General features: G+C 32.9%; 2 protein-coding genes and 1 pseudogene across 2 annotated transcripts; all 3 read left to right on the top strand.

Annotated features, from left to right (window-relative positions):
- Positions 1-1,282: 1,282 nt before the first annotated feature.
- Positions 1,283-5,656, top strand: LOC129869899 (uncharacterized; annotated as a pseudogene).
- A 31,788-nt stretch (positions 5,657-37,444) lies between these two features.
- On the top strand, positions 37,445-47,482 carry LOC129870628 (ubiquitin-conjugating enzyme E2 variant 1B-like). Its single transcript, XM_055945452.1, has 5 exons — positions 37,445-37,740; positions 39,876-40,015; positions 46,151-46,280; positions 46,359-46,481; positions 47,217-47,482. The coding sequence occupies exons 1-5, from the start codon at positions 37,698-37,700 to the stop codon at positions 47,273-47,275; spliced, it is 495 nt and encodes a 164-aa protein (XP_055801427.1). The 5' UTR covers positions 37,445-37,697; the 3' UTR covers positions 47,276-47,482.
- Positions 47,483-52,135: 4,653 nt separating this feature from the next.
- On the top strand, positions 52,136-58,471 carry LOC129871396 (probable peroxygenase 5). Its single transcript, XM_055946304.1, has 7 exons — positions 52,136-52,474; positions 52,579-52,674; positions 54,336-54,421; positions 56,041-56,135; positions 56,595-56,720; positions 58,040-58,183; positions 58,326-58,471. Exons 1-7 carry the CDS (start codon positions 52,444-52,446, stop codon positions 58,342-58,344), a joined length of 597 nt encoding a protein of 198 aa, XP_055802279.1. The 5' UTR covers positions 52,136-52,443; the 3' UTR covers positions 58,345-58,471.
- The last annotated feature ends 13,618 nt before the right edge of the window (positions 58,472-72,089 follow it).

Genomic DNA, 72,089 nt, shown 5'->3' with positions numbered 1-72,089 from the left:
CAAATAAGGTAATGTATCAATCTTTCCTTATATGGAACTTTAATTCATCCTCATTCAATATGATTTCTCCTAAAATTTGTATATTTTGATTTCTTCTGAAAATCTTTGAAAAATCTTCTAATTTTTTATCATTTGCTTTCTTCTGTAAATCTTTCTATTTGTGTTTCTCATACTTTAGCTTATACATATGGATTCCGTTCATGGTCTCAAACAGTCCACTAAAAATCAACGAATTCTTGTTTCTCCCGGGTCTGATTCGTCTTGGGAAGGTTACGACGAAGTTAGATCCAAACATCGTAACGATCCAGCAGTGATGAATAAGCTACGTGAGAATTTGAAGTCAAAAGCTACAGTTAAACATGCACCCAATGAAATAGTCAAAAAGATTGAAGGGGTTACAACACGCCCTAATCTCCCAAAGGTATGTGTTCAATTAAGTTTTTTTGTTTTAGAATGAAAATTTTGTGAAGGTTTTAATGTTTCTGATACATATCATTTATGTATGAGATACATAATATCTTTTTAAAAGGAAATCTTTTGGAGGTTTTTTATTTCTGATACATCATCTTTAAGGGTCTGTTGTTTTAATTTTTAATGATTCTGATACATATACATTTATGTATCAGATACATATTATCTATTTCAAATATATTTTTTTTTGGAGATTTTCTATTTCTGATACATCATTGTTAAGTTTTAGTTTCTGTTGTTTTAATTTTTAATGACTATGATACATATATATTTATGTATCAGATACATAATGTATTTTTCAAATGTAATTATTTGAGATTTACTATTTCTGATACATTATGTTTAAGTCTCTGTTTATGTTATTTCAAGTTTAATGATTCTGATACATCTACATTTATGTATCAGATACATAATGTATGTTTCATATGAAATTTTTTGAGAATTACTAATCCTGATTCATCATCTTTAAGCCTCAGTATTTGTTATTTCAAGTTTTAATGATTCTGATACATATACATTTATGTATCAGATACATAATGTATTTTTCAAATGCAATTTTTTTAGGAATTTACTATTTCTGATACACCATGTGTAAGTGTCATTTTTTGTTGTTTCAAATTTTAATGATTCTGATACATATACATGTATATATCAGAATATAATATATAATTGTTTCTGATACATCTTCTGTATGTATCAGAATCTCATCTTATGCATCAGATATCTTAATGCATATGATACATCGTATCCATGTATAGAGTTCAAGTTGTATTTAACCATTTTTATGTCAATGCAGGGAATGAAATACGTCATCAAGAAGATCCCGTCACACCCATTGAGATTCGGAACGGCATATAGGGCTAATTTTCTTGATGATTTTGAATCATCAATAGGTGAAGAAGGTATAAAGTTATTTAGGCAATCTATATTTGGTCACTACTTAGATATGCCAAACTGCAACTTTCAAGGGCAAATTATCAAATGCCTCTTACTTCTTGAGGTAGACCAAAAAAACAAAGAAGAACTGCACATTCGTCATGTGTAGGGTAATATACTGCGATTTACAATAAATGATTTTGCTATCATTACTGGTTTGCGATGCACCGGTAATATGAATGACTTCAAGTATTCTGATGATCAAGCAAGTAGATTATTGTCTTTATATTTTCCTGGTGCCAAAAATGGGGTTAACAAAGCTCGTTTTGTTGAGCGTTTTCTGGTTGGAGGATGGAAAACAAATGAAGATGCCGTTCAGATGGCCATTCTCTATTTCATCCATACTTTTGTTTTTTCTCAACTAGGTGATGCACCTATATCAGTTGATGATTTCAAGATGGTAGAAGATGGTAGTTATGAGCAATATCCATGGGGGAAATTAGCATATTCAAAATTGATAAAAGGAATGCGTCAGGAGTTTTCAAATGCCAAACAAATGTATCGTCTAGGCGGCATGCCATACGCTCTGAATGTTTGGATATATGAATGTGCATCTCAAGTTCCCTCTGAAATTGCTGTAAGAGTGGGCAATAAAATTCCCAGAATTCTTAACTGGCGTGTTGTCGCCGTGAAGCCAAAATTTGAGACCTTCATGTCTACCATCTTCAGTGAGGTACATGCTTTGAATATTATTCGTTTATGCACTGATTCATTATACATAAAATTTAAGATACATTATATATCCATGACCTTGATACAGTATAATTTGATTCATAAGGTAGATGTATCAGCTCATATATTTATGTATCAGGATATAAATGTATCAAGATATAATGTATCTTATACATATACTTTATATAACCTTTCTGATACATATAATGGTATGTATCAGAAAGGTATTTACAGCTCATGCAAACTCATTTATCAGTGTTTACAACTCATGAAAAATCTATCTTATGTATCAAATTATAATGTATCAAGAATTACATCTCATGATACATCTGCATGTATGTATCAGATAATGTTGTTTTTCTATCAGTTTAGCATGTATGAAGGATTAATGTTTCTGATACATCATGTTTATGTATCAGCATTAACATATATCAATTATTCAATTTTTTTGCAGTATCAATGCTCCAACATTGTCCAATCTCAACATGAAATGGAATCTATTGTCGTTCATGACAGCCAACAGAAACCTGAAGATTCAACATCGGCTGCCAAGGTCAATTTCAGAAAACCTCATGAAATCACTGGATTTGAGGACTTTTCAACAACACCACCCACTGAATTTTTAAAGAGATCCAGGGATGTCGCTGAGACATCTTCTCCACCTCCTTCCAAGAGAATGAAGACTTCCCCTACTAAAAAGCCAATTCAAGTAGAAACAGCCAACATGCACAAGGATTTCTTATCACCAAATGAATCAGAAAATGTTGTTTCTCCTGACAATGAACCAGGGGCAAAGTCACCAAAGGAATCAGAAAAGCTTGTTTCTCCTGACAATGTACCAGGGGCGAAGTCAGCTGTAGGAGGTGAAACTTCCGGTCATTCGGATCGAATTATTCATATGCAATTCAAAGCATTGAAGAAGTCCATAAAGAAGTCTCTAAAGAGATACGTAAGTTATTACTTTAAGATGTATCACGTACAATATACTTTTAATTAGGTGATACATTCTAATTTTTCATATACATGTATCAAGGTTGATCGGAAGTTCAAGCGTTTGGAGAACAAAATGGATTCAAATCACATTGATCTTTTGAAAGCCATCGACAGTATGGCGAACCGAATGACTGGCACATCATCTCAAGTTAAAAAAGATGATTTTGATCAATCATTCCATGTGGTTGAACAACAAGAAGCACCTACTGGATTGGAGGTGCACAATTTTGCAAATAAATCTGACCCACCCCCAAAAAATGACAAATCTAATGTCCAGGAAGATATTAAGGTACATACATCATGTAATATTTGATATTTATGCTTTTAAACTTCTGGATACTTTTCATTGTCATGTATCAAATGTAAATGTTATTATGTTTTCAGGGACTTGAACCATCCACCATGATAAATCAGGTGGACAACATATCGGAACAAAGCATTTTAGCAGATGTTCCTGAATTATTTGATCAGCAAGTTTATTCTGATACATTAAAGGTAATGTATAAGAAACAAATTGATGAATAATTTAATTCTATATATATTTTTTGTATAAGCTCTACCTCTTTAAATATATATATATATCTAGACATTTAGTACATTTATATCATAAGTAAATGTTATTATGTTTCCAGGAAGATGAACTATCCGTCAAGGATGTATCAGCACACCAAATGGAACCACAAAGAGCAGATACTGATCAGCTTATTGCTGATTCTGATACATTACAGGTAATGTATCAGATTCTTTACTGAGATAAAGTCAACATTATTTTTTTTAATGACGTTATACATTACGTGTAGAACACTGGAAAGAAAGATGGAAGAGTAGCTGATGATAAATCTGCCAAAGTAGAAGAGCAAGTTGAGGAGATTGAAAAAGAAAAAATCAAACCAAGCACATCAGAATCCAATACTTCAGCACCATTTTTGACCGAAACTCTGGATGTGATAGATGCTCTAATATACGGACTTCCATTACCAGCCATGCCATTGACAGCTGTTAGTCATGAGCAAGTTCAGGATGAATGTCTATTACGCGATAGCCAGCTACCAACCACTCTTCCATCAAAAGCTAATGTATTGTCTGACGATGCGAAGACACCATCTCGAAGAAGCAGGATTCCTTCGAAGATCTTACAGTCGCCGTATCTTTCAAACTTTGGGTCGAGTGAAAAGGGAAAGGAAAATTTGTCAGATGTTACGCATCAGACACACCCTTTTGAAGGTTTTGGTATATGCTATCAACCCCCTTCCGAGGTTGTCACAGACTACTCTCAATGGATAGATAAAGGACTTCTAAAATCACATGGCAACAAGTAAGTATGACATATTCAACTTATACCCATACAAGTTGTGTATTATATTTGTTATGTTATTAAACTACAAGTTTCCATTCAGGAATTCGAAGGAGGATCATTACAGATCTAAGTGCTCTTCATTCGGCTTTGAAAAAATGGACTTTGTTGTGGCATTTTCTAAAGATAAGAACTGGTTTTACCTAATGTCACAGCCGGACAGATGCTGGAACGATGAGGTAAAAATTTCATTATAAATAATATGATACAACTCATAATAACTACCTGATACATACATATTAATGTATCTGATACATAGATAGATAAATATATCTGATACATACATAATCTGATACATGATGCTAGTTGTTATATAACTAATACTTTCTTAAAATGTGCAGCACATCGATGTAATATTTTACTACCTTCGGAAGAAATCGAAGATGCAGTTGAGCAATCAGTATCGATACACAACGACAAATTGCATTTTCAAAAATTACATCGAATATGCACACATACGCTACTATCACCTTCCACCTAATATTTCTACACAAGAAGATATGGCAAGGTCCACTGTTACAGTTCATCAAGAGAGATCCGTGAAGAACATAATAAGAGGTTTCTCAATACCAGCCGGTTTGCCCTGGCATTTGGTAGATGAGGTATACATTCCAGTAAACTGCGACATGGATTTTCATTGGGTTCTTGCGGTAGTTGTGTTGAAAGAGAGGTTGATACGTGTGTATGATTCATCGCCTAGACGAAGAAGTAGCAACCCTTCCCAAGAGATCCAAAAGATAGCAGCAATGCTACCAACATACCTGCAAGACAGTGGTTTCTTTGACAACAACGAACGTACTGATTGGTCGTCTCTTGATTCATACAAGGAAAAATCAACCGGTAATATGCTTGAACCACATCACCCATTAGCAGTTGAGTATGTTGAAGGAATTGCGCAACAGGGAAGTGGCAGCTTGTGAGTATTAACATCGGCTATGTATACCTAAATCATTCATATGTCAATTTTACTTTTTTTTAAAATTCTTGTATTCCTTTATTTGCAGGGATTGTGGAGTTTTCCTGGCCATGTTTGCTGAATATCTTAGTGATGGAATTTCTATTCCAAGTACCGTACTAAACGCTGAATTCTTCCGTTCAAGATATGCCGCACTCTTATGGAGATATGGTTGTCAGAAGGCCATGGATGGTTATGTTAGCGATAACGACGATCCAAAAAAACCAAGAAGAGACATATCTCCAAACCAAGGAGAACTGATTGATGTCCAATAATTTTTTTTTGATAATAAACATTTTAGGTGATTCTGATTCTTCCAATGTATCTGATACATAAACTGTAATGTATCAGATTTAGTATATTTTAATATTTCCATACCTCAGATTTACTATGTTTTTCTCTGGTGTCAAAATGGAATATAAATTCTAAGTTTATGTTTTATATTATACTGTATCAAACTTGTATCGAGTATAATATTCATAAGTGTCACATTTTGTGAATTCTGATACATGAATCAAGTTTTTTTTTATTAGGATACATCATGCACATGTATCAGATTCTCATTTCTCAATATTTAATGATTCTGATACATTAATTTTTTGCATAAGAATTCTATGTCTCAAGATTTAAAGTATATGATACATCTTGCTTATGTATCAGATTCATATTTATCAAGATTTACTGCATATGATAATCTATAACCTATATCAAATAGGATCTTATGTATCACCAACAACTTTTGTGTAATTATGGTTGTCGAAAATGCAAGAATGTTTATGTTTGGGAAAATAACGATCCAAAAAATAAACCATGTGAGATTTGTCATTAATCCAAGTCATGGCGAACCGATGGACGTCCTGTATTTTATTTTAAAAAAAATTGTAGCAATAAAATGTTCTAATCTTGATACATAAAAAAATTGTCATTAAAAGATTTTTATATTTATGTCACGTGTCAAACTCAAATATAAATTATAATAATAGATGTTATTTTATGATTCAATTAGAATGTACACCGAGATACCACAAACATCATATCTATTTAGGAATGAAATTACAAGTCTTTCTGTTGTGGCCTTCGTGGCCACAACGTCCACAAGAATTTGTGCTACTTGTTATTTTCTCATTAGCGAACTTTTTTCTTCCTTTCTTTGGTCTTCCTGGCATCCTTTTGTATATTGGCGGCAACACAATTTCTTCCAAAATTTCCTTCGGAGTAGTCCAGTCTTTCTTATCTGGCATTGGAACCATTGGTAATTCATAAGTATTTGCCAACGCCTCTGGTTTGTAGTAATCAGAACAATATGGGTGCAGGTCAGTAATGTTCTTGCTCTTCAACACTGCAATTGCATGTGGACATGGTATCTCGTCTAGTTGAAATCTACCACAAGTGCATGTTTTTCTCTCTAGACACACAATGTATCTTATACCTAATTCGTAAACAGAATAAAGATACTTTGATGAAGCAACAACCTGCAGAAATTATATTTCAAATTTATGTATCAGTACTGCTTCCTCACATACACAACTATGTATCAGAACTGATGTTAAAGGGTAATAATTATCACAGGATATACATATCAGATGAATCAACAGCCAGCAAGAAATAAATTTCACATATATGTATCAGAAAGTACGTATCAATTACAGAAATGATGTATCAGAACTGATATATCAGAACTGATGTATCAGTATGTATTTTAAACATGTTATGTTTATATGTGTCAGTACTTATGTATCATCTACACTAATAATGTACTTATGTATCATCTACACTAATAATGTATCTACACTGATGTATCAGTATATAATTAGAATAATTTATGCATAACTGATTAATCATCAGACTGAAGGAAAATAATCTTTACATATATGTATCAGAACTTATGTATCAAATGTAGAACTTATGTATCAGAATTGAAGTTTCATTATTTAATTAGCACATGTTATACATAACTGATGAATCATCAGCCACCAAGAAATAAATAACACATATATGTATCATAAAGTATGATTCAATTACAGAAATGATGTATTAGAACTGATGTATCAATATATATGTATCAGAAAGTATGTATCAGAAAGTATCTATCATGTACCAGAACTGATGTATCAATATATATGCGTCAGAAAGTATGTATCGTGTACCTTCATTCTCGAACACTTGATCGTGTTTGAAACTAGGATATCTTCGAATTTTCTACCCAAGGTATGTTTTGTATAAGATGCTATTTCTCTATTTTTGTAGTTCCAAGAACCAAATAACATTCTCGTTTGCTCCAAAAAGTCAATTATAGGCAGCTCTCGTGCTTCAACAAGACATCCATTGATACATTTTGCGATGTTAGAAGTCATCATTCTACCCCTGTTGACAGTGGCATGAACCCTTGACCACTTTTCGTATCCTGCATTTTTTAAATATTGTGCCACCCGTTGATCGATTCTTTCAACTTGGCCATTAATTTATCGACTTCATCTTTTCGGTATGCATTGGCCATTGAATAGAAGATGTCACTTAGTACAACTTTGCTCCTTCTGTATTTAGTACACACATTTTTCCATATATGCCATATGCATGCAAAATGAGGAACATTGGGAAATACCATGCTTACACTCTTGATTATGCTTTCGTTCCTATCTGATACAACACACATATTGTCCCTCTCTCCAAATGCATTCTTGAAATTCTGAAAAATCCACGTCCATGATGCATCATTTTCCGTATCAACAATACCATACGCCAACGGCAATATGCAACCTAATAAATTAATAATAGCGATACAATAGTTATTAGAATTCATCAGAATCACAACAAACGTGAAAAATGAGATGACACAGTGTTATTCAATAAGAAACAGTATAAGAAAGTAATACCTGCCCCATCAAGTGTGCTAGCTGATACAAACGTCCCTTTATAAGGTCCATCAAGATGTGCACCGTCAACAACAACTACTGGTCGACAAAACTGAAACCCCCTCATCAAGGGCCTTAACGCTATGAACAAATACATGAACTCATCAGTTGATGGCTTGTGCATACTTATGTACGAATTTGGATATACGGTTTTTAGAATATGTATGTATACAGGCAGCTGTTTATATCCATCAGCAGGTTTTCCCCTTAACATCTGCAAAGCATGCTCTTTTGAACGCCATGCCTGTTGATAGGTAATATCAATTCCATACGCTGATTTAATATCCTCTCGTATATCATTAGAGGTGACAATTCTCTTATGATTAACCAATTTAGGGGCTGTGAATGCACTAACAAAAGCCTTTGTAGCATGAACTTTGTTGAAAATCCTATCTCTCAGTGCACATGAATGTTCACTATTGAAATATCTAACTTTGAATATATCCGTTTTTTTCCAACATGAAGCTTTCATTCTCCAACAACATCCTTCTGAAAGGCATACTATCACATAACTGCATTTGTATTAAAAAAAATGACATGTATCATATCAATATTTTTTCATTTATAAGATCAACAAATACAGTGACATACTGATAGGAAGTGTGTCAACCCATGTACTTGATACATGCTTCTTTGTATATATTGTTAAAAAAAAACATCTGATACATAGAGTATTATGAACCTGATACATACTGACAGCATTATTATCATTTTTTAACTGAGTTATAGGAATGTAGTTTTGATGTATCATGACATGAAAAATTATTTTATTTTAAGAATGTATCATGCACAGACAGTAATATGTATCTGATACATATTGTTGGATACTATCCAACATCAAAATTTCCAAATGCAGAAATGGAGTTTTGATGTATCATGACATGAAAAATTATTTTATTTTAAGAATGTATCATGCACAGACAGTAATATGTATCTGATACATACTGTTGGATACTATCCAACATCACAATTTCCAAATGCAGAAATGGAGTTTTGATGTACCATGACATGAAAAATTATTTTATTTTAAGATTGTATCAGATACACACAGTAATATGTATCTGATACATACTGTTGGATACTATCCAACATCAAAATTTCCAAATGCAGAAATGGAGTTTTGATGTATCATGACATGAAAAATTATTTTATTTTAAGAATGTATCAGATACACAAAGTAATATGTATCTGATACATACTGTTGGATACTATCCAACATCAAAATTTCCAAATGCAGAAATGGAGTTTTGATGTATCATGACATGAAAAATTATTTTATTTTAAGAATGTATCAGATACACATAGTAATATGTATCTGATACATACTGTTGGATACTATCCAACATCAAAATTTCCAAATGCAGAATATGCGCATACCTTTTACTGTCGGATCTTTTAACCTTGAAATTAAATTCATTATTGATTTTGTATTTGGCCATTACATCAACTAGAGTTGCTTTATCCTTATAGAATTGATTCTCCTTCACTTCCGCACCATTTGTATCATCTATGTAGTTCGTCAACTCCAATTCTGCTATATAACAACTTGCAACTTTACCAGATTCTTCTAAACCAAAATTATGGAACTCATTCGCATTTGATTCGGCACAAACGATTGCTCCAGATGTACTGTCGAATGATTTTATCTCACATCTTTTTATATCAAAGCTTGATATGCACAGGGGATAATTCACGAAACCAGGCTCTTTCTTCTTCAACTCTATGTAAAGATTAACACCCATATCATTACGAATATATATTGGCGACGAGTTACCTTCAACTATGTATCGGATTTCAATTTGTTTCTCTGATTCATCCACACTCAATTCAGCAGCGATTGCTGCTTTTAAATTTGAGTAAGATACATTGTCACCGACAACGATTCCATCACTTTTGTATTGTTCATAAGTAATATCTGATTGCCAAACTCCAGAATGTCTCAGTAGTATCGGGATATTCATATCGATTAATTGATGAAAAGCGAAGTTTGCTTTGAATTGATGCTCTGTTGTTTTCCTTGTAGTCGATGCTTTGACTTTTGACTTCAAAATTCATCTACATAACTGTCGCCTTCTTTAATAGATCAGTAATTGATATAAAGAGCCAATTTTTTATCCATAAATAGCTGATGTGCATTAACTATTCTATAGCTAAAGTTATGTATCAGATACATAACTTATGTATCAGCAAAAGTTGAAAAATAATTGAAATCCACTTCGGTATGAATTGATGCTCTGTTTTTTCCATTCGAGACGACGCTATGTTTTTTTGCTTGAATCTTCATGGACATAACAATTGTTTTTTTAAACAAATGATGTATCATATACATAACTGATCTATCAGATACATAACCCAAACTGAAAAAAAAGATGGAAACGAAGTTGGTTTGTTTTTATGCTCTATTTTTTTTGGGCTTAAATCTTCAACTGCACAACCGTTCTTTTTTTAACCAAATCAATCCCATTAATTAGATCACTAATTGATTTGAAGAACCAATCATCCCTTATATTAAGATACTATCCATAAATAGATGATCTTCATTAATTACTGATTGAATAATTGATGTATCAGATACAAATCTAATGTATCAGAAAAGTTAAAAAAAAGGGATATCGGGTAATTTTGATACAATGAGGGATGTATAGTAATTAAACTTTTCCATTAAGGGATTTAGGTAAAGTATACTAAAAAAAATGGTATGTTACTTTTTATATTTGCATATGAGGAGTAACTGTTTTTTTTTTGGATGAGATTAATTAATTAATTGAATCATGTACGATCATGTCATTTGTTGAAACATAATTTATTTAGCCTTGTCTCAATCTTAGCCTCAGTCTCACAAAGAAGGTATTATTAAGAATATTGGTGAAGTCGACCGATAGAATTTTGTTAGAAAAGTAAGTTGTCTAGCTAAGTTAAAAATAATATTATATATATACACACACTTTCGCTTCTTCGTAAATTTACTTTTTCTTTTATTAGTGAAAATTTGATTCTCACTAATCGAGAAGAAGAGTATCAAAATATAGAAGATAAAGATTGGGCCATTTTAGCCCACTTTTAACTCATCTAATCTGGACCATGGATTAAAGCCATAAAGGACTAAATTTGGGCCCTTTATCTCACAAACATCATCTTTTTGCCCAACTTTTGAAATTTTTATGATATGTTTTAAGATTAAAAAATTTAAAAATTCTCAATTCCTTTTCAAACTTCATGTTGAATCGAACTATTTCATACAAACTAGAGCAGAGAGACTTTCAAAAATGCTTGAAAACACCTTAAAATTACTTAAAAGTATCTAAAATAAGTTCATCCGAACAAGCTTTATGTTAATTTATCATAGTTAAAGATAAATTAATATACAAAAGATATTTTCTTTTAAGCACCTTCAAAATGACACATCAGGACCTTACTTGAGGTGTCTAAAATGAACATCTCCTGATTTAAGTGTCTTAGTAAAAGTTGGTGCCAACTTTAAGGGATCATCGATGAGTTTGGCATTCTAATTAGCATTGAATACATTATATTTTTAAAGTTATAGGTTCATGTTCAGTATTTATTACAATTAGTAAAATTTCACACATAAATTTTGTACTCACCTAGTAACAAAAGGTCAAGCAACGTGATTTTTTTCCTCAACTTAACTTAGACTATGGAGACTCCCATTGACTTTGTTCTAGACCATATAGCCAAAGTTAAGTATGCCTAATTTGACTAAAAGGGGTTAGGGAAAAAGTAGAGGTAGGGGAAAAGAAAAGTAAAGAAAGGGACATCTATTTTACAGCACTCCCCCTTGAATGTCCATGTAAAAGAAAAATAAATTCTAATAAAAGAACAAATATATATAGTTATTCTCAATATGCATTGATTGCTAGCTCATTACAAATCTTGCTAGGAAAATTCAGTGGGACAAAACCTAGACTAAGAAAAAAAAAGTGCATCGCGTATTATACTCCCCCTGATGAAGACATCATTTAATATCTCAAAGATGATACATTTCAATCTTGTATCTCAATTTCTTAAAGGTTGAAGTTGACAATGCCTCGGTGAACATATCTGCTAAATTATCATTTGAACGAACTTGTTGAATATCTATTTCACCTTTCTTTTGAAGATCATGGGTAAAAAAATATTTTGGTGAAATATATTTTGTTCTATCTTCTTTGATGTATCCTCCCTTTAATTGAGCTATATATGTAGCATTGTCTTCATACAATCTTTACAGATCCGTTCCAGGTTTTTGTTCATTCATCATAAATTCAATATTTTAGATTTATTATGTGTGTGGTTTGTTGATTTTATTCAAATTCATTGTTTCATCCTCAAATGATTTTGTAATCTGAAGTCAAATTTGTTTGGTGCTAAGTTTGTTTAGTATTTTATTAATACTTATTGTTCATGTGAAATTGATGTTGCTGATTTCATTTAAGGCATGAATTTTTTTTATGTATTTCTGGCTTACTGATTCCTTACACATTAAGATATGAAATCTTCTTCTTTATCTAATTATTTTTGTTAATTTTGATATGTGTGTCACTGATATGAATATTATTTAGAACTGATGGTATTTGAATTAGAGTAATTTTGATACGAAATTGATTATTCGCTAATTTTGGTATACTCCATGCTGATTCTAAAATTGGCGTAATTAGCCTAATTGTGATGTAATCTAATTTGTTATATGATTATCTAATTTCGGAATCTAATTATGGTAAAATGTAATATTCTTTGATCAATTTTTCCTTTCATAACATATATAATTGATATTCTTAAAATTTGAACAAATCTAAATCTAATTTCTTTGGGTTCTCAATTATTCTTGTTATGATAAATGTTACTTTATTTCTGCCTATATTCGATTTTTCTCTTTTCTGTATAATTATTGATAGTGGGTCCTTCTTGTTATAACTTTTTGACTTTTGAGGTATCCTTTTGAAAAAAATTGGATCAAATCTTGAAAAGTAGATATTTTTTGATTTTATTAACAAAACTTTAAAAATTTTGCTATCTTTTTTGAAAATTAATGGCCCTCTCACTAACTTATCTGGAAAAGTTTGAAAAAAAAATTTCACCTGTTTTGTTGATTTTCTGGACACGGTCACTTATTTTTCATTAGTATAAATTAATAGCCCCATCTTCATTTTTTGAGATAAACATAGATAAAAAAAAAGAGAACGGAGAAGACACATAAAGAGTTGAGAAAGAAGAGAGGAGAAAACATTTTTACTTTACATTTTAAAATCTCAAAAAAAAAGAAAACAAAAGGAGGAGGTTTCTTGAATACTTTTAATAGTTTGTTTCTAGTTCTTGATATCGCCGTTCAGATTTTTATTTACTTGTTTCTCCTAACAGAAGTATCTAGGTTAGTCCCAACCTTCCTTTATATGTTGGTTTATTATTTTTGAAATATATTTTGCCTTATTTATTTATTCTGTTGAGATATAATTATAATCACGATATATCTCTATATTATTCATATACCGCTTGTATCTTCTTTATGATTTAGCGGGATTTGAACTTCAAAATTCGAGACGCTAAGAGTTCGCTTGGGTCGGGGAAGTTGCTATTTCGTATTATATCTTTGATTATTTATATTATTTTTATTTACCTACCTTTTATTTAGTTGTAATAAATTTGTAAACACTATACAATAAATATTTAGGGACTATTTAAGAGGGAGGAGAACTGTTAGACCCCTAAGCTTGGACATGGGCGTATGGTGGACGAGGGCAGTGCTAAGGGTTTGTACATTGGCCCTTGGCACGGGCCTATATGGCTATGGCAAGCAATGTACATGGTTGCAGGTCGATGGCAAGGCGTGCAGCAAGGCAAGGTGCTTGGGTGATGGCAAACAGCTTGGCGATGGGCATGTGCGAGATAGGCACATGGCACCAAGGCATGCGCAAGATGGGCGCATGGCACAGGCGCATGGCACAGGCGCAGACATGCGCGAGGCGCATGGCACATGGCATATGGCACAGGCACAGGCATGCGCGAGGCGCATGGCACATGGCACAGGCGCAGGCATGCGCGAGGCACATGGCACAAGGCACAGACAGACGCATGGCACTAGGCGGGCATGCGTGCAGGCAAAGGGCAAGGCATCAGTTGGCATGCAGGCTGGCATGGGCAAGGTGAGGCCAAGGCTGAGGGACATGGCAAAGTGGTGGCATGAAGATGGCAAGGTGTTGGCATGAAGCTAACATGGCTATGTGGGCATTGGCATGGCATGACGTTGGCATGGCACGACATTGGCAAGGCATGGGCACTGGCATGGCATAGGCGTGGGCGAGGCACTGGCATGGCGCGCAGGCGAGACATGCGCGCAGGCGACCAGCGTGCCAGGCACGCGAGCCGGTTGACTGGTTCAGCGACCACGTCCCATGATCTCCGGATTTTCAGGACACGATGAAGGCTTGTTCCCCATGACTTCCCCCATGTATTGCAGCCACGTGACTGCACGTCTCTCCCCCTTAGCTGCTATTTTGCTTGTCTATAAATAGTGGACTGCCTAGGCTTTGTGAAGGCAGTCACGAGTGGAAGAAATATTCTAAGTGTGAGCCAAAGTTTTGTAGTCTTAGCCTGTTATTTCGAGTGTACTCCTTTGTAATAATTGAGTGAGAGATTAATAAAAGGTTGGGCCATTTAGCCTGTATCTTTGTGTGTTGTTTGTTGCTGTGTGTGCTTGTTCTTTATACTTGCTAAGTTCAAACGATTGAAAGGAAAGTAGGCTGAAGTCTATTTGCGAAGTAGACTGCCTAGCGGAGGAGATTTTTGTGTTGAATTCGAAGGCGAAAATTAACCCCGTTACAACTGGTATCAGAGCTTTGCTTGACTGGAGACGCTATGACAAACGCAGGGAACACAAAAGATAGAGTAACGACCCTTGAAACACTAGTGGGAATTTTAGAAAACGCTAATGACGCATCAACGTTAGTAAGTCAAATTCAGGACTTACACGCTGAATTGGCTCATTTTAGAGAGATTGTTGCTCTCAAAAACACTGAATATGATAGATTTCATGTTGGATCTTTGGATCAAATCGAGGATTTGAGGAAGGCAAATGAGAATTTGAACTTGGAAATCACTGTTTTTGCGAAGGGCCATTGCTGTAGGCCCTAGCGGAGTACAAGCTGTGGAAGTTTCTAAAGTTCGAGTGCCTGAACCAAAATGTTTCATTGGTTCATGATCTGCAAAGGACCTGGAGAATTTCCTTTGGGACATGGAGCAATACTTCACAACTGCACGCATTGCGGAAGGGGACAAACTGAACATTGCGACAATGTATTTGTCAGGCGATGCTAAACTCTGGTGGATGACTAGAGATGCGGATGATGAAGGTGCTGGCAGGCCTAGGATTGACTCTTGGGCTAAATTGAAGAAGGAATTGAGGGATCAATTTCTTCCTAGCAACGCCTCATGGGTTGCTAGGGATCGTTTGAAGTGCTTGAAACATACTGGTTCTATTCGAGACTATATCAAAGAATTCACTTCTTTGATGCTAGACATCCAAAACATGTCCGACGAGGACAAGTTGCATAACTTCATCTCTAGGATGCAGGCTTGGGCCCAGAATGAGCTTAGGAGGTAGAACGTGAAGGACCTCCCAAGCGCCATTGCTGCTGCAGACTCCTTGGTGGATTTTCGTTCATTGAGGGTGCTATCTGAAACTTCTACATCTTCGAAGTCTAAGATAAAGACGGAGAAGAAGAAAGAGTGGAAGAAGGATGAAAGAAAAGAGCGCAGTGGAGGGCAAAGTTGTGGCTGATTCTGGCGGTGTGAGGAGCAAGTCAGCCAGTGACAAAGGGTGCTGGATATGTGGTGGAAACCACATGGCCAGAAACTGTCCAAATAGGGAGCGGGTGAATGCCATGATCGCCAGTGGAAATGGAAATGAGGAAGGCGGTGTTGTGGCTACCTTGGCCAACCCGTTGGGTTTGCTTTTGAACAACAATATTTCATTAGTAAACGCCTTGGGGGAGTCTTCCAAAAATCCACATTCTTTACTGCTCCACATCGAGATGAAAGTGAATGGGAAAGTGTAGGTGGCCATGGTGGACACGGGGGCCACCCATACTTTTGTTGATGTCAAGATTGCTGCAAAGTTTGGGCTAAGGTTGATGAAGAGCCCAAACTACATGAAAACTGTGAATCAAATCGCACAGCTCATCGAAGGCATGGCGTATGATGTGAAGATCAGCGCAGGGCCATGGGCTGGAAAGCATAGCTTGATGGTTATACCGATCGGAGACTTCGATATGATCCTTGGGATAGATTTTCTAAGAAGGTATTGTTTCGTTCCTATGCCTCACTTGGATGGTGTTATGGTGATGCAGGAACATATGGCTAGATTTATAAAGGGTGTTCATCCCTTTGGTGAAGCTGAGAAAGTGCAAAGGTACAAGACCCCAACGATCTCTGCCATGACAGTCGAGAGAGGGCTGAAGAGAGGCGAGATGACTTACCTTGCTGCCTTGGTCGAGTTGAAGCCTGATGTACAGGTTAATGTGCCTGAAGAGGTGGCCATCGTTTTGGAGGAGTTCAAAGATGTTATGCCCCATGAACTCCCCAAGACCTTGCCGCCTAGGCAAGACATTGACCACAAAATTGAGTTGCTGCCAGGTTCTATCGCCCCAGCACAGGCTCCCTACAGGATGGCTCCTAAGGAATTGGCAGAGTTGAGGAAGCAGCTCAACGAGTTGCTTGAGGCTGGACTGATTTAGCCATCAAAAGCTCCTTATGGTGCCCCCGTTCTTTTTCAGAAGAAACAAGATGGATCGCTGCGGATGTGCATGGACTACAGGGCCTTAAACAAGGTAACAATCAAGAACAAATATCCAGTTCCCTTGATTCAAGACTTGATGGACAGGCTTAGCAAGGCATGTTGGTTTACTAAGTTGGATCTTAGGTCGGGCTATTGGCAGGTTAGGATAGCTGAGGGTGATGAACCTAAGACAACTTGTGTAACTAGGTATGGGGCATATGAATTTCTTGTAATGCCATTTGGGTTGATAAACGCCCCGGCTACCTTTTGCAATTTAATGAATGATGTCTTGTTTGAGTATCTCGACGAGTTTGTTGTTGTTTACTGTCACGACCTAGCCCCGTGGGCTGTGAATAGTGTCAGAATTGGACACTCGTATACACACATATTATCTATTGTCAATCGATAATTAAACACGATATAAAATTTCTATGGGTAGCACGTCATCTCAAACGGTCACTTATATATATACCAAAATCATCTATTTCTTGGGGAGTCTTAATTATCAAAAATAAAATAACAGAATATGTAAGCCGACAAGGCTTCCACTCCGAATGTAAACGTCCAAAAACATAAGCCATACTAGTACACTAGACAACATCTACATACAACACACTCATGTGTCTACAGACCTCTAAGAGGATTAACAATAGCATATGACGGGACAGGGCCCCGCCGTATCCCTAAATACACAAATATATACATTATAAGGATTAGTATCAAAAGTTTAGGCTCCGAGACAATGGAGCACTTCAACCTGTTGAGTAGAATCCTAAGGTGGCGGCTCTCCAAAATAAGTATCGGTACCGGTGGGCACGAAATGCAGCCCCCCAAAGAAGGGGGTCAGTACGAAATATGTACCGAGTATATAAAGCATAAAATATCGTAAAGGAGATCACATCTGAAATAAAGATTTAGGAGTCAAGTATCATAATCAATAAATCACTGCACCTGTGTCTTATAAAATGAAGACATGCATATCATCATCATATATCGTACTTGGCCCGTTATGGGACTCGGTGTCACAATTATATTAATATATCGTCATATGTATATATATACCATACCCGACCCTCTAGCAAAGGACTCGATGAATAGAGTAGTGTACACTAATACTGTACCCGGCCCATTATGGAACTCGGTGCCATAATTATATTGTCATATCATCATAATATCATATTATCATATTATCATATCACGTACCCGGCCCTCTAGTAAGGGACTCGGTGAATAATGTAGTAGAATCCATACATGATAACATACCCGGCCTATCGTAGAACTCGGTGAATAATACCATAACAATATGCACGAATAAGGTATCATTAGCAACCTTGTGAAATTTGATCATTATCGGAGACTTAATAGAATAAGCAAAACAGTCCATCATTTGAAAACCAAGACAATAGTCATTATGAATCACACCAATTATGAATTATACTAAAATATGAATTATACCACAACATGAGTTACACCAATTAGGATGGCTGGAATCATACACATGAGTCAAGACATAACAATATAAATTTTGAAAATCAAGAACGGTAACCATCCGAGTATATCTACGAATAAGAGTTTCTTTGGAATTTAAGCATATGTCATTCGTTCGTTTCATATGGATCATGCCAAAAGAATAAAATGTTAACTTTACATACCTTTAGCATTTATACGTATATGTTGTCCAATATTGTCTTAACCTATATTAAAACGTTAAGCACTATGGTTAAGCTATGGACAATAATAAAACGTAGTCTATCGTTAGTAGGTTATTTCTAAAAAAAATTGGACAGCACCTCCCCTATACCACTCACTTTTCCCACTTTCAAACCAGCCATATAATCAACAATCCAAAATATTGACACAAAATAAGATTTATTATTGACAATAAGCCTAGAATATTTCCACCCGACTCATGTTACCAAAGCAGTAAATTTGGAAAGTCAAGTACCTCACGTTGTATCTAAATTTTGAAAATGAAAACGGCAACACTGGACTTTATGACCTTCATTAAACATTTATATCTCTGTCTTAAGTTTCCAATGCAAAATAAATAAACTCAAAAATCATTTTCTACAAAGAGATATCATCAAAATACGAACAACTATACATGAAGGATTTTTCAATCCAGAATCTGGATAGAATTTGTCTTATGATTCATGCTCAGTTTTCGACATAATAACAGCAAATATAGACTACGACATAAACATAAGAGTTGTAGGTACGTGTATTATCTTTCCAAAACATGTTTAATATCTAAAATCGAAGGTCTACACAATGAGATAATCCAGAATTACTACCAGCTACTCAATTCCAAAAATGGGTTTGAACATTCACAATCTTCATACACCTTTTTCCTCCAAATTCAAGAACAACAACTCATCAACAACATCAAAACAATATCAACCATTATTATACATCATCACTAAGTTAATTCCATCTATTTAATCTACCTAAAACAACCCTTTAACCCATAACTCTCAACAAATCACCAAACTAGTTTATAACACTATTTTCTCCGTTCTAATCCGTTAAAACTCTAACTAAACTTGTTAACAATGAAAAGGAGACTTTAATATTACCTTAAATTTGCATCACCACATAAAATCTTCTCGTTATTGGCTGATTTCTAGCTCAAATTGAAGCCAACGCGACGTACAACAATTTTCTCTTCATGAGCTTCGGATTTTGGAACTCGAATTTTGGTCGGATTTGTTTTTTCTCTCAAGAACTTCCCCTCTCTCTCTCTATGGAAATTTTTCTGGATATTTTCTTAGTCTAAACTATGAAGGAAGAGATAAAATTTAGATTAATTTTGTGGGTATTGGGCCTGACCCGAATTAGAATTGGGTTGGGCCGAATTCACTATTTAGTTTGGCCTATCAGACTTAAAACGTCTATATCTTATTACTCTGATATCACATTTCATCCCATGACCTATGGTTGGAAATATATTTCAATTATCTACAACTTTCATTTTGAGAGTTTTCCCAAATTCTCAAATTATAAAGAGGTTATGTCCTCCCGAAGTCAGCTTACCCAAAACATGACTTTAAGAAAAACATATTTGATGGCTTCTATTTTGATTTGGCTTAAGGGTCCTTCTTGAGATGTATTTTACTACACATAAATTATTCATATAACTTGGCATCTACAACAAATCATGTCCTTTTAAAATTCAAAATTAAAAGTCCTTGAATTTATAATCGTTAGCTTACGAATAATCCAAAATGCAAAAATACGGAATGTAACATTTACTTAGATGACATTGTTGTGTATAGTCGTTCACTAGATGATCACATCAGCCACTTGAAATTGGTGTTGTCTCGTTTGCGAGAACATCAATTGTATGTTAAGATGGAAAAGTGTGAATTCGCCCAGCAAGAAATTAAATTTCTTGGGCACTTGGTGAGCCAGAATCAGGTGTGCATGGATCCCAACAAGGTGCAGGCCATTGTGGGTTGGCAAGCTCCTAAAAATGTGAAGGACTTGAGGTCTTTCTTGGGGCTGGCAAATTATTATCGCAAGTTCATCGCGGGCTATTCGAAGAAGGCAGCAGCCTTAACTAACTTGCTGAAGAAGGGGGCAGTGTGGGCATGGACTGATAAGCAGGAGGGTGCCTTCAAATTGCTGAAAGGTGCCATTGCGTCTGAGCCTATACTGAGGCTGCCAGATTTTGAATTGCCGTTTGAAGTACACATTGATGCTTCAGACAAAGCTGTTGGAGGTGTCTTGGTGCAGGCAGGACATCCAATAGCATTTGAGAGTCGAAAGTTGAATGATGCTGAGCAAAGGTATTCAACTCACGAGAAGGAGATGGTGGCAGTGGTGCATTGCTTGCAAATATGACATGTGTACTTGCTAGGGACTAAGTTTGTTGTCCAGACGGACAATGTTGCGAACACTTATTTCAAAATGCAACGCAAGCTAAGTCCCAAGCAAGCTCGATGACAGGAGTTCCTAGCTGAATATGATTTCACATAGGAGCACAAGCCAGACAGAAGCAATCAAGTCGCCGACGCGTTGAGTAGAAAAGAGGTACTTGTTGCAGTATATTCTATTTCAAGACTTGAATCTGATTTTCTTGATAAAATCAAAATATGTGCTTCCAATGATTCAATGTATGCTAAGCTAATGAATCAAGTGAGAGACGGCACTGTGAGACGTTATTGGATCGAGGACGACCTACTCCATTTTAAGGGGGGGAAGATCGTCGTGCCTCAGGGTGGTGATCTGCGGAAGGAGCTCATGAAGGAGGCGCATGACACCACTTGGGCTGCTCATCCAGGTATTGCAAGGATGCTAGCCTTATTGTCTCGCACTTATTATTGGCCTAACATGGAAGATGACATTGAGGCGTATGTCAAGACTTGTCTAGTGTGTCAATTGGACAAGATTGAACGCAAGAAGGAAGCTGGGTTGTTGCAGCCACTTCCAATTCCAGAAAGGCCATGGATGTCTGTTTCTATGGACTTCATTGGTGGGTTCCCAAAAGTAGACGACATGGCAAGTGTCATGGTTGTGGTGGACAGGTTCTCGAAGTATGCTGTCTTCATTGCCGCTCTAGTGGTGTGTTCGTCTGATGTTGCTGCTGAGCTATTCTTTAAAAATGTTGTTAAGTTCTTTGGTGTGCCAGGTGATATTATTAGCGACAGGGATACAAGGTTCACAAGTAGATTTTGGACTGCCCTATTCAACATGATGGGGACAGACCTGAAATTCTCTATGGCGAACCACCCTCAAACTGATGGGAAAACGAAAAGAATTAACTACTTGGTGGAGGAATACCTCAGGCATTTCGTGACGGCCAGTCAAAGGAACTGGGTGGAGCTGCTGGATAGTGCACAATTTTGTTATAATTTATACAAGTCATCGGCAACGGAGATGAGTCCATTCGAGCTGGTCCTAGGCAGACAACCCATGACGTCGCTTGATGTTGCTAGGCAGAAGGCACAAGGCAGGTGTCCAGCTGCTTACAGGTTTGCAAGGGACAAGCAAGAGGTGCTTGCTGAGGCGTAGGACAGCTTACGCAAGGCCTAAAAGCGCATGAAAAAATATGCGGATCAACATAGAAGGTCGCTAGAGTTCAATGTGGGCGACAAAGTGTTGCTGAAGCTTACTCCCCAAATTTGGAAGCAAATCACAAGTAAGTTCAGATATCGTGGCTTAATTCCAAAGTATGATGGACCGTTTGAAGTGGTCCAGAAGGTTGGTGAGGTTGCATATCGGTAGAAGCTACCTGAAAGGTTGAAGCTGCATCCGACATTCCATGTAAGTTTTCTGAAACCTTTCTTTGAGGACACTGATGATCCAGGCAGGAGTCAATCAAAGAGGGCACCGGCTGTGGTGCGCACACATTTTGACACCAAGATTGAGAGGATTCTAGACCATCGGATTCTTAGTGCTCAGAAGAATAGAAGGACAAAATTTCTAATTCATTGGAAGGGAAAGCAGGAAGCCGACGCTACATGGGAGAAAACAAAGTCACTATGGCAGTTTGATAAGCAATTGGAGGACTACCTCAAAAATGCCTTGACGAGGACGCCGAGTTCAACTAGTGGGGGTGGTTTGTTAGACCCCTAAGCTTGGACATGGGCGTATGGTGGACGAGGGCAGTGCTAAGGGTTTGTACATTGGCCCTTGGCACGGGCCAATATGGCTGTGGCAAGCAATGTACATGGCTGTAGGTCGATGGCAAGGCGTGCAGCAAGGCAAGGTGCTTGGGTGATGGCAAGCAGCTTGGCGATGGGAATGTGCGAGATAGGCACATGGCACCAAGGCATGCGCGAGATGGGCGCATGACACATGCGCAGACATGCGCGAGATACATAGCACATGGCACAGAAGCAGGCATGCGCAAGGCGCATGGCACAGGCGCAGGCATGCGCGAGGCACATGGCACAAGGCACAGGCAAGTGCATGGCACCAGGCAGGCATGCATGCAGGCAAAGGGCAAGGCATCAGCTGGCATGCAGGCTGGCATGGGCAAGCTGAGGCCAAGGCTGAGGAACATGGCAAAGTAGTGGCATGAAGATGGCAAGGTGTTGGCATGAAGCTGACATGGCTATGTGGGCATTGGCATGGCATGGGATTGGCATGGCACGATACTGGTAAGGCATGGGCACTGGCATGGCATGGGCGTGGGCGAGGCGCTGGCATGGCGCGCAGGTGAGGCATGCGCGCAGGCGACCAACGTGCCAGGCACGCGAGCCGGTTGACTGGTTCAGCGACCACGTCTCATGATCTCTGGATTTTCAAGACACGATGAAGGCTTGTTCCCCATGACTTCCCCCATGTATTGCAGCCACGTGACTGCACGTCCCTCCCCCTTAGCTGCTATTTTGCTTGTCTAGAAATAGTGGACTGCCTAGGCTTTGTGAAGGCAGTCACGAGTGGAAGAAATATTCTAAGTGTGAGCCAAAGTTTTGTAGTCTTAGCCTGTTATTTCGAGTGTACTCCTTTGTAATAATCTGAGTGAGAGATTAATAAAAGATTGGCTCATTTAGCCTGTATCTTTGTGTGTTGTTTGTTGCTGTGCGTGCTTGTTCTTTATACTTGCTAAGTTCAAACGATTGAAAGGAAAGTAGGCTGAAGTCTATTTGCGAAGTAGACTGCCTAGCAGAGGAGATTTTTGTGTTGAATTCGGAGGCGAAAATTAACCCCGTTACAGGAACCTACGTGCTACCTGTTCATTACTATCGTGTATATATGTGTGTGCGTGTGCGCGCACTACAATATTTGAGATAATTATATATATATATGACTTTGAATGTGTCTAACTCACTGGAAATAATATTTTGTCACCTAATTAAAATAATTCACTGTTTTGTATGTTTTAAAACAGTTAGTTATTCAATTACTTATTCACATGGCATCAATTGGTCTACAAACTGATTCTCTTAACGTTTATTTCCTTTAACTTATATTTTTCCTATCTGAACACGTATCTAAACAATGATTCCATAATAGCATGTATGTAAGATCTACTAACTTTCATATATATTTCAGCATATATAGTTAAACAAGTTCGTATGAATTATTCAATATTTCAGTTAGAAATCATGCCTATAGGTTATAAAATATTTCAGTATATTTCCGTACAAAATAGAAATAATGTCTATAGGATTGAAGTGTTTTGTTATGTGGTTAGAAGTCATGCCTATAGGGTTGGTTATGTTTTTTGCAATATTAGAAACTATGCCTTCAAGATCTTCATAAATATTTTCAGAAATCATGTATACAAGTGCCCCCATAATATGTCCGGTATGTTAAAAAAATATTTTTATATATTTTAGCATGTTATTGAAGTATAGAAGACACGTATCTAGGCTTTAACTCGCTTTGATGTAACACACATTATAAAGTCTTGTTCCTATAATTTTCTAATTGCCTGCATGTTAATCAATATTAGAAATCATACATTTAGGCGCTATGTAGCAGTTTAACATAATAATAAGTTTAGCATGCCTCCTCATCCTTAAGAAATGCTATTGGGGTATAGTAATCATGTATGTAGGCTTTAATTAATATTTTGTGTATCATGTGATCAAATATCATATTCATAGGAGCTATTTAATATTTTTAAAGCATATTGAAATCATATAGATCCCATGTCTATAGGACCAAATGAATAAATTTCTAAATTAATTCTTATCGAACTCAAGTTTGCAACATGCTAATCGAATATTTCTTTAATAAATTTCAACATGATAAACTTAGATATAAATTATGTCTAATGTATTTAGTAATATTTTGATATTGTGGAATATACGTTCCTAGACCTTTATAAATTTTAGCATGATATTATATATAGACATCTTGACCATAGGTTGTCAAATAATCTCACTATATCTGCTTCACACACGCACGCCCGCACGCCCGCACGCCCGCACGCCCGCACGCACGCCCGCACGCCCGCACGCACGCCCGCACGCCCGCCCGCCCGCACGCCCGCACGCAAGCCCGTACGCCCGCCCGCCCGCCCGCATGTACGCCCGCCCGCATGCCCGCACACACACACACATATATATATATATATATATATCCTGCTTGCAACATGATAATTTGTATATCATATAGACGTCATGCCTACAGAACATCCAACATTAGTATATTAAATAAATTAGATTAGTCTTTGTTTACTTGATTATTAATTCTACTTCGTCATAATAAAATGCTGCCTCTTTTTAAACATTAATAACTATGTTGTTACAATGTTTGGTTGTGTATGTGCACACTCGTATTTATAATGGTCTTCACAACTTGTATGTGTTTTCAAGCATGTTAAATAATTAAATCAGAGGCATATTTGAGATTTTATATGCTAATTGCTCGTCATATTTGGTTTGTTTGACGAAGTGCCTAATTAGAAAACCTATATTTTCTTTAGTCTAAAATCTACCTTAATATTACATCCAATGCCTCTTGAATATTAAGTTGGGACGTTAGACACTTTTTAGGACGTTAGTTTTATTATTTTATTTATATCGCTTTAGGGTTATAATAATAAATAAACCTAGAAGGCGTAGAGGTAGATAGGTCCTTCGGAAATGATGAAAGTCGACCCGACCCGAGCAGAAAAAACAACAAAACATTATATTTTTGTCTTCCAATTAATAAGTTGGCGTTGATCCGAAGAATATGGGTACATAAATAATTTTATTTCGTCTATTTTTAAATATTTTCATTTTTATATATTTGGGATGCTTTAATGTTTAAAAAAAACTGAAATGATTCCTTTTTGGCATCACTAATTTCTATTATTTCGCTTGCTTTACTCTTATTTAATTAGTAGAGGTTATTTATTTATCATGTATTAATTCTAACATTAATTATTTAGTTTAACTTAATTAAATTCCTTGAAGAGAGACCGTTTTTATTATTATTATTTATTTTATTAAAATAATTTATTTAAATTATCCCTCATTTATTTAATCATTTTCATACCATGTCTATTTCTTTTATAAATTATCCTAAATATTTAAAGTTTATATTTCTTTCAAATTGTTTAAAGCCCCGATTATTGCTAAAACATATTTTCTCAAAGTTAGTCAAAATCAGAGTTTTTCAAATCGTCAGATAACCACACGTTAGCGGCCACTTTGAATGCTTAATACCTTCTCAAAATGGAAATAAGAACCTCGTATCTTTCAATCTGTTAAGGTCTTTTAAATTAGATTTTTTTTGATTTCTTTAAAAAATTAAGTGGCGACTCTTCTTTTTCTAAAATTGATTTTTTCTCTATAAACTTAAAATTGATTTTAAATTATCTTTTCCCGATATAACATAACCAGTAACAGATCTTCTTGTATCAGGACATGAAGCCCAATCTTATTCACAATATCCAGTGAGCTCTATAAGATTAATCCTTCCTTTTAGCATTATTCCAAGTCCTGGAGACCTCTTGACATAGCTCACAATCCTAAGTGTTGCCTCCTAGTGTGAGACTTTAAGATGTTACATAAATTGACTCTACACTTTTACAATAAAATAGATATCAAGTCTGGTGATTGTCAAATACAACAATTTACCAACTAATCTTTGATATGCAATAACATCTTCTAATTCTAAATCGGAAGAATTCCCAACATGCTTATCAAACTCTATACTAGTTAACTTGTGATTGAACTCTAAGAGAGTGCTTACAGTCTTGGATCCACTGTGGTCTGCCTCTGAAAGAAGTTGCGATGCATAATTCCTTTGATTCAGTAGGATCCCATATCTTGACTTCAAGACTTCTATCCCCAAGAAATATCTAAGACTATCCAAGTCTTTCATTTTGAAATTCTGATGTATTGTAGTTTTGGCCTCTTGAATTAGTTAAGAACTGTTTCAGTGATTAAGAGGTCATCTATATACACTAATATCACTGCTAGAGCACTTCCCTCCTTTCTGTTAAATAAGGAATGATCATGTATACTCTGAGCATACCCTACTGCCAACAAAGCTTCAGTAAGCTTGATATTACATTACCTCGATGCCTACTTAAGACCATATAAAGACTTCCTAAGCTTGCAAACGTGATATTTTCCTTGTCCTTGTAATCCAAGAGGAAGTTCCATGTAAATGTATTCATGCAAATCACCTTGAAAAAATGCATTATTAACATCCATCTGACAAAGATCCCAATCATGAGATGATGCCAAATTGAGAATGGTTCGGATGGTAACCATTTTAGCAACTAGAGAAAAGGTATCATGGTAGTCTAGTCCTTTCATTTGAATATAGCCTTTAGAAACCAAATGATCTTTGTACCTATTCACCCCACCATTGGACTAATACTTGATCTTGTAGACCCATTTTGACCTAATTGCCTTCTCACCAAGAGGTAAATCTACCACTATCTAGGTATTGTTGTCTTCTAAGGCTTGGATTTCTTGTTGTATGGCATCAATCCACTATTTATGTTGGGATGCTTTATGGAAGGAATGAGGCTCCACTATAGCTGAAAAAACATTTAAATAGGTCTGATAGGATGAGGATACATTATCGTAACACACATGATTAGTGATGGAATGAGGACTAGACTTCTTGGGTACAACATAATTCTTGATCCACACAGGAGGTTTGCTAGTCCTGCTAGTCTTCCTTGTACTAACAGTCTTAATATGTAACTAATCTGGATGAATATGATCTTCTACAAGTATAGGTTCTGTTAGTTCTGGTACTGGACATCTTCATGAGGCACTTTCAAGTCTGATAATGGTGCAATAGGATCAACAACTGAGTTCAAGTCAGATGGTTGGACCGATGGCTCTACACTAGAGGAGTCTAAGTTTTGTGGTTCAATGGTAGCTGTATACTCTTCAAATGGAGACAAGATGGGATAAGGAACTTCATCATGCACTGACAGAACTTTGAAAGGAAAAATAACTTTTCTAAAAACAATATCCCTGCTGATGAAGATACTTTTGGTGTCTAAATCATAAAGCTTATACCCTTTTTATATAGTGGAAAAAAACAAAAGATTACCTTTCTTTGCTCTTGCCTCAAACTTGTCCCTTCTAGGCAATGTACTAGCAAAACATAGACCACCAAACACTCTTATGTGTTCCAGTAGTAACTCTCCAAATAATACTTCATAAGGAGATTTGCCATCTAACACACTTGTAGGAAGTTTGTTAATAAGATACACTGTTGTTTGCACACAATCACCCCCAAAATTTACTAGGGACATGAGACTGTAACTTCAATGCCTTCCTACATTCAAAATATGTCTATATTTTCTTTCAACAACACCATTTTATTGTGGTGTGTAAGGACAACTGCTTTGATGTAGGATTCCTAAGGATGAAAATAAATCAACTACTTGACTAATGAAAAATTCAATCCTATTATCAGATCTTACAGTTTTTATTACACAATCAAACTGATTACAAACCATATATATAAAGCTTCTCAACACAATTATCACTTCCTTTTTAAACTACAATAAGAAAACCCAAGTAAATCTACTAAAATCAACAACTACTGTCAGAAAATAATATTTTCTATCATAAGTGGAATGCTTATGAAGTCCCCAGACATCAAGATGTATAAGCTAAAACATTTTTGTTGTCTTAGTGATACTAGATGAAAATTTAAGTCTACATTGTTTAGCTAAAGGACAAACCATACAGTCTTGTTGTAGTGTAACATCAATATTATTCTTCAAAATGGAAACATATTTCATTACTTGCACAGAAAGATGACCCAATCTAAAATGCCACAACATTTGCTTTCTTGGTTTTGTGTTATTGAGAACTTCTCCAACCATTGGCATTACTTCATGCTTCAGAATGTATAAGCCCTCTTCTTCCTTACCAATACCAATCACCTCTCTTGTAAAGACAGTATGCAGTACACATAGATTAAGATAAAAGGATACTATACAACTCAAATCCTTAGTCAGTTTAGAGACTGACAACAAGTTAAATCTAAAGTCTGGTACATGGAGCACATTTTTGAACTTGCAATTCCCTAGTATTATTGCATTTCCAATGGGTGCTATATGAATTTTATTTTCTGTAGGTACCTAGACTTTATTATGATATGATTCTCAGAGTTTTCTACATTCATTCAATATTTGTTCACAATATGTTATATGATGTGTGGCTCCAGAATCAATAATTCATCTCACTTCATCACCACTAGTATTAGCAGTCAATGCATTTATACCGGCTGCAACATTAGCTTTACAGGTTCCTGTTAGTGTTGGATCCATCATCTTAAGGACTTGATCATATTGTTCCTTGGTAAAGTAGCCTTGTCACGATCCAAACTAGGGCCTAGTCGTGACATGGCGATTAGGATCCCCAAAGAAACCTTAACTAAGCCTCTTAGCATATCATAAGCACACATAAGGTGAATAATAAACATAAACTCATAAAAGTCCAAAAGATAAATCATAACTAGAGAGAATCAAGACAACATAGATTCTTTATACATATGTCCAACATGACTCTACATGACTACATAGATGGGGACTAGGACATGTTCCTAGCTTACCCTCAAAGAAAGTAATGACATAATATAGAATTACCTTTAACCATCACCATAGTCTAAAACAATGATAAAGAAAAGAATAACTCGGGTTGCCCTCGAAGCACAGGGACTCCCCATACTAATCTTCAATGGAACACCAACTAGCCAAGGGAAGAGGATGGAGCTTCCATATCTACATTATGATATAATGTAGGAAACAAGTATGTGTTAGTACATTTGAATGTATTAAGTATGTAGGCAATGCAATGTATAAAAAACTATGTTTGTGCAAATGACCATTTGAAATAGTATGATAGGAGAAGTAGTAAAAATTATAAGTAGTCACAAGAATGATCAATGCATAATCAACCATAAGAGTATTATATAAAGTAAAGAATAGGATTAGTCATTTAAAACATAAAAATACCATACATATGTGAGATAAGAACCATAACCGATAATAAGACCATGAGAGTTATAACATGGAATTTCGATGTTGCCCCTACACCATAAAAAAACTATCTACTTGCTAAGGTAAACTATACCCCGCTAGGCGGGTCATAACATACGCTATATATCGATCCAATAGTTAGACCATGAAGACATATGGGACAAGAGACTTTATATAAGGACCCCATATTTTGAGTCCCCACCTCAAGTCCACATTCGGTGCTAAGTCAAATCTCATGGAATACATACATAGCATGAAAATCATAATGGACATATATCATAGTCATGATCATAGGTTTGAAATCATAGAATAGCTCATTTTCATAACATAAGTGCAATGTGAGTATTGTCCTTCCACATTATAAATCATACATACATAGTTCATATCATTAGGCCTTAAGGTACCACATTGGACCCTAAGTCACCTTTTTCATAATTTGTATGAAAATCATAATTTGAAACATACTTATAGTGTATGATTATAATTTAAATACATAATCATAATTCATACTTGGAAATTAGGGTAAAACATGAATGCATGATCAATTGACTTGAAAACATGCATGATCATATACTTTCTATCAGCCCATACATAATTCATAAAGATAATATCATTTGGAAGTATAATTGAAAATACCATAATTCATATCATGAACCCTAGAGATTAATATAAGAGAATTCATGGAAAAACTTTTCAATTTAATGCAATAACCATCAATTTATATCAAAATAGACTCATAATCATAATAGAATCATAATTCATGCAATTTAATAAGAATTAAACAAAATTCATAATGAGATCATGAACCTTAAGTATCATATAAGAGGACTTATTGTAAAATTATTGAAATCATGCAATATCATAAAATTCAAATATATTTGAGTAGAGAATTATGTAATTAAACTCAATTGATGAAATTGGAAGAAAATTCATGGAACCCATAAAATTCCATACTTGAATTTAATAGAAAACTTGAGAAATTGATTGGGCTTCATGGTGAAAGAATCTATTAATCAATACCCTCATACCTTGAGTGAGAAGACCAAGGAATTTGGAAGAATTTGAGAGCTTTGATGGAGAGTTTGAGTGAATTTATTTGAAGTCTTCAATGGATTCCTTGAAAACTCTTGTAGAGAGAGAAATATTTGAGTAGGTCAATTGTAGAAGAATGAATAGAATTAAGGTAGGTCAATTATAGAAAAATGAATAGAATTAAGGGTTTAGGATAGTTATAAAGTATAATTAGGTCCTAAAAATGCTCAGGTTTATTAACTAACAATTAGGAAAAAGTCTAAAGTGTCCTTACTTAAAAATTGAATTCGGACAAAATTTCTTGCTTAGGTACGCGACGCGGATCTGCTCACGGATAGGCCAATTTTTAGCGAATGAGATTTTGGCCAAATTTTGACTCGGGGAAAAATTACACTAAATAGGAACAAGTGGGCAATGCAGAGCTGCTGCGCACCTTACTGTTTTGTGTAATTTTTGACAAAATTCATCTTTCAGTACACGAGTCCTAAAAATTCACCGAGACCATTTTTTCGCATGTTTTGACACCCTGATCAACATTCTGAACTTGGATTTGCCAAAAAGAATAAGGATATGCATTACACGAGCGGCCTATTCCCAAGGCATTCTTAAGATACTTATGAGTATTTTGAGGAATGTTACAAGCCTCCTGGAAAATAAAACTGAGATCCAGATCCTTTTTGAGAGCCAGATGTTGAGCTTGGTTCTTCATTTTTTTCCTGAATTTGAATTATCAACTGTTGATATATTTGCATGAGGCATAACTTCATTGACCTATGTTTTCCTCTTACTTTTGAAATCAGGTGGAAAACCAACTATTCTATAGCAATTGTCTTTGGTATGTTCTTTGTAACCACAGTGTTCACAGATCAATCCTACTCTCTTCCCTTTTGAATTTTGACTTTGGACCTTCCTATTCTGAGACTGGAAATTATATGGTTGATTGTTCCTTCCTGCCAACATTGTCAAGGGCTCCTTATGTCCTTCAAACAATCCCAATTTCCTTTGGCTTTCTTCATGCACTACCATAGCATAGACATGATTCACACTCCCTATTGAGTTAAGTAAGACTGAACTCTTCACTTGTGCACAGCTTTCATTCAATCCTACAAGAAATTGTAATAATCTCTGTTGTTTAACATTCTCAACATGAGCACTAGAATCTAAACAATCAAAAGAAGGAAATGGAACCATTACATCCAACTTATCCCACAGATCTCTTAGCTTAGAGTAGTAACAAGTTACAATGTCAATTCCTTGACTTCATATACTGATTTCCTTCCATAGATGAAAATTTTTGGTTAAGTTTGATTTATCGAATCTCTCTTTGAAGTCATTCCAGATCTTCTTTGAACTTGAAGCATACACAATGCTAGTCATTAACTCTGGAGCTACTGCTGCACTGATCCATGACAGAACAATATCATTACACCTCTCCCATCTAACTGCCAATTCTCCTGTGTATGAGCTCTTAGCACATGTGCCATCAACAAATTCAAGTTTGTTTTTTACTAGAAGTGCCAAACGTATTGATCTACTCTACACTTCATAATTTTCTGGACCTGTAAGCTTCATAGAAATCAATGCAACTCCAGGAGTGCCTGAAGTTTGTAAATGAAGAGGAAGATTGTGATTTGTTTGCGGATCTTCTTCTGCCTCTGCTCTTTGTGTTTCTACCATTGTCGAACCTTGAATAAGCTATAAATGGCGACTCGATTTCAACAAGTAATTTGCCCTTCGACCTACTTTGATACCATATTAACTTTTCTATATCTAATCACAAGAATTGAACTTCAAGCTTTCATTGATTTTGAACTATTTGCAGGAAATTTACATTTTCATCTTTAACTCTTAACAATGAGTAATGACCTTTGTTTATAGATTTCAGCAATAGCTGAACTACGTGACCTCTAACCATTTTTAACTGAATTGATACCCCTACTAACTATATCAATGACTACATCATCACTGCAATATAACAACTTTTACAACCAACTGTAACTGCATTGTAACAACTTTTACAACTAACTCCTTAGGCTATTTATAACTCAATACTGGTACTTTAGATATAGTTGTTACACACACATGTCAAGTGAAAGAATATTGTTACCGTTCGTCTTCATGTCCAGTAAAATTTGTTCTAATGTTTTTGTGAGAGATTCTTTGTAATTGGTATTCTCCATAAGAACATAGTATAAAATATCCTTAAGATTGTTGGAAATCTTATGGATAATAACTTCACATAACGAACACTAACACTTAATCACGAACACGAAGACTTTATCACGAACATGAACACTTTATCATGAACACTCGTAAGAAATTTATACAGTTTGAGGCGTGCTTCTGTTAGTGTCCTTAAGGATATTTCACCCGGTATGGGTATATCCTTCAGAATTCAACAAGCTCTTTTAGTATAAGCTAGAAGCCAGAAACTAACAAAGATTCAAAGAACAAAACCCCAACACACCAATAGAATATAGGAAGAATGTCTATCGCCTTTCTCATTTCCATGAAAGTAAATCCAAAGTGGCTTATATAGGCAACCAAATAGACCAAAGGTTTCTAACGTTATGGAAAGAGTCAAACGTCCCAAATATTGAAGAGTAATAAAAGTCATTAAGACTAATGAAGAATTGACTTAATGAATTGTCAATAAAGGGCTAATAATTAGGGGTTAATGACAATAAAGAATACAAATAAATTATCAAAATAAATATTAGATTAAAGAAAAATTAATAGTCACTCAAAGCTATTCAAGAAGAAATAAATTTAGACAATAATATGAAAACTTCTTTTTGAGATACTAGAATCATTTTCTCAACATATCCAAACTCGTGATGTTCTTAATTGGAGATAATCTAATAAAAGGGACTATTCCCGCTTCATTGAGAAATATTTTCACTCTGCAATATCTTTATTGTTCAATCAATCATATAGTGGGGCAAGTTCCTTCAGAATTAGGGAAGCTATCAAATTTGAGGCTATTAAACTTTGGCCAGAACTATAATCTTATTGATCAAATTCCAAAGGCTATTTTCAATATATCTTCTTTGGAAATCATTGCTTTCGATTTCAACAACCTCTCGGGGAGAATTCCAACCACTACAAGTCTTCATCTTCTGAACCTTGAAGAACTTTATTCGGGAGAAAATAAACACAACTCTTTTAACCACTATGTTGTGGCGATATTGTGCTTTTGGTACGAGAAGAAGGATCTTCAATTTGTAGAGATCCAATTTTTTCCTCTAATGAAGGAATAACCAAATATGGAAGAAACTTTTATTTTTCTTTCAGGAAAAATAAAAGCAATTATGGTAATGATTTTACTTTCCATTAGAAAAGTAAAACTCAAATATGATAAGAAAATCAAGGCAAAACGTTAATACAAATGAACACTTAGAAGTTGTCGTGTAGGGTTGTTTATCTGGTTGATCAGATGAGTAATTATGTTTAATGGTTTGACTTACTAATCCGCTAGCTAACTAATAAGATATTGATTATTTGGTATCATGTTAACAATTATTGAATGGTTATTGAAGAGTATATTAGTTAAATATGAGAGTTTCTCACAACTTAATATATCTCATGACCCGAGTATGTCTAAACTAAACTTGACCCCTTAATTTCGTTGGAATGAAAATGATCTCATTTGTCATTCAATCACAAAATGCTTATAGCACTGACGTACATCTTAATTATTACTATTGTACTATTATTTTTCTTCAATTAAAATCATAAAAAAGAATAAACCTATCATTGTTTTAATTAACTTATGTCTTCTTTCTCATTAAATATAGAGATAACTGCACTCTCCATCACTAGGGTAATCATACTATCAAAATTGGTTAACGTTTTACCTTCTTACCTAATTTGGCCAATTTTTTAATATAAATTGCAACTTTCTTTTCAATATTAACCCAACAACCAATTAGCTTATAGATTTTGGATTTGTTCTTAGGAAATTCTGAATTTATACATTTGAAGCTTAATTATACAAATTTTGGATGTGCCTTTAGCAACTATAGCTATGTATATTAATTACTAGAAAAGATTAGTGGCGAGTAGAAATTAACTTAAACTATAGCCATACATATTAATTAACTACCATATGTTTACTAATTCCTGTCATCTCCCTTATAATTATTTCACTAGCACAAAATCACTTTTTTGTTTATAATAGTCCAATGAACACTACTCAACAATCAACAACTTTAATGGTGTACTTTCAAGTTCTTCCTCGAATTTGTCGGTTCTTATCATTTTTTAATTCGGTGGAGAAATTCTTTAGAAAATTTAAGACTTTTGAAAGTTCTCAATTTGTACAATAACTTCAAAGGCGGTCATTATTGTAACTTAAAAGCTTTAAATTTTAAAATTGAATTTTCGTAAATAAGCTTCATTTTGAGTGGATATTATTGAAAAAATTGATTACATAGTGAGGAGCCTAAATCTGTTTTTTTTTTTTTGGTTAATTTGGTGTAGTTTTTGATATTTTTTGGATGAATCTGATGCTTGAATTCAAGGGAGAAGACGAATTTAATAATACATATCAAGTTTTTCAATATTTTTTGTAAAAAATAAAATATAAAAAATTTGTATATTTTTATATATCGAATGTATAATATTGTATATTGATTATGTTTTGGGCTAAAGATTTATAACGTAAATTTTGGAAAATATTTTTCCAATGTGAGTATTGAAACATTAGTACAAATCTATTATAAAATTGACTGTTTTTAGCCCAAAAGATATTAACACTTTTTTGTCTTAAAAATATTGGCAAAAATTAGCCAAAAAATAAAAAGCGGCGTAATTTTCATACTTTTTTAACCTACGTAATTTTGGGGATATCCAACTTCCTATAGTAACTTATATTTAACCGTCTTTTTATTCCTTTAAATTAGAAATGTCATTTTACGGAAACATGTGAGTTTAATTTTTTTTTATGTATATATCAATTAAATTGTAATTTATTGTTGTATACATTTTTTTTAACGTATTGATTTAGTTGATATATACTTATTTTATTTGATTTAAAGTTTATTGTATACGTTGATTGTGACATGGCAAATGCAGTACGTATACATTACTTATATTTTATTTGTATACATTAATAGCATACATAAGTATATTGTACAATTGTTGATATGTACCTCTGATAGATATATTATTTTTGTCAAAATATTTTGATACATATAATTAAATTTGTATACATACTTTCGACTTTGTATACACAATATCCTATTGCGTGTACATTCAATTTGAAGATGTATCAATTTATACGAATTCATATTTCACTATGGCAGTATCATTTCCAAACGTGTGCTCCTCTACTAATTCGTAATATTCCTTCAAAGTGTGCACCATGCATATACCAGTAATGGATCCATTTCGAAGATACAATATCACCATTAGAAAAAAAAAACAGCTTTATATACACATGATATTCTGCGCCGCCACTTGAGAGATTCTCAATTGTAGTACTATTGGATAACAATTTTGAACAAACCCTTTTTGGGGGGAGAATATTATTGGTGGTAAAATCTTCAAAATTGAAATTTGTATTCCGATTGTTGACAGGATTTTTTAAAAAATCGCTCTTACCCATTAGATTTAGAACAAAAATCGCACAAAAAAATATATTACTCTCGAATGAAAGATATATAATTCCCCAAACTCTAATTATTTTTTTTTTGGGGAGGGGAATAGGAATAAATACTCAATTTATTCGTGGAATTCAATTTCCCCAATAAGAAAAAATCATGGTGTAACGGGTATATAATAGAAGAGATTTTTTTAGGAAAAAAGAAGAAGAAAGATATAAATGGGTATATCATATAAATTCATTATAAGTATCCTGAAATATATTAGACTTGTTTTGATAAAAAAAAACTGCATTATGAAGTAAAAATAAATTATACATACAATATAGATGTATTAAAATTATATAAGTATAAATGATAAAACATTTTCTAAATAAGATATATTTAGGTAAGTTTCTCTTTTAAAAATTATCTCTTAAATATATCATAAGATCTCTTTCCTTACACTATACCAATATTTTTGAAGTGGCGACGAATTTTGCTAAAAATATTGAATGAGCGAATGGGGTTTACTTAAATTTACAATAGATACAAAAATTTTAATTCGTTCATCAATCATTAATTCGATGATTCAATATTAATAAGTCAATAAATTATTTACGATTCAATTATCTGTATTGCCATTCAACAAAGAAGTTAATTTTTTTTCTTTAATAAACATATTATTTATTTTTCTTTTAAATACATTATTATCCTAATAAAATAATTTGTTGCTAGTCAAATTTTGCTCTTTAACTTTACAAAAAAAAAAAGAGTTGAGCGGTGAATTTTATGTGGCGTTCGGTGAGTATGAAACTAAAAATGATGAACATTATCATTAATTAATTTTCCTCTTTTGTTTGATCTTTTTATCCCCTTTTCATCTAAATCTTATCCCCAAAACTTTGTCAAATTGTATTAAGTAGTTGTAAACTTCACACAGTGAATAGTAGTTAGTGTGCCATAAAGCTGCATTCTTGATTTATTAGGGAGTTGGGACCAACATCTTCCTCCTTTTCCCCTATTTCTCACTTTCTCTTTCTTCTTGCCTCTTTCTTAGGAATACCCTTTTGGATTTTCACCTCAAAGAACCTTTCTTTACTGTTATATTTCTGAATGTTGCCAGAAATGGGGTCAGAAGGATCATCAAGAGTTGTTGGTAAGCATCAAAATCTTGGAAAAAGAATGGATTTTTATTTTCATTGCAAGTTTGGGGTTGTAGATCTTTGTTTAACTCTTTTGTCTTGTTAGTCAAAAGTGGTCTTTTTTTGTTTGGATTTATGGGGTTCATAATTTTTGTGCTGTTTAAACCCTTTATGGTATTTGGGTATAGGGTTTCTTTCTTGGGTTTTGTCTAGATTAGGCTAAGTGAGTTGGCTGATGATTGTTGACATAGAAAGATTAAATTTTTAGTCCTATTGGATGAATTTGGTGTCCACTTTTGTGGGAAAGTTGAAGTTTTTGTTAACAGAAATGTTGGCCTAATTAAGGTGAAGATATCAGCTGAATTGATGCCAATTTTGGAAGTTCTTTTCTATTAGAAACTAGTGATAAGGCTACTATCCTGTTGTAATCTGTAGCTGGGGTTTACTATCTGTTTGGGGCATAATCCGTTGTGGAGGCCGAGTTTCCTGTCTTGATTTGCTAATGCTTCTGTGTGTGTGTGTGTTAGTCTGTTTGTCTTTTTTCGGAAATTGAAATCTAACTTCAAATTGAGGGTAATGTATTTGAGATATGGATGGTAAAAAATGTGGATGTAAAGAATGGGAATATTATTTATGACATACCACATTAAAAGACATTTCAACCAAAAATACAACCCTATCAGAGATATCTAACCTTCCTTACTTATGAGTGGAAATCCAATTCCGTTTTGGAATATTTTCATCCAGGATCAGAACGACCTATGTTGTAGCGGAGGAGAGAAGGTGAACCAGCTTTCTTTGGTCGCCTTTTCTGTCTAGTCGAGTAGCTTTTGCTCTACTTACTTTATTATAATATAAGCATACTCCGGGAACCCATGATTCTTTCACAAATGATCTTTTTCGTGAATTCGACATCAGTGATCTACAACCATCCTTTCTTCTTTCCATTCCCAAAAGGAGTAGTTGGATGATAGGTGCCCAGGCTGTGACATCATTCCTTTCTCCTCCTCTAGCTGCTGGTGAGGGTAAATAATGGAATGTGTTGGGTGAAACCTAGTGGAAGACAACATGAGGCAAAATGAAGTAGGGATCACAGCAGTGGCGGAACCAGAAATTTTATGAAGGAGGTTCAAAAAAAATTAAACACGTTAATTAGAAAAAGAATGTGCTTATTCGGATTCGAACCCGCGAGCTGAGATAAGCTAAGGCAAAATATTGAACCCCCTCTGCCACTGAGCTAGTCCTTTGGCTTATGCTCAGGGGTTCAATGTTAAATATATACACATAAATTAGAAAATTTATCTTATATATACGGTGTAATTTTTTAACGAAGGGGGTTCGGAACCCCCTGAACTGCCTATGGATCCGCCCCTGGATCACAGAACTTCAAGTGATTTATCTATTATTGTAAAAACCAACTGCTTTTTTATGTAATTAAAAAGAACTTAACAGCTTCTTTTCATCCTTAGCAGAGAAGCCGGCAAAATGAATCTAACTGAACACATAAACACTGACTTATGCTTTCTTGATTATAGTAGTGGGCAAACGGCTCAAAAAACATTACATCTGTAGCTCCAAATGAGGAATAATCTTCACAAACCCAAAAATAGAAAATAAAAAGGCTAAGGGTTTCATCTGTGGAGGTGCCAGAGGTTCTAATCTTGGTTCCAGTTTTGAGTTTTCTGTTTAGTATGCGAGCATCCTTTATTTAATGCTGATAATTGTGCTAAGCACGTAACCAGTTATCTTTATTAGCTTCCTAGAAACAATTACTTTCACAAGAAAGCCGTTTGGAGATCAAGTCATTTATGGTTAATGGAAGTGTGTTATCCTTTTTTCTTGGAGTTCAAAGAGAATTAACTAAACCATAAAACTTCCTGGATGTCTTTCTTTATTTCATCCAAATTTTATATTAATTTTCCTTAAAAGTTCAATGCTACCTTGCAGTGTCATGGAATTTAGTCTTGCATTACTCCTTTTGTGGCTCTAAACTGCATATTCCATCATCTGTAATTGCAATGACATGATATTGTTCAGTAACTTTGTCTTTCGTCTTTTTCAAGGAAGCTGTTCTTAATGTGCTACATTCGACATACCATATCAGCATGTTATGTAATCTTTACCTGATAGTATTTGTGTTCATGTCCAGTCCCAAGGAATTTCAGATTATTGGAAGAGCTTGAAAGAGGAGAAAAAGGAATAGGGGATGGAACTGTTAGCTACGGGATGGATGACGCAGATGATGTTTACATGCAATCATGGACAGGAACTATCATTGGCCCTCCTAATGTAGGCTTTCTTTATCAGCTCTTTCACATTTGTGCTTGTGACTCTTCTTTTTTCCTGTATTCTTGAATAGCCTGATTGTTCTTTCAAGGATGCAAGTTACTTTACATCTATATATTTGCACATAGGGATTGGATTTTTGATGTAAAAAATTATGTGGTGCAACTCTCATGTTGACATCTAAAGTATCTTATTACTCATTTTCAAAGGATACTGACCACTCAAGTTGTAGGACTAACAAAGTAACAACACAAATTTGAATTCTTTTCCATAAAAACATAGTCACTTTTTTCAGAGTTCTCATGTTATGAATCAAATCAAATAGAGCCTAGAGTTAACTGAATTCCAGTTTTAAGATTTGTACGTATATCTTGCTTATTCTAATAAGTAATAACTATTGAGCTGTACTGGCAGAACTACTGTGACTACAATTAGGCTTCATGGTACCTTTTTCTGCTGTTAATGAAAATATGTTTATGAATTTGTTTCTCAGGCTGATCTTCAGTTACCTTTGTTGACAATCTGATCATACTTCAATTTTGTTAGACTTGATTTGCATTCATTTTGAACTCCTTTTGCTGGATATCCTAAAATAATACTCAGATAACGCTGATAGGAAGGGGACTTGGGGCTGTTTATGCTTATCTATATGCTAAGTTATTGGAGAAAGGTTTTTTTAGGTAACTAATGTGAATATTACCATAACCAACAAGAACAAGCAACTAATACATACACCTAGGGGAGGACCTAATCTCATAACCACCTACTAGGAAAGTTATTATGAGACGTTACGCCTTCGGAGTCAGACTAGTTACAAATGATCCTATGAATCAAACCGCTACAAGTACTAGCTCTCCTACTAGCTTTTAACAGATCTAGTCTTTCTACAATATCCTTCTTTATCAATGTCAAAACTGTCTCAGTCTGTACACTTTGATGCTTGAAATTCGTCCAGTTCCTAGCTTTCCAAGTATAGTAGACAATTGCTCCCCAAGTAGCTGCTACAATCTCCTTTTTGAAATGCTTCCAGTGCTTCCGCCTTCCTTCTAATTCTCTCCAGCACTGTTTTCACTTCACCTGCTTGAAGTTGTATGCCCAGCCAATTTGATAGATCAGTTCTCAACTGTTTGGTCCAACCACAATCTGCAAATAGATGCAGGGGTATTTCTGTAGTCTTCATGTCACATAAGCAGCATTAATCACTGTCGATAGATATGTTCAAGTATCTCAGTCTTGCTTTTGTAAGTAGCCTCCCCTGTACAGCTAACCAAAGAACAAATCTATGTTTAGGTTGGGCTACTGCTGTCCACACAAGGTTGTCTATTCTGCATCTGATGTGAGCACCAATAAGTGTATTATAGCTGCTTGTTATAGAATAGAATCCACTAGAAGTTAGGATATACCTGCCATTTGTATACCAATTTATCATGTCATTCTTCAGGGAATCAAGCTTCTTCCAATACCAGCTACAATCATTGGGGGGCCTATGCATCCAGATGTTAATATCTGACTTCATACACAATCCATGAATCCACTTAATCCATCGTGAATCTTGTTTACTTGAAAGTTACCACAAAAGTTTGGCCACAGAAGCAATGTTCCAGATTCTGCACCCTTTGATGTTCAATCGACCATATTTCTTAGGAATACACAACTTATCCCATGAGACCAGAGATAGTTTCCTCTTCTCGTGATTGTTACCCCATAAATACTCCCTGCATAGTCTATCAACCTCTTTTACAACACTTTGGGGAAGAATAAAGACAGCTCCCCAGAAGTTATGGATGGAGAATAAAACTGCAGTGATGATTTGTAGCCTTCCAGCATATGATAGCATCTTAGCATAGCCAGTCTTGAGCCGTTGAGTAATTTTTCTAGTTAATTGATGGCAATCCAATTTGCTCCATTTCTTAGAGGAAAGTGGCGGACACATCACACAAGTATCTTATAGGAAAAGTGCCCACTGTGAATCCTATAATATTTAAGAAGAGTTCCATAGTATGATCATCTGTTCCAGCAATAAACACATTGGATTTGTCCATGTTAGCTATCATCCCAGTGACTTTAGTGAAATGGTCTAGTGCTTCCATAATTCTCCTTACTGTTTGTTCCTTCCCGCTGCAGAAGATCATTAAGTCATCAACAAACAATTTTTGAGTCATATTTATGTTTCATCTGCTAAAGAAAGCATGATATATAATGTGTGCACGATATTGAATTTGAGTCATTTTTCATTTAGAATCTGCTAAAAAAGGCATGATACGGTGCATGTAATAGGACACAATAGTTAGGGCAAGGCAATGACTCAGAGTGCAAGAGAAAGGAAGAAGGTAAGCAGTACGAGTAGTAGCAAAAGATGAAGTGGTGGAAAGAGAGTATTGGACTCCCTCCTTAAAGTAGGATACTGAATATGTGTCTTAATCATTTATAATCTGTTAAAGGAAGAATGATACAATGCATAATTAGGACGTCATAGTCAGGTTCTCTGGTGTATACTATTCGCTGACGATATTGTGCTAACTGACGAAACTAGCAAGAGTGTCGACCAAAAGCTTGAGCTATCTAGAAACAATCTAGAGAATAGGGTTTTAAGATACGTAGAAGTAAGAATGAATATACACTCTACAAGTTTAGTCAGCATAGGAAAAGTGAAGTTGAGTTGAGTTTAGACAGGGTTGTAGGGCCTAATTGCAAACAACTTAGATATTTAGGCTGCTTGTTTTTGGGAGAATGGAATTATAGATCAAGATGTTACACCCAGAATCAAAGTCGGATGATTGAAATGGAGAAGTGCTATCAGGGTTATGTGATAAAAGGATGCGTATTAAACCGAAAGATAGGTTTTGTAGAAAAAATGATAAGACCAACAATGTTATATGAGAGTGAGTATTGGATCACTAAAGTTAAACACATCCACAAGACTGAGTGTTACAGTGCCGTGGATCCTAAAGTGGATACGTGGTAACACAAGATTAAAAAAATAACCACATTTTCCCGAAGGTGCAAGTAGCACACATTGAGATAAAATGAGTGAAGGTCACTTGGTTTGGTCATGTCCTACGTCGACCTTCATATGCACTAGTCTGTAGATGTCATACCATGGTGAATGAAGGTGTTAAAAAGGGATGAGGTAGGTCTAAAACACATGGAAGGTAATGTCTTGAAAGACCTACAATCTCTTGGAATTCATGTAGACTTGGCGAAAGATAGAGCACAACGGAAGAAAAAAAATCTATATAGGCGATAGACACTGTTTGAGAATAGGTTTTAGTCCTGTTGGTCCTTTTGAAGAAAATAAGGTTTTGCCTTTTTTTTTTTTTGATAAGGTAAAATTTTATTAATAAAGGTACCAAGATGGTACAAAAGACTGCATCATAAGCAGTCAATACTTACTACAGCAAAGCACCAGTTACAAATTTCCTAACAAAGCTAAAAACTCTATATACTGATCCATACTCTCAATAAAATCTTTTACTCCAAAAGAACAGATTTTGGAGACAAGTATTTTTGATTCTGGATATATGAGCCCTTTTATTTTCAAAATATCGTTGTTCCTCTCCTTCCAGATGGTCCATAAAATGCATAGAAAGATGGTCCTCCACAGCTGCTTCTAATTCCTTGTTATCTTCTGCCATTGCCAAAGGTTTTAGTCATATTAATTCGTTTGGTTTAGGCCCTATGCTCTCTTGGAGTCTTTTAGCCCTAGTAGAGATTTTTTCACTAGTAGAAAATATAGAGAACTTATAATACTTCTATTTTTATTTGTATTTTGTAAAATGCTTGTCTAAGATGAATATTAATTGGATAAACATGATCAAAGAGGATTCATATAGCCAGCCCAACTTGTTTGGGACTAAGACATAGCTGTTATTGTTGTTTTTGTTTCGTCAAGAGCCAATAGTGATGACTTATAATCCAAGGATGAATTTGTAATTAGTTGGTGACCTGGACGCTCTTTGCCACTTAATGACTTTACAAGCAAGTTTGTACATATGATTTATTCCAGGGGCATCTTTCCGCAATAACTAAGGACACAGTTGGGCCACAAAAACTTTGAAAATGACACTTTGATTTTCATTGAAGGGCTTCGATTTTTGAACTCCGACTTTTTGGTGAACAAGAAGATGGTAGGGAAGAATACTTTCCATTTCAAGAAAAAGAAGATGGTATTGTAAAAAGCAGCACGCATATCCTACTATAGATAGCAGAAACTAGAGTAATAAGGATTACTATTGCAGGAAATAATCTAGAGGTTTGCCTGCAGGCTCTGCACTCAAATACATTTTATTATTTAGGGCTAGATAACCAATGAAGGGGTAGATATAGAAGAGTGAGAAACAGTCTAGAAAAGGAGAAGAAGAAGGAGAGAGAGAGAGAGAGAGAGAGAGAGAGAGAGAGCAAATGTAGTTCAGACTGAATAAACTGTGGGAGAGCGGCATGTTTCTAGGTGTTGGCGTGAAGGCATTTCGACGCTTCTGATTGCAGTAATGGATAATGGAGCTGTTTGGTTGTTTGGATCTTTTTTTGTACTAAATGTTATATTCGTAGAAAGTATCGTCTGTGAATCCTTGTCTCTAAAAAGTAGCAAAAAGCTGCTCAGTGCTCATAGTATACAGGTATTGACAGTTTGACACACTCAACAACATACCCAGTGTAATCCCACAAAGTGGGGTCTGGGGAGGGTTAAAGTGTATGCAGACCTTACCCCCACCCCCTACCTAGGTAGAGAGGTTGTTTTAGTTTGACACTCATGTGTTCAATATGTACTCATTCTTCCATTATAACATAGCATATACATACCTTTTCAACTCTTTGGATAAGAAATTATTTTGAAAATATTGCACTTTTGAATTTTGACACATCTTATATCACTTCAGTTTCAATTTATTCCCTTGATACTGTACCCAACACATTTAGAGCCCGTTTGGATTGGCTTTAAGTTGGTCAAAACCAACTTAAAGCCCCTTTTTAGCTTTTGGACGTGTTTGTCTAATGCTGACTTTAAGCCATAAAGTTCTTAAAGTCAGTAAAAAATGAAAAGTTAGGATTCCTAACTTTTTTTTTCCAAAGTGCTTAAAGTCATTTTCTTTGACCATGGAAATTACCTTTATATCCCTTATATTTTAACTAAATTCTCAAACTACATTTTTTTATTCTTTTAATCCTAAAATTCACATCATAAGCACTTTTATCCAAACACTCAACTGCTTATTTATAAAAATAACTTTCAGCACTTCAAAGTTCTAAAAGCACTTCATACATAAAAGTTATTTTTTTTAAGCCCATCCAAACGGGCTCTTAACCTCATGTCCTCATCAAAAAGCCAATATTGTCTTGTTAGTAACTGAGCTACCTATTGGAATAAAAAGTTAACTTCTGTACAGTCAATACTCTCTAGTTAAAATGCTCGTGGAAACCTATGTTACATGAATTGGTTTATAGGTATGTATCTACTACAGGTATGCATACATTCCAGTATGGGTACTCACATTTTTTTCCCGCCAATTTTTACTGTACAACTACGCCTAATTTTAGTGTATCTGGAAGAATTTGAATGAGGTATTACTACCCATATTGCACTTGTTCTACACGGGTGCATAACATAAATGAACGATCAATGCAGTATGGCTGAAATCTTAAAATGAAAACAGAACTAAAGAACGACAATCTGAGTTTCTGCCCCCAGCTGCTAATCTCTGCACTTAAGAATAACCTGATTTTCAATCACCATGTGTGATGATAGAAACAAGAGGTCAGCATTAGGTGGGTGAAGTGATATATTTATTTATGTTATAAAAAGAAATTTGATTGTGTAGTAAGGACAAGTTAGCCGTTGACAAAAAAATAGTGGACCTTAATTCTCATTTATTATTTACCATTCTTTGAAGCAAATATGGTTTTTTGTTTACGAAAACTGTCCTTTTGTAATTGTTGGAAATCTTTCTAGGGGTCTTAATGGAGTTTACTCAATATTAGGAATCAAGACAGCAACCTTTCCATCAAATGTGCCTTCAATTTGTATTCAATCTGTTTTTGTAAAACAGATACAAGAATTGCTCGCTTCTCATGATGACTTTGACTGTTATGAAGGCAAAAATTATCTGTGCTAATGCCTAATGACATCTGTAATGTTGACAGACTGTACATGAAGGGCGCATCTATCAGTTGAAACTATTTTGTGGAAAGGAATATCCAGATCAGCCACCTGGTGTAAGGTTCCAATCCAGGATTAATATGAGCTGCGTAAATTATGAAACTGGTGTGGTAGGTACCACGTACTTTTTATCTGACTTATTTAGGTTTAATATTATCAAAGCAGGCTTATGCGTGAGAGTTTTTCAGGTAGAGCCAAGTCTTTTCCCCATGCTTGCTGACTGGAAGAGGGAAAGCACAATGGAGGATATATTGATGCAGTTGAAAAAGGAAATGACGTCTCCCCAAAATCGAAAACTAGCTCAACCTTCTGATGGTGAGTCATTATTAGGTTGATCAATATGTAGAACTTCAAGCACTTTTCATTTTTATTATATTTGTTTTATATAATATTGGTTCTCTTGTGCTTTGATTATCGCACTATTTTGTTGTAGTTTTTCTTTTCAGAGTGCTTTGTCATGCTTTTCTTTGTATCTGCTTTGATATGCTTTTCCCTGAGTCCAGGGAAAATCAAAAACAACCTCTCTACCTCCCAAGGTAGGGGTAAGGTCCGCGTACACTCTACCCTCCCTAGACCCCACTTGGGAAATTACACTGGGTATGTTGCTGTATATAATATCGGCTTGAGATGAGTTTAAATAGTCATATGGTCAGTGAAGATTCATATAGTCAAACCAACTTGTTTGGGACCGAGACATAGTAATTGTAATGGATCGATGCGATCTAGTAAGTATGAAATATATTGGCCTCTCATCCTTTTCTGCACGTTTTTGTTTGAACCAAAGAGAATGTGGCATTCTCAGAAGAGGATTGATTCCTAAAGTGGAGCATATGCACGAAAATTCACCTGCACCCCCTCTCCTAACCACATGCATGTAATACATCTGCATATTTGTTTTTTCGGCTTCATTCAATTTGACATGTCTATATGGCTAGCTCAGTAATGTCTCGATACGAGCAATTTAGGTATGTACTGTGTTGTTAGATCAAATAGCATGTTGAGAACAAAATTACGATATCAATCTGAATGAAGACTACTTTCTTTTCTCAGGCAATGAAGAAGGCCGTGTGGATCAAAAAGGCCTAGTTGTGAAATGCTGCATAATGTAAGTTTGATAAAATACTGAAAGATAATAATGTTGTATATAACCTTAATACGTAGACGATTCCAGAGTATCTTAGCATGTATAAGTATGTGTATGCTTTGTATTTCTTATTGAATCCTCCTTAAATTATGGGATGGATTAATGTTTAATGCCAATTATCCAACTCTGTGAATAAGGCTAACTATAGTTTTCATACATAAGATTTGCTGAATGCTGCTCAAGTTTGTTTGACAATACAAATGATGGTGCTTAAAGAGAACAATTTAGGTTATGGAAGAACGATATTTATGTGATTTCAAGTAAACTTTGTGATTTGTTAGTATTTATATTATGTTATTATAGGAGTTACAACCCTCACCCAAATCACAACTCAACCTTGGAATGAAAATCAACAAAAAGGAATACATGTTTGAATAGGATTCAATCTTTGGTAAAATGAGCTGCAAAAATTAGTACTCCTTCAGTCCCAATTGATGTGACACTTTTCTTTTTAGTCAGTTTCAAGAAAACGACACATTTTTATATTTTGTAACAATTTAATTTTAAAATGCTCATTTTACTCTTAGTGAGATGATTTAGAGTCGCATGTGATTATGATTCAATATCAACAATAACATACCCACTGTGATTTTACAAATGATGTTTGGAAAGTGTAGAGTGTATGCAAATCTTACTTTATTGTGTAGAGATAAAGACTGTGTGCGATAGACTCTCGATTTATATAAAGTGTGATTAAGATTCAACATGTATCATGGTGAGAGTCTCTTGCCTGAGGCAAGTTTGATGTAAGATTCTTGTTGCCTTCTTATGTTTCTTGAAACCTACTTATGCTCTCGATGTAATAATTTGGATTCACATAATGCAAGTTTCCATGGAAAGGAAGGATTAAACTCGAGACTTCTAATTAATGATTATCAGATGACATAAATGTTGGGTGAAGTGCACAAATATCCTATTTTGTGGCCATCACTTAAGTTGTATCTTAATTGATTTATCTTTCTTTTTTTCGAAAGATAATTCATTTTGAAACTACTTCAAATAAATGAGATTAAAGCTTTAGATATTTTTTATTAATGTTGTGGCCGCAGAGCCTTATTTCAGGTATATAGTAACTATACTTCAGACATATAATGATTTGTCAAGTCCAACTTCAAGCATTTTGACTCAAGTCGTGACTTTGGCTTCACTTAACTTCAAACATTTTTGATTGAAATTGTGATCTCTAATGAAGTCAATTCAACACTCAAATCTAATTTGAAACATAAGTTTCATATATTATAAGGAACAAATTTCAAATTTAACATTTTTGTTGCATGAGTATAATAATATCTACTGTTTTTGTGCTTTGATTATACTATTGTTTGGACTATTTTCGTCATCTACTTATTTACTCTAATATTCTTGTCTGACCTTTTTCTATGCTTTTATTGAGCCGAGGGTCTTTCGGAAACAGCCGTCCTACATTGGTAGGAGTCAGGTCTGCGTACACTCTACCCTCCCCAGACCCCGCGATGTGGGATTTCACTGGATTGTTGTTGTTGTTGTATATCAATTTTTAAAATTATATATAAATCTAATTTTATAGAATAATCACGGGTTCACGTGTTTTAAATTTAGCAAATAAATTTGCTTCTGTAATTATGAAATTGTAAGTGTTTAATTTAACTCAAAAATATGACTTTTGGACGAAAAATTTAGATTAATCGAGTGGAAAACCAAAGAGAGTCTTTACTCCTCAGCAAACAAGGTAACCCCACACCACACTGGGAACACATATTTTCTTGGTTTATTGCATTGTTCGAAGTTTCCAGTAAACCTAAAGCCAAAAGGAAGAAAAAAAAAAGTACAAATTCTTTATTTGTTAATAAAGCAAATGATGTTTGTTGTTGCTTTTATTCAAATGATGCTTTAACTTTCACGCCAAATTAATGTACTTTTGCGCTTCGTTTGCTTCAACGTGTTTAGTCTACAAGATTACGTGCTTTAAAATAGTTGTCATATTTCGCTTTATAAAAGTTAATTTAATTAATTTTTAAAATAAAACTAAATTAAAATAATTTAATATTTTAAAACTATATAAAAAAGACTATAAATTATAATTTTTTTCATATTAATTTGATGAAAAAATATATTTTAAAATTCATATCATTTTAACTCTAAAAATAATAATTATGACAAGTATTGTGAAGGAAAGTAATATTTTTGGTAGTGAACGAAGAATCCATAATTAGTAAATAAAAAAAGAAAAGAAAGAAGCATCCACTCAATTGAACTATTATGTTAAATACTTTTCTGTCTTTTTGTAATTATTTATATCTTCATGGATAAAAGTTAAACTCTTCCCATAATAAGTAAATTTAGTAAATTTTAAAATATTAACTATTATGTACTACAATATAAAAAGACTTTTACTTATCAGGTCATCTAAAAACTAATTTCAAATAATATAATTATTCATATAATAAGTTGGATTAGCAACATAAAAATGAGGCAAATAACTTACGACAACAAACTAAACAGATATTCTAAAATTTACATTATTTGTATATATAATTAGAATTCTGAAATATATAGTAGTAGAAAACCTACTACAACAAATTTAAAATATACTAATTCTTTAACTATAATGTATTTAAGTTAAATTCAAATGGATGGTTTCTATAGTTATTTTAAGGTCACTTGTGCATAGAAGTTTAAATTTTCAATTTTTTTAACAACAGTTTTAGTTATGGACGTTATTTATGGTTCGATTTGAGTAAATTTTTTTCTAAAAGAAAAACTATCAAATTAAGAGCACATGTAGTACGAAAGCTACAATTACATATTACAACCAAAACATAATATGGAATTTCTGATGTTAATCATATTACATACGCTTATGAACTTGCAAAAGCTACAATTACAAAGTAAAACTAAAACTAAAACCAAGCAGTCAAACAAGACAATCATCTTGAACAATCTTAGTTCTTACTTTTATCTTTAGGTTTAGTGTAAAGACTAAAGCGGCCTAGTGTGAAGTAGAAGTCTGTGAAGACTGTAACATACTATTATATTAAATTATTAGTAATATTTAATATTTATGAAGAGTAAAGTAGTACAATATTACTGTCTTAATGGGTTATCGGTTTACCCAATAACCCAATACTAAAAAACCGATAATGAACTGATAACCCGATAATTTTTTTTTATAAAACCATTAAGAACCTGTTAACCCAATAACCCAATAATATTTTTTTCGGTTCGATTTATTGATCGGTTCGATTTTTTCACACCTCTACTGCCAAGTAGATATTTTAACGACTATGATCCAACATGACACAATCAAACTAATTACTATACTTTTTTAGAAGATATATGTAGCTTTAACTAGAAAATCATATATATTGTTCAAGAATTTAGTCATTTTCAAGAAAATTTAAAACTTCTTACAATGATTTTTTTTGTTTGCAAAAATTGGAAAGTTGTCATTTACCTAAATAGCTTGATGATAATTAAATTGAACCGAAAAATTAATATTCACCCTAATTTTTTTAATTTTTTTAAAAGTGCTATACACACATGGAGAGTGGGGAGACACACACACACATATATATATATATATATATATATATATATATATATATATATATATATATATATCTAACACATGCTATATATTTTTTAGAATAATGATAAAAAAGCAACAAAAGATTTTTTTGTATTAAAAAAAAAGGAGAAACAGGTAATAAAGAGATGAAAAAAAAATTAATTAAGTTAATAAAGAAAGATTCTAAATTCCAGATATGAAAGAGTAAAAAGACAGTAGTTGCATTGCTGGTCCTACTTTAGAATTTCCTGAAGAGCACAGAGACAATGGTCAATATAATGGTCCTATTATCATTGCTTTCAGAGCTCACGTCAGGAAGGTTTGGCATCTCGATGTCGGCTCTTCGCCATCTGAGGCTATAGTATGTTTCAAGGGTTGGTCTGTTCGCCTATTAAAGCAGTATGTGAGCTGGATTAAAATTCACAAATTTATCGATATCAAATATGTAAAAAAAACTAAATTTTTATTGGCAATTATTTATAATAAAAAAATGAAATTATGAAAATTTCTTTGTCTGATTTATTTGGAAAAGAGGTTAATCTTAGGGGAGATCATTCGAATGGTTGAATTGATGACTTCGCTTCAATCTCTTCTACTGAACCTAAAGAAAATTGAGAAAAAAAGGAGTTTTTTTATCTTACAACTCATCAAATTCCAAAAAAAAACTCAAAAAAAGTCTTTTTAATGAAGTTTGATTAATTCGAATTTTCGGTGGTACACTAGATGGGAAAAACTCTCCCCATTAAGAAATTTTCTGTTTTATACGCAACGTATTGCCACTTAAGTGTACACATAAGCAACACACCATACATAAATATAACTATATATTTTTGGTCTTTATTTGTTCATTTTACTTTTCTTTTAGGCTCGTTTTAATAAGAATGTCTCAATCTTTTTTTAACAACTTTTTAATTCCTTCAACTTTTTATATGACATATTTAAATGACATTTTGGTAAATTTGATACATTTTTTATTTAAGACAACAAGATTTTTTTTTTTTTACTTTCTTAAAGTCCGTACAAAGTCAAAACATAATAAACATCTTAAATTGCATGCCAAATCAAAACATGAAAAACAAATTAAGACGAAAGTAGAAGCAATCTAATTATGTGTTCCCAACATTAGTTTCAAATTAAAAAAAAAAAGAACTTCTTTATATGTGTCCAAGGGGAATCAAACTCTCATTCAGAAGGGCTCAACTAAGTTTAAAAGGGTTCATTTGCTATCGTTGGACTAAGTAATTGCTTTGTTATTAGGTTCTCAATAAATATTTCTTATGTATAATAAATTTTTCCTTCTCAATATAAATACAATATTTATGCAAAAAATACTAAATTTCTGAAACCTACACCCGATATCCTAGATCCGCCCCGGGACGGAAGGAATGAGTGATAATTATATATAGTAACTTCTGCAAGGAGTATAATACACATCAAGAGTCCAATAAACCATACACATCAAGAGTCCAATAAACCCCAAATACTTCTATATATACTTCCTTTATTCCTTCCATATTCTTATTGGTTTCTTCCCTATCTTCTTTTCTCTGTTCATTATTATATTTATTCTAATCAAGCTTTGAAATATGGCTTCCTGCAACAACATTCACCAAGAGGGTATATACTTTTAATTTTTTTTTTGTTCTTTTCATGTTACATGTTTTGTAGTATTCATAATTTGAGATTAATTTGATGAGTTATATAATTAATTTGATATGCAGGAATTGAGAAGAGTGAGCCAACCCCTCTAGAAAAACATGTTATGTTCTTTGATATTGACAAGAATGGAATTATTTACCCTTGGGAAACTTATCAAGGTATTTTAATTTCTCTACATCTATGTTTCAATTTCGTTTTTCTTTCACATATTATTTACAATAAATTTTAATGTATGAAAAATAAACTTTACTCATAAATAAAATACAAAGAAACAAGAATATTTAATTAATAAACAATGTAGGTACAGTTTTATTTTTTTTTCTCTGAATTTTTTCTTGATTCAAGGATTTTAGTAGCGTATTTCTCGAACATAGAATGATTTGATCTCCATATAAAGAATATTTTATGGATCTTCTTAAAGTATTTAATTATCAAAAAGAGTCGGACCATATCTTGATCTCTTTATGAATATCACAAGGGTTATCGAAATATTCGAGATAACTCTTCAATTTAATATACTACCTTTTATATAGACATGAGCCAATTGAATTCTAACTAAAATAAACACATTTTGTAGAGTTCTACGACATTTTGATGTCTATGCATATATAGAGTTAAAGCAGGGATGAAGCTATAATTCTTGAATAATGGAAATTTGAACACTCTTTATTTTAAAATTATATTGTATATATAGAAATTAATCATTTTTTTACCATTTGCATTGCACTAGAGTAAAGATTAGATTAACTAACCAATTTGTTTTTCTATTGATCAAGAGTCTCTTGAAAGATAAAGAGTCCCACTTCTTTCTTACCCTCAAAGGAATCGTGTGTCTTTCATGACCATAAAAATTAATACATAAAATCATAACTCATTCAATCTATTTAAATTTTGGTGGATTAGTAATTCACTTATTTTTATTAATTGTCTTATTTTATCCCACTTAGTTCATCGGCTAATATGCAACTTAAATTAACTCATAAAAAGTATTATCTAAATTTTTTTTTTATTATTTATTTAATATGTTTTATATAGTCATAATGGACAAAAATTTTATTAGATATTTAAACAAATTATAACAAATCAAATTTTGAATATAAAACCTAGTAAGAATTGTGCGGGTTGAATTATGACCAAGTTTAATTTATTTCAATCGAAATAACATTTAAACAGATTAATGACATGTCAATTTATCAACTCAACTCATTGTAACTTTTTAAAATTCAGCTCAACCCATCGATTTGACATTCCTATTTTTCATCATTCAAGAGTCTAACCTCATCTAAAAACCTTCCCAAATATTATCACCATCCAAATAATTATGTACAAAATAATTCTATAATTGAATACATATAAATAAAATCATCCAATCTATTTGTAACAGAATTTCCACATATATAAGGGTAAGACTCTGATTGGAGATTATATAGAAGCACCCCCAACCCCCTTCTTTTTTCTTTTTTTGAGTAGGTCTGCTAATTGGAAAGCTAGGTCAATAGAAAAGTGATTGTCCGTTCATATCTTATAACGAGTATGATAGATGTTTATAATATTTGATTTTACGATGATTATAAAAGAAAAATAAAATGCAACTCATTCGAATAAGATCAATTGGTATAGGCTATAGACAGAGAGGATGAAAAAAAGACATAGAAATTTCTCCGTGAAGCTAAAAGGGCCCTCTCCAGCCTCCAAGGAATATTTACATTCACTTCCTAGCACCCTTTGTGTATTATTTCATTGACAAGTTAACTTTCACAATTATATATATTAATTATCACCTTCTTCTTTTTTATATAAATCTTTTCTTATTTTCCAGGTTTCCGGAAAATTGGAAGTGGTATTTTTCTTTCCATTTTTGCCTCCTTTTTCATTAATTTTGGCCTCAGCCGAAAAACTCGACCTGTAAGTCTCTCTATATTATATATTATTCCTACTAATTTAATAAGTGATTTCCTATTTATTGTATTATATTATATCGTACTGTATTATTTTAATAAATTACAAGAATATATTATATTGTTTTTCGTCGTTACATAATGTCACACGTCCATAATTTAAATGATAAATCTATAAGAAATTGTAGGGTATGGAGTAGAGCTACTATGAAAAAGTAGGATAAATAATAAAATATAATTATTAAACAATAAATAGATAAAATTAAAAGAAAATATCAAGATAACAATACGATCATACAAATATTATATTTAAATTAACAATACAATATACTAAAACCGATAACAAACCATCCAAACAACGTGTTAAAGAAATTTGTTTTTGCATAAATGAGTGGGTAAAAAGAATAACAATCATGATAAGGATAAGGTGGAGCATCATTCCCTTGTGGAGAAATAGAAAAGAAGAAAATGAAAGGACAATATAATAGCTTTAGTGGATTCATCAGAATTCATTATTTTTTATCCGAAATACATTAAATTTGAGTTATATAATGAGGTTACTAACAAAATTCCTAAAGGTTAATTGAATCCTTCATCAAATTAAAAATTTGAATTCACCTTTAACTTCACTATTAAATAAGAAATGCACTTCACGATATTAATATATTATTATTTCCTTGAAAAAAAAAGCTTTTGTAGAAGTGGTTTGCATGGTTAGATATGGATCCTAATGTTGTTAAAGTGGAGCAATAATATAAACTTTTTTATAGACTTTATGGTATTCCTAACTTACAAAATACAGAAAGAAAAAGCTTATTAATACAAAAATGACACAAACAAATCGAAAAAAGATTCAATCTGGATCTCTTTTGTTAAGTTCACATACAAATACGCCAAATTTCACCTGAATTTATGTCTTATTTTAATACTTTATATGTCATTAGCCAAAATAATAATAATATAAAATAGTTTACATGTCACCTAAATTCATGTCTTATCTTGCATGCATGTGTTTGATCATTCACGTCTTTAATTAATTCATTTGCAATATAATTTTATTGTGCTTTTCTAATGTTAGAATTTTTTTTTAAAAAAAATAATAATTTATGTTTGATTTGTCAAAAAAAAAATTAAAAAATAATTTTATTAGGAAAATAAATTTTTTAAAAATAAGGAAAATAACTTCTGATCTCTAGCTATTGAAGTAGGAAAAACAAATTTTACAAGTGTCGTTTCATATTTATTGTGTCCTACCTCCATTCAACACATATCATCTTCACCCCACTTTCACTGTCGTAGCCCCAATCCCTATTGTCCCACATTCATCTATCTCTCATAGAATTTGTATAGATTATATACAAATGATTTCAGGATAATATATATTTTTTATTAGCATACAAAAAAAATAAAAATAAGAAGTCCGATCACCTATTTTTCTAAAAAATATTTTCCTTAATACCGAACACATTCATAAGGCGATACTTTTGACATATTTTAGATAATAGTACTTAAGCTTAAGTTGCACAAGTGCCACAAAATGCTACTATATGATATTTGTTTAAGATTACAATTTCAAAATTTTTATGATCTTAATAATTGTCCGTATAATGTGGACTAATAATACAGGGAAAAGGTCCTTCTTTACTCTTTCCTATTGAAGTGAAAAACATCAAACTTGCCAAACACACCAGTGATAGTGGCGTCTACGACAATGAAGGAAGGTACATACATTCCTCGGGATAATGGATCCATCTCTCTATCATTTTCTTCTTAAATATCGAGTTAAATTCGTTTACCACGTGCTGGATTTGAATCTAGAATTTTTGACTCTTTTATTAATACTACACTAGTATTTTTCTCTTTTTTGAATACTATTAATACTATATATCAAAAAAATCCACCCCCCCCCCCCGCCACCACTATTTATATGACATGATTTTTGAATGAAAATATTTCATTTGAATCTCCTTAGCTCTACCTTATTCCTAAGAGTTTGAGTTTCATTAATTGACGTGTAAATAGTATTCACACAATTAAAATTACTAAAAAAATTTAAATATAAAACTTGTATATTTTTATTCTAAACACGTGATATTTACATCGTCAGTAAATAAAACTTATACATTTTAATTAATAATGTTAAAAAGTAGAACTTAAAATATGTCTTTTCCATGTTGAAGGTTTGTGAGTGAAAAATTTGAAGAGATATTCAAGAAACATGCAGGTTCAACTGAAAACGCCTTAACAGCCCAAGAATTGGATGAATTGCTTAAGGCAAATAAGCAACCAAAGGACACTAAGGGACAGTAAGACTCTCTCTCCGTTTTAATTTATTTGTCTTATTTTACTGTTTTAACTTGGTATATAGTTTAAGAAAAATAAAAAAAAATGGACTTTTGAATTTTGTGGTATTAAATTAAAGATATGTCAAATGTACTGAAATGTTCTTTAAAGTTTAATCTTGTAATCTTGAACATGCTATATGGAAAGTCAGAATTAAAAAGTTGCTAAAAAAAGAAAAAATGCATTCATTTTAAAGCGGATTAAAAAGGCAAGTATAATTATTTTTTTCTCTATGGTAATAAATAATTGATTTCTTATATATCAACCAAATTTATCACCCAAATGTTTATTTTACCAAAAAAGTTGGTACCAAAGATATTACTAATAAATTACTGTTAGTAATCTCTTTGGTCCCAAATATTATTGGCCGAACAACTTTTTTGTTTGTGTTTTGAAATGTTCATTTAAAAAGGTTGAGGTGTTTGATTAAGTTTTTAAGGAAAAAAAAGTGTTTTTGAGTTATACTATTCATGTTTTTCCGAATTTGAAATATTTTAAAAATATTTGCCAAAAACATATTGTTACTCTAATTGATATTGATAAACGTGTGTTTAAAATTTATTAGTCAAACACTAATTGTAACTCTCCAACAGTTTTTGAGTTAAGGTTAAAAATCACCTAAATTAGTATCACGCTTTTTTGAAATTGATACCTGAACTATTAGGTATGTGAGTTTTCTACCTAAATTATCACCAAATGTTTTTCGAAACACACTTCAACTATCAGTTGTTCACTTTTCTAGCTGAACAATAGTGATATTTCAGGTTGGAAAGTGAACAGTTGATAGTTGAGGTGTGTTTCAATAAACATTTGCTGATAGTTTTGATAGAAAATTCACACAACTTAACTCTGATTGTTCGGCCGTTCAGGTATGAAACTCAAAAAAATCAGAATATTTCAGATATATTTTAAAACCCTTCACTCTATTCAAAAATTACTTTTGACAGTTTCTTTTTCTTCAAGTAAGCATGTTTGAAAAGTTTACCCAACATACTATAAGTGGTATGTAATAACCCTAAAAGATAAATAACCTAGTTCAAAGATTACAAGTATCATTTTTATTGAAGAATTAACCTGAATAACTTTCCACTAAATCATGTTTAATATATGTATAACCATATATATTTAGTGTATAATCTATATATACCAACTAAAAAAAATAAACAGTAAATTCGACCAGCTATTTATGTAATGATCCCCCTTCCTCCTCCCCTTTTTTGGCTTCATGAGAAAGCAAGTAATTTATATACTAATAAGGTGGATTACATATATTATTATGCAGTATTGCTGCTTTGTCAGAGTGGAAGATTCTATATTTTCTTTGCAAAGACCAGAATGGATTACTGAGAAAAGAAATAGTTAGAGGTGTTTATGATGGTAGCCTATTTGAACAAATGGCCAAGGAGCAACAAGCCAAGAAGAAAAAGTAATTAATTAAATTATCTTCATGGCTTAATTAATTTCAATTCCTAGCTAATTGTTTCTCAATTAGTATGTTTTTTCAATTGATTTCTCTATTAATTTGAACAGGATTAAAAAAAATGATGTAATTTTATTTTCATTATCAGATTTATACCAAGTTCATAAGAATGGAGATCCCTTGTTGTGTATGGATATGGAGTGATAGGTGGAATCTTGTGGATTTTCTCTGTATTTATAATTGTGAAACATTATTTCTTTGTACTGATCAATGGAGTGATTTAATTTTCTCTCATTATTTGACTCTATTAACATCTTGTTTGGATGGTTATTATTCGTTCTATTGTATTGTATTGTTAGTTTAGATATAATGTTTGTTTTGATTGTTAATTAAATTTTTTTGTAATTAGGTTAATGACGAAAAGTCCTATTTTGTGTAAAGACCTTCGGTGTGATCTCGTCGTTACCTTAATATTTTCTTCTCATTTTATCTTTATTTATTACTTATTTAATAATTATATTTTATACTTTACCCTACATTTCTATAGTAACTCTATCACGCACCCTACTTTTCTCGTAGGTTTATCATTCAGATTGTTGATATGTGACATTATGTAACTACACAAAACGATACAATCTATCCAAATATTATATTCATTAAAACATTATAGTACAATATAATACAATACAATACATTATGAAACAATACGTAACAACCATCCAATCAAAGTGCAATTGTTTATTTGATCAAATTGTCATCTTCCTAATATGAAATACAAATATTTAATCTTGAAAATCTTAGAGAGAGATATATACAGGTAGAAAGAAAAGTACAATGATATTGTAAGATTAGAAGATGGATGTATAATTGTATATCCCTTGAGTATCAAATGTTTATCACCTTAAGTATAATACAAATATTTATTTATTTCTTGGCGTTTGGTTCAATGTATTAAATATTACATACAGTGTGTATATAATATAAAACATCTGTGCTCTATAGGGTACTACGGTTTTTTTGTATGTCATTTTAATTTTTTTATCAATGTTTTATGAGAATGTTCGACTCTTCAAATAGTAACATCATCACATTAAATGGGACGGAAAAAAATGTATCTTTTTACAGTTTCTTTTAACTTTTATAAGAAATTCCTCAAGTTTGTTTCCCCTGTGAATCCCTTTTTCTCCTCTAGTATCTTTGCTGGACATCAGGATTTAAAAGTGTGAAGTGTGAGTACATCATTAGTAATAGTATGAATATTAAGAGAATCCCCATATGCTAGGAGTATATTCCTTTAGTTTAAAGGAATAATTTCAAACATATACAATAAACTAATTAGTTTACAATGCAACCAATATAGTCATGTTTTATTTACATAAAAAATAGACAAAATCATAGGAAATATACAGTGACTATACAATATAGCTTGCCAAAAGTTATAGAAAGTATACACTGACTATACAATATAGATTATTTATACATGAGTTATACATAAAATATACATTAGGATACATTATATACATGAAATATCCACTGAATATACATCCATATACACCAAATATACATCAAATGACCCTTTTTTGGTAATTAAAATGACCGAATAGCTATATACTGTAACTATCCCTTGTTTAAATAGTATGAAAATTAAGAAAATAATTCAAGAATATATATACATAATATATATGTATATACTTTGTATATAATTAGAACTCAAATCCTCTAAACAGGATAAGTAGTAGAATTTCTTGCTGGCATTTATTTGATCCAACTTCATAAGTTGCCAAACTAATCCACAGGGTATAACAGAAAAACAAAAGGCACATATTTTATTAGTTCTCATGGAAATTAAAACTTAGGCACTACTTAATATATATGCCTTCTGTTACTTTTGTGGTTTGTGTAGAGGAAAATTAATGAGTAAAGGTTCAAAAAGTTGTGTGGTTAATGAAGTAGATTGAGAATTATGAGGTCATAGGTTCAGTTTCCAACAAAGAAAAAAAATACTACATAATTGCTTCTCATTTATTCAAATTTGGTGGATAAAATTTCCGATATCTATATTGGTGAGAAGTAATTAGTGTCCCATAAAATTAATCAAGATACGAGCATTGCAAGTTAATTTGGACACACTACTACAAAATCACCATTTTTCCTCTAAAAAATGTTTAGTGACTATTCTCACAAGATGTTTAATTTTGATTGAATAGGTGAGAAAATAGAAAATAGTAATGTTTTCAGACAGAAATAGTAGAAAGTTTTTTACTATTTCAGTAAGAATTTGTTTACTACTGTATTTTTCCTTCGATAAAAAATGAGTGAGAAAATCATGTTCTACAGTATAAATTTTTCACTGATTCACGGTGGAAAAAATCTCTGTTTCAAGTAAGGACGTCACGTTCGTTAAAAAATAAAGGCATAGTGCATAAGCTTGACCTTTAACTTAGTCTTGTGTGTAGGATACATATTATATCATGTAGGACGTGTATATCTACTTGTTCAACTTTATATAAATATAAGTACTTATTTTTGTATGATCAAATTTAAAGAATATAAATAGCAGCTGAAATTAAATTAAAGACCACGTTTATATATTATGCTATTATGCGAAAAACAAAGGTTCAAGAAGTTGTGTGGCTAGAGACCAATTCAAAGAAGTTAAGGTGGGGAACTATTATATGGAAAACACAAAGCCATGGCCACTCATGAAAGGCCTTATCTAGAGAACAAAAAAACCAATTTTGTTGGAGAGTTGAAGTTGAAGTTGCCTTAACTATGTGGCAAAGCATGAAATAAAAGACAAGTGTTTATTGTAATATCCTAGCTCTGCCATTGTGTTTATGTTACACCTATGAGAAGTTAGTTAAAAATCAGGGTTGTCATGTAAACTTTTGTTCAATAATCTTATATACTATTTATACTTTTCTCTTCATTTCTGATGTAAAATTTGCCTAAAGTATTATAAATGTCCTTTCTTTAAAAGCTTGGTATTCCTTCTCTTTGTGATTTTAAACTAAATACATATATATTTTTTAAATTTTGTGATTTTAAATATGTTATGTAATATAATATTGAAATTAAAAAGTTATCAAATAAAGATAGAGACATTCTTTTATATAGACGGAAAAAAAAAATAGAAGCCCCTTAAAAGGAAAACTAATTATTACATGATAGAAAAGATGAGAAACCTCATAAAAAATAGATTTTTTTCTTACACCTTTGAATGTACTCCCTCCATCCCATATTAGATAGGCACTTTGTATTTTGTACGATAATTAACTTTATTATTTTGCCTTTTGCTCATATTAATTAGCCCCTTGAAAAAGAAGTTTTGGATCTTCAAAATTTGTTTAAATTTTCAAAACATATTAATTGTAGGGGTAAAATGAAAAAAAAATTTAATTCTATCTTAATTTAATAAGTGATCAAACAATATGAGACAAATATTTTTAGTAAGATACCCATCTAATATGGGACGGAGGTATAACTTAAGTATTAGCACACTGATGCAAGTGTAATCAAGAATTTTTATCTTTTTTTTTCGCAATTCATCAGCTTAATTAATTATGATATGAATATAACTTTATTTTTAATGTTCAAATAATAAATTCAAAAAGAAATAGAGAAGTCAACCCACGGGGCGGAGCCACATACACTTCAGGAGTGTCGACCGACACTCCTCCATCTGAAAATTACACTGTGTAATTATATATATATATCCTTGACTTCTACGCCATTAAACTTCTTTATATTTTAATACCTCTTAATTAAAATTTTGGCTCCGTCACTGACCTCCACCCACGCCACCCCCAGTCTTGGTCTCGTGAAATCACAAAGTGGAAAAACAGACATAAAGCAAGTTTCGTGTTTTACGGGATTCATGATATATAGTCAAGTCAAATATCATATGTGGAAAAAGAAAGTGAGTCCACATGGAAATAATTTGGTCAACAATCAATTCAAATTCTCTTCTTTTTATAATATTGTTTGGTTCGACGGATAAAATATGATAATCTCAAGATAAATTATATAATTATTTTATTATGTATTTTTAGTTAGGAGTATTAGTTAGTTTTTGTTGGTGTAATATATCACAAATACAATAAATTACGGTTAAAAATTAAAATAAAAAAATTGAATAAAAAATATATTCAGTTTGAGGCGCGAATATTTTGCTCTCTTTTAGGATATTTAAGTCCATGGCGGCATAATCTACAATGATCCAGCAGTATATCTCTTGACTTGTGCACTCCAAGATACAACCGCTCAACAAAGTCGTACAACTCAAGTAACTCCATATTAGTTGAACAGTTCAAAGCTCCATATAAGAACACATTCCTTCAGCATATAAATACTCTTTATTATATAGTGAATATAGTCGAAGATTTAGAATAATTTCTTTGTCTCAACTCTCTCTTTCACTACATTGACCTCACTAATAAATACAATATAAACTTCTCATCTTTTCTGACACCCTTTCTCTTGTACACTTCTTATTCTCAAATCAGGATAAGACCATTACTATTTATAGGTGATGAATTCTTTCTTACAATGAATAGAAAGATCATGGGTAGTAAACTGGATAAATGAATAGCCCAAAAGTTACATAAGTTACAATAAACAATGAGGTAGAATAATGGGTGAAATGAAGAGTTGGTGGTTACAAAAATTACTAATAATTAATGGTCACACTCTACCACAATTGATAAGAGTAAAGAGACACAAATATAATGCCCACCAACGGGTATAACATGTGACATATGATATATTTTTATTAATATTAAAATGTCACACTAACAGTTTCAAAATTATTCATCCCATTATTTATATTATAATAATGAAATAAGTTGACATAACTATTCCATGAGATATCCTAATTCATAGGAGGATAACTTTGTATCTAAAGTTGAAGAGGTTCATCCGAACCTATTTCGATAGAAAATTGGTTTACATGATTGAAATTATTTTTTTATATATATATATTAGATTTTAAAATCCGATTTATTCGTGTGACTGATTTCACCACTGTCATTCGTTATCTACTTTGAGAATGTTGATTTTATCCCAATTGTAGCAGCTGGAAAGTAATATAAGACATATGAACTAATTAATTAATTGGTTTTGTGTCGTTACCTTTGCAATTATTTGACAATCAAATAATTAACAAAAGAATAAAGAATGTATCTTTATTCTTTTCCTCAATTGTTCCAAATAAATTAAAACAACAGACAACCTTAGTTGGGAATCATTGTCTGCCTTTACTTCTGATAATTGATGACATAAACTCAATCAATCAAATTAATTAGTGGGAGTGTGAGTTCATGGGTTTTGATCACAATCTCTTGAAAAGTTAGATAAGAAAAAAGAAAGTTACTATGAGAATAATACTTAAATATAATCACTACTAGAAAATTAGAAATTAGTGATGCATAATTTTGTATTTAAACAGCAAAAATCTCATATTAATTTCATTTAGTTATAAATTAGCGACGGATTTAAAAAAAATACATTTAGCTAGAAGCTATGCTATAAATCAGCTGGAAATTATCGATAAATATTTATGTAGCGAATTTCATATTTTTTTAACAGTGAATAGTGCGGATATTAATAGGAAGTTATCGGTGTGGTTGAATTTCAGTTATTTCTATTTAAATTTCATGTACAAATGTTTAACGTTCGGATAAAAAATAATTGAATTCAGCCATATATAATTGAAATTCACGCAAAAATAATTTAACTTCAATTCTATAGTATATGCCTAAAGTTCATTCAAATTTTTTTAACGGCATGTACTTGAATTTCAGCCATATGATTGTTTAGATATATATAGACAGAGTGTTGAAATTAAAGTTCATTCTTTTATCTTTCAACAAGTAGTTAATTAGCAAATATGACGATTATGATTAGCTAGCTGAGTTTTTTTTTTACTTTTTGGTTAATATTCAAAATCTGTTTTAGAGCTTGATTAATTAATTTGAATTCAAAGCAATATTTTTTTACTTTGGGTCAGAATAAAATCACTCTTTTTAAAAAATGATTCTATTTTCAGAGCTTGAATCAGAGATTTTTATAAGAATAAATAAATATTTACTGCTTATTGGTTCAACTACGTACTTATTTCCTTTTGCTAATGCAATTAATTTGATTGGGTGAATATATATTTTTTTTTGTCGGTGAATTAATAAGATCTTTGTAAAAATCTTTTAAGAAAAATATTTGGGTAAAGATTAAAACTTGCTTATTAAAAATTGTAAAGGCGTCTCTCTCTCTTGTTAATTATAATTAATAATTAATGGTGTGGTTGACGTATAAATACTTCATAAATAGTATCTACAATTCATTTCCTTAGAGTAATTATAGATATAAATAAGTCAAATTAAAAGGACTCTAGAAACTACTATTTTAGTCTATTAATGATAGTCTTGGGGGTGGGGTGGGAGGGGAGCTAATATAATAATTTACGAGTTTAACTAATAAATATTGATGGCGTAAATATTGTTACACAATTAGCTCATTATTATCACTTATAATAGATAACATATCTTATTTTTAAGATTTTAAATTTCATGTTTTGAAAAACTTACCTATAAATATTTTTTGAATAACATAATAGTTAGTATAAAAAATATTTGCACCAACAATTTAATAAAACTTAAACTCTTAAAGAAAGTAATGAACACTAGCATGTCAATGACAAAATCACAATTTTCTTTTACCATTTTTATCTTTTGTAAAAATAGGGTTGCCAAGAATAGGGTAATTTAATTAAAAAATATGTTAGTAACTAACTTGATGGGGAATTTTTTTAAAAAAAATATTGTAGCTACCTAATAAGTCAAGAGTGGAGATTAAACACTTTTTTTTGGTTGAAAGTCCTAATCATATCTTATGTGAAAGTTAAGTGTCAACTAATTATTGTACAATGGATAATTACTGGGGCGGAGCTAGAAGTTCGGTACAAATTCCCCTGAACTCAGTGTAAATAATATATTTGTATTAAAAAGTTTATTAAATATTAAATTTACAATTCAGTTAGTAATACTTGAAATTACGTTATTAGAAGTCAAAATTCATAAAATTAAAATTCTAATTTCGCCTCTAAATAAATTTTTGTGAATATATTAGTCTCAACTAGATTACACACGATACTATATAATTAAGAAACTTTTTAATAATTCAAGGACACCATTCAAATTAGGAAGTCGAGATTAAATAAGTCATTTTGGAAAATAAATTTTTTCTACTAATTAAGGTGATAATAGAAGTTACATGAATAGAACATATATCTATTAATGTGAAAGATTTCAATTAATACATACCATTAAATTTTTATTTTTTTTTAATCCAAATTTTGTACGTGGAATGATTTTCAGTGAGTAAAGTAGTTTGGGGGAATATCCTATTCTTCCTAAAATCCCTAGCAGACGCCCCCTTTTAATTTTTGTCTTTGAAAATCAATTTATGGTCCTTTATGGAAGTGCATTTTTTTTCTTTTCTTTTTCATTTTCTACCATTTAAAATAAATTTGAAAATCCCCTCTCCGATAGATCACTTCCCTCTCGGTGATACATCTCTATCTCCCTCTCAGATACATACGTCCCCTCTCTAATACATCCCTCCCCTCTTGGATACATCCCTCACTTATGTATCTGAATGTCTTATCCTCTCTCTGATACATCTCTATCCCCTCTCTGATACATCCCTCTCCTATGTATCCGGATGTCTGCTAATGTATTCGAAAGTCCAATGATATATTCGAAATCCATACATTTTAAGAGATTTTTGTAATTTAAAAATAAATAGAAAAATAATGTAATTAACTCTTAATCTCGTGGGATTTTGGTAAATTACATTAAAAATAATCATGTTCAAAGTGCAATTTTGTTGACTACTAGTAATAGTTAGGTGATCATTTAGCTATACAAAAATAATCATGTTCAAAGTGCAATTTTGTTGACTACTAGTACTTGTATTTCTAATCCCTTAGTCCTTGTTGACTATTACTTGCCCATTTAACTACTACTACGAATAATTTTTTCTATTCCTTAAAAAATGTTTTTAGTTAATTTATCAGTAATCAAATTGTATGCAAGTATCTTAGCACAAGCATTCTAACACAAAATATTATCTCATGCGTGATGTATTTTTTTTGAAAAGAAATTAATTTATTTAATTTGAAGGTGCCAAAAAAAGACAATCTTGTATACCAAGCTCTCGTTATGCACAAAATTCAACGGATCGGACTAAAAGGATCTATCGTACACAACTTTATTCTATATTTTTACAAGATATTATTTTCACAGTTTGAATTTGTGTCCTCTAAATTAAATGACAAGAATTTTTATAAGTTATATCACAACTCTCCTACTTAAAATTTATTTGAAGGTGTACAAAAATTCAAATTCATATTAGTACTCCCTACATCTCAAATTATTTGTCATGATTTATAAACTAATTATATAAAATTTATTTTAAATACGATTTTTTAAAAACATGTATTAAAAAATACGATAGATAGATGGATGGAGTAATTGTTAACGACCTAACATGCAATTTTTTTTTCTTCGTCAAAAAAACATTCTTTTTCTTTTAGGAGAAAATTTTAGTTTGTGTTAGAAAGATAGTGGTGGTATTTGGTTGTCCACTATCAATTATTTTTCTATTCATGTGGGGTCCACTGAAAGTGGGCAACCCATTAGTTTTTACTCTATACCTAGCCTATATATATTGCCATCTTTTAGCATGGCAAGGAACACACACAGATACAGATACAATAATATACTACACGGCATTTTTCTTTTCTCCTTTGTTTCTACTTTCTCTTTCCAATATATCTCATTTTAATTATTTTGCTAATTACTAAGTTAAGTTGAGTTAATTCATAACACTTTATCAGCACGAATTTCTGCTATCTATTCAACGTAACAAAAGTGGTAAGAGTTTTATTTAATTTTATTTTTATAAAATGGCAAATATTTTCAAACTTGAATTTACTGCTCTTGATATCTCTGAAAAAGGCTACTCATCATGGGCACTTGATGCCGAAATTCATTTAGAATCAATGGGTCTGGCAGACACCATTAAAGATGACAATGCGGCATCCAATCAAGACCGTGCTAAAGCCATGATATTTCTCCGCCACCATCTTGACGAGGGGCTAAAATTACAATATCTCACATTAAAAGACCCCCTTAAATTGTGGAAAAATTTAAAAGAAAGATATGACCATCTGAAGTTGGTCATGCTTCCACAAGCTCGTCATGATTGGCTAAATCTGAGATTAATGGATTTCAAAAGTATAACTGAATATAATTCTGCTTTGTTTAAAATTATAGCTCAGTTAAATTTATGCGGAGAAGATATCATTGAGCAAAATAAACTTGAAAAGACATACTCCACATTTTCACCCGCGAATATGCTCCTGCAGCAGTAATATCGTGAAAAAGAATTTAAAAAATATTCTGAATTTCTTTCTCACCTTCTGATTGCTGAACGCCACAATGAACTATTAATGAAAAATCATGATAGTCGGCTCGTTGGTTCTTTGTCACTCCCTGAAGTGAATCAGACAAATTATAACCAATGAAAAAGAGGCCATGGCCCCAGTCGTGGTCGTGGTCGTAGTCAAAGAAAGAATTTTAATCATGATACTTGGCTGGCATCGAGAAATGATCAGCAATATAAAAGGCAGGGTAAAAAGCCAGAAGCTTTACCGAAGAATAATTCAGAAAGTGTATGTCATAGATGTGGAGGTGTGGGGCACTGATCGCGAACTTGTCGGTCGTCAACACTTCTGGTTCAGCTATATCAGACATCATTAAAGAGGGCAGAAAATAATTCAAAGATAAATTTTATCTCTGAAGATAATATTGAGCCCATGCATTTGGATGTAGCTGATTTTTTTAATTTTCCAGATGAAAATATGAATATTGACAAGACTAATAATATGTAAATATTTTTCTTTTTATCTATATTAAATATGATGTTTGTATTTTCCTAGTCAATGTAAATAAATAAAATTTGTGTAATATACTATGTGTTAATACTTATTTTATTTCTTATTGAAGAAAATATGGAAATGCCTCAAATCTTGTTTGGATCAATGATAAATCAAGAGGATATTTGTGTAATTGATAGTAGAACAACTCATGCTATTTTTAAAGAAGAGAAATATTTTTTCAATTTGCTTAGAAGAAAAGCTAATGTTACTACAATATCTGGTAATTCAAAAATGATTGAAGGCTCCGGAAGAAGTACTATAATTCTGCCTAAGGGGACAAAAATTGTTATAGAAGATGCACTATTTTCTTCTAAATCCCCTAGAAACTTATTAAGTTTTAAAGATATCCGCAGAAATGGATATCATGTTGAGACACTAAATGAAATGAATATTGAATACCTTAGTATAACCAAAAGAGTCTCAGAATAGAAATATATTTTGGAAAAATTACCAACTTTGTCCTCTGGCCTATATTATGCAAAAACCAGTGCAATTGAAGCACATATGATCGTAAACCAGAAGTTTACTAATCTAAATAAATTTGTGCTATGGCATAATCGAATAGGTCATCCTGGATCAATAATGATGAGACGAATTCTTGAAAATTCACTTGGACATCTTTTAAAGAACCAGAAGATTCTTAAAAAAGATGAATTTTCATGTGCTGCTTGTTATCAAGGCAAATTAATTACCAGACCATCGACCCTGAAGATTGGCATCGAATCTCCTGAATTTTTAGAGCGTATACATGGAGATATATGTGGACCTATTCATCCACCTAGTGGATTGTTTAGATATTTTATGGTCCTAATAGATGCATCATCTAGATGGTGTCATGTGTGCTTATTATCATCTCGCAACCTGGCGTTTGCGAAGTTGTTAACACAAATAATAAGATTGAGAGCGCAATTCCCAGATTATCCAATTAAGACTATTCGCCTTGATAATGTTGGAGAATTTACATCCCAAACTTTTAATGATTATTGCTTATCAATTGGGATAAAAATTGAACATCCTGTTGCTAATGTTCATACTCAAAATGGCCTTGCAGAGTCATTTATAAAGCGCCTACAATTGATAGCAAGACCTCTACTAATGAAAATAAAATTGTCAATTACTGTTTGGGGTCATGCTATCTTACATGCAGCAGCACTTGTACATCTCAGACCGACACATTATAATAAATATTCTCCATCACAATTAGTATTTGGTCATGAGCCAAATATAGCCCATTTACGAATTTTTGGTTGTGCGGTATACGTGCCTGTAGAACCACCACGACGTATAAAAATGGGCCCTCAATGAAGGTTGGGCATATATATATTGGGTTTGACTCACCCTCCATAATTCGATACCTTGAACCGTTGACTGGAGACTTATTCACTGCTCGATTTGCAGATTGTCGGTTTGATGAAACACTTTTTCCGCCATTAGGGGGGAGAAAAAGAAACCCGAAAAAGATAAAGAAATTGCGTGAAAAGTTTCATCACTATATCATTTTGATCTACGTACCCGCACATGTGAGCAGGAGGTCCAGAAGATCATCCACTTACAAAAATTAGCAAATCAAATGCTAGATGCATTTACGGATTTGAAAAGAATAACTAAGTCACATATCCCTGCAGTGAATATGCCTATCCGAATTGATGTCCCAAAAGGACCATCTACTAGTATCATAGTTTCTGAATCTCAAACACGCCTGAAGCGTGGTAGACCATTGGAATCAAAGGATAAAAATCCTAGAAAGAAAAGTGTGAAAAATAATAAAAATGATACTACAAAAGAACCTCCTGAAGAAGGTCAAAATTTGAGTACTTCTGATATTCCTGAAGAAAACAGTGAGCCCGAGACTCAAGTGAATGAAGAACTTTCAATAAGTTTTACAGGTGATGAGATAAATTTAGATCAATTAAAAATCACGGTTGATAATGTTTTTGCATATAATGTTGCACTTAACCTCATGCAAGATAGTGAAAGTCTTGAGCCTAAATTCATCGAAGAATGTCGGCGTAGGTGTGATTGGCCAGAATGGCAAAATGCAATTTAATCAGAATTAGACTCACTTGTTAAACGTGAGGTTTTTGGACCTGTAGTCCAAATCCCAGAAGGTGTAAAACCAGTTGGCTATAACTGGGTTTTTGTACGGAAACGAAATGAGAGAAATGAAATTATAAGATATAAGGCACGCCTTGTTGCACAAGAATTCTCTCAAAGACCCGGAGTCAACTATGAAGAAACATATTCACCGGTTATGGATGGAATAACTTTTTGATATCTCATTAGTTTAGTTGTACATAAAAATCTTAAAATACATCCAATGGATGTAGTTACAACTTACCTTTATGGTTCACTTGATGATGAAATTTACATGAAAATTTCAGAAGGATTAAAATTGCCTGCAGTATGTAAAAAGTCTCGAGAAATGTACTCAATAAAACTACAAAGATCATTATATGGTCTGAAACAATCAAGGCGCATGTGGTATAATAGCCTAAGTGAGTACTTAATAAATAAAAGCTATATCAATGATGTTATTTGTCCATGTGTTTTTATTAAGAAAACGAAATCAAAATTTATTATACTCGCCGTTTATATTGATGACATAAATCTCATTGGAACCCCTAAAGAGGTACAAAAGGCAATTGAATATCTAAAGAAAGAATTTGAAATGAAAGACCTTGGAAAGACAAAACTTTGTCTAGGTCTGCAAATTGAATATTTAGTAGACGGGATTTTTGTCCATCAATCTGCCTATATTGAGAAAATCTTAAAAAGATTTTACATGGACAAAGCACATTCATTAAGTACTCCAATAGTTGTTCGATCACTTGAAGTGGAAAAGGATCCATTTTGACCTGCAGAAGAGGATGAAGAAATTTTTGGTCCTGAAGTACCATATCTCAGTGCTATTGGTGCATTTATGTATCTTGCTAACACAACCAGACCTGATATAACGTTTTCTGTTAATTTGGTGGCAAGATATAGTTCATCCCCAACGCGAAGGCATTGGAACGGTATCAAACATATTTTGCGATACTTGAAGGGTACTATTAATATGAGTTTGTTTTATACTAACAAAGGTTGCGCAGACCTTTTTGGTTATGCAGATGCAGGTTATTTATCAGACCCACATAAAGCTTGATCTCAGACAGGTTATCTATTTACACACGGAGGAACTGCTATATCATGGCAATCTACAAAACAGTCTATTGTTGCTACTTCTTCAAATCATGCTGAAATAATAGCAATTCATGAAACAAGTAGAGAATGTGTGTGGTTGAGATCAATGATATAGTTCATCAAAGAAAAATGCGGCCTGGAAAATAATGTTAAAGTACCCACAGTTATATTCGAAGATAATGTCGCGTGCATAGCTCAATTAAAAGGTGGCTTCATAAAAGGAGAAAGAACGAAATATATTTCACCAAAATTATTCTTTACACATGATCTCCAGAAGAATGGTGATATTGATGTACAACAAGTTCGTTCAAGTGATAATCTTGCAGATTTATTCACAAAGGCATTACCAACATCAACTTTTGAAAAATTGAGATATAAGGTTGGAATGCACCGTCTCCAAAATATCAAATGAAGTTTTTATCAGGAGGAGTAAAATACGCGCTGCACTCTTTTTTCCTTAACCAAGGTTTTGTCCCATTGGGTTTTTCTGGTAAGGTTTTTAATGAGGCAACACTCAAGGCGTATTACCAGATGTGTGTACTCTTTTTCTTTCACTAGACTTTTTCCCACTGAGTTTTTCCTAGTAAGGTTTTAAAGAAACACAATATCTATGAAGGCAAATTACACGTGGACATCCAAGGGAGAGTGTTAGAAAGTTAGTGGTGGTATTTGATTGTCCACTATCAATTATTTTTCTATTCACGTGGGGCCCACTGAAATTGGGCAACCCACTAG

The sequence above is a fragment of the Solanum dulcamara genome, chromosome 10 (assembly GCF_947179165.1).
Source record: "Solanum dulcamara chromosome 10, daSolDulc1.2, whole genome shotgun sequence".
NCBI classification, from domain to species: domain Eukaryota; kingdom Viridiplantae; phylum Streptophyta; class Magnoliopsida; order Solanales; family Solanaceae; genus Solanum; species Solanum dulcamara.
The sequence above is the reverse complement of the archived record's forward strand: the minus strand, read 5'-3'. Positions and strand labels throughout refer to the sequence as shown.

What these genes read in the sequence shown, in the direction of transcription:
- LOC129870628 (XM_055945452.1), top strand. Translation starts at nt 37,698, where the DNA reads ATGTTGCCAGAAATGGGGTCAGAAGGATCATCAAGAGTTGTTG. An exon ending in AGGATCATCAAGAGTTGTTG is followed by an intron (nt 37,741 to 39,875) that starts GTAAGCATCAAA and finishes GTTCATGTCCAG; the next exon opens with TCCCAAGGAATTTCAGATTA. An exon ending in CTATCATTGGCCCTCCTAAT is followed by an intron (nt 40,016 to 46,150) that starts GTAGGCTTTCTT and finishes TAATGTTGACAG; the next exon opens with ACTGTACATGAAGGGCGCAT.
- LOC129871396 (XM_055946304.1), top strand. Translation starts at nt 52,444, where the DNA reads ATGGCTTCCTGCAACAACATTCACCAAGAGG. An exon ending in CAACAACATTCACCAAGAGG is followed by an intron (nt 52,475 to 52,578) that starts GTATATACTTTT and finishes TTTGATATGCAG; the next exon opens with GAATTGAGAAGAGTGAGCCA. An exon ending in CCAAAGGACACTAAGGGACA is followed by an intron (nt 56,721 to 58,039) that starts GTAAGACTCTCT and finishes ATTATTATGCAG; the next exon opens with TATTGCTGCTTTGTCAGAGT.